The sequence below is a fragment of the Anomaloglossus baeobatrachus genome, chromosome 3, assembly GCF_048569485.1.
Source record: "Anomaloglossus baeobatrachus isolate aAnoBae1 chromosome 3, aAnoBae1.hap1, whole genome shotgun sequence".
Lineage (NCBI taxonomy): Eukaryota > Metazoa > Chordata > Amphibia > Anura > Aromobatidae > Anomaloglossus > Anomaloglossus baeobatrachus.
Window position 1 is genome coordinate 68,231,560 of NC_134355.1, and position 72,089 is coordinate 68,303,648.

Consider the following 72,089-nt stretch of genomic DNA (forward strand, 5'->3'; position numbering starts at 1 on the left):
AAACATCCTGTTTGCAACTAGGGCCCAAGTGCTGCCACTGATGGGGTGGGTGTCTGTGTGGCCCAATTTTTGGAAAAAAGGGAGACTCCGCTTGGAGTAACCCTTGCTTGCTGTGTTTTTAAAAGAAGCCAAGATGAACAGAGCTGGGATCAGGAAAGACTTTGCTACCTACCCCGGTGTCATCCTGGGGACGGTTAAGAATAGCGTATTTTTGAATGTGCTTGATGCAAATCTAGCTGTGAAGTGTACAACTGGGGCACAACTGCTGCCACTGAAGGGGTGGGTGTGTGTGGGGCCCAATTTTTGGAAAAAAGGGAGACTCCGCTTGGAGTAACCCTTGCTTGCTGTGTTTTTAAAAGAAGCCAAGATGAACAGAGCTGGGATCAGGAAAGACTTTGCTACCTACCCCGGTGTCATCCTGGGGACGGATAAGAATGGCGTATTTTTGAATGTGCTTGATGCAAATCTAGCTGTGAAGTGTACAACTGGGGCACAACTGCTGCCACTGAAGGGGTGGGTGTGTGGGGCCCAATTTTTGGAAAAAAGGGAGACTCCGCTTGGAGTCACCTTGCGGTGTTTTACATGACTTTAGAAGGGCGTGCCATGCCTATATCTGTGTGTCCTCCTCTTTTTCCTTGTCCAGCTGTTTTGTTTTCGCATGAGTACATGTCCTTGTCACTTTCCCATGTGTTTGTGTTGTGTTGTGAGTTGTTTGTCACCTTTTGGACACCTTTGAGGGTGTTTTCTAGGTGTTTTACTGTGTTTGTGATTGCCTGCCATTGTTTCCTATGGGCTCGAGTTCGGTTCGTCGAACGTTCGACGAGCCGAACTCGAGCCAGACCCCCCGTTCGGCGAACCGCCTCGAGCCGAACCGGGACCGGTTCGCTCATCTCTACTCCCAAGGTGTCCTCCTAACTATTGGAGCAGCCAAATGGCAGAACAGTAAATCCCAGTAGGATGGGGGGAGAGAGGGCAGAGAGGTCTATATTTACCAGTCAAATGAAGCACTGGAACGAGCAGGCGGTGGGAAGTAAAACCCCCAGGACATCCAACGTACGTTTCGCTACGTTATATTTGCTTAACCCTAGAACGCATACCTGGGGCCTCGCAGGCCTGCTAGGTCATTTGTTTTCTATGGTAGATTGAATTGCTTGCGCGTTCTAGGGTTAATCATGGATGGTGCAGTGGTATACCGACAGGGCCCTTTTATGGTCATATACACGGTCACATGACTGCCATTCTCGACCAATGTGTTTATTAGGTGCAGCGCATGCGTGGCTGCATCGCCCATCACACACAACCACCGCCAGTGTCAAGATCCACGTGGGCGTCCGGTCACCCCAACAACCAGGATGCACACGCAGGCCCATAAGATGCTGCGGCGGGGGCAGGAGGAAGCGACCAAGCCAGGCATGCGCACATCCGACACAAAATGTTCGCACAGTCACAGAAAAGGTAAATAGATGGATACCATTAATACAATGATAAAACAGAGACGTGATGGTTGCAGAGTAATATACAATCTAGAATACTGTAGACACATGTTCACATGGGAGAGATTCTTTATAGTACATCCATATGGGTGATCCACTCCCATGAAAGTCAATAGGTCGAGAACGGGAAAGAGATGGCAAATTTCCAAATCCATAGAGATGAAGGGCACTGCCGGGTGAAAAAATAAATAAACAAAAAATACACAGAATAAAAAACTATTAAAAACAAGGGGTATTTCCAAAATATAAACACATACAGTTAGGTCCAGAAATATTTGGACAGTGACACAATTTTCGCGAGTTGGGCTCTGCATGCCACCACATTGGATTTGAAATGAAACCTCTACAACAGAATTCAAGTGCAGATTGTAACGTTTAATTTGAAGGTTTGAACAAAAATATCTGATAGAAATTGTAGGAATTGTACACATTTCTTTACAAACACTCCACATTTTAGGAGGTCAAAAGTAATTGGACAAATAAACCAAACCCAAACAAAATATTTTTATTTTCAATATTTTGTTGCGAATCCTTTGGAGGCAATCACTGCCTTAAGTCTGGAACCCATGGACATCACCAAACGCTGGGTTTCCTCCTTCTTAATGCTTTGCCAGGCCTTTACAGCCGCAGCTTTCAGGTCTTGCTTGTTTGTGGGTCTTTCCGTCTTAAGTCTGGATTTGAGCAAGTGAAATGCATGCTCAATTGGGTTAAGATCTGGTGATTGACTTGGCCATTGCAGAATGTTCCACTTTTTTGCACTCATGAACTCCTGGGTAGCTTTGGCTGTATGCTTGGGGTCATTGTCCATCTGTACTATGAAGCACCGTCCGATCAACTTTGCGGCATTTGGCTGAATCTGGGCTGAAAGTATATCCCGAAACACTTCAGAATTCATCCGGCTACTCTTGTCTGCTGTTATGTCATCAATAAACACAAGTGACCCAGTGCCATTGAAAGCCATGCATGCCCATGCCATCACGTTGCCTCCACCATGTTTTACAGAGGATGTGGTGTGCCTTGGATCATGTGCCGTTCCCTTTCTTCTCCAAACTTTTTTCTTCCCATCATTCTGGTACAGGTTGATCTTTGTCTCATCTGTCCATAGAATACTTTTCCAGAACTGAGCTGGCTTCATGAGGTGTTTTTCAGCAAACTTAACTCTGGCCTGTCTATTTTTGGAATTGATGAATGGTTTGCATCTAGATGTGAACCCTTTGTATTTACTTTCATGGAGTCTTCTCTTTACTGTTGACTTAGAGACAGATACACCTACTTCACTGAGAGTGTTCTGGACTTCAGTTGATGTTGTGAACGGGTTCTTCTTCACCAAAGAAAGTATGCGGCGATCATCCACCACTGTTGTCATCCGTGGACGCCCAGGCCTTTTTGAGTTCCCAAGCTCACCAGTCAATTCCTTTTTTCTCAGAATGTACCCGACTGTTGATTTTGCTACTCCAAGCATGTCTGCTATCTCTCTGATGGATTTTTTCTTTTTTTTCAGCCTCAGGATGTTCTACTTCACCTCAATTGAGAGTTCCTTAGACCGCATGTTGTCTGGTCACAGCAACAGCTTCCAAATGCAAAACCCCACACCTGTAATCAACCACAGACCTTTTAACTACTTCACTGATTACAAGTTAACGAGGGAGACACCTTCAGAGTTACCTGCAGCCCTTAGAGTCCCTTGTCCAATTACTTTTGGTCCCTTGAAAAAGAGGAGGCTATGCATTACAGAGCTATGATTCCTAAACCCTTTCTCCGATTTGGATGTGAAAACTCTCATATTGCAGCTGGGAGTGTGCACTTTCAGCCCATATTATATATATAATTGTATTTCTGAACATGTTTTTGTAAACAGCTAAAATAACAAAACTTGTGTCACTGTCCAAATATTTCTGGACCTAACTGTATGTGGATATGAACGTGCACAAAAAGTAACTGTGCATGTCCATCTGTACCCGCCAATATAGGAATGATGGCATCGAGAATTTATAAAAAGGAGGAAAAACTCAAATTTTCATTCAAGCCTTTAGGGCTCAGGGTGTCAAGCGTCACTATCCACCTAGCTTCCCTCTGGGCCAACACTTTCTTTGTGTTGCCCCCTCTGATGCCTCCATGTACCAGATCAATACCACGTACCCTCAGAGACCCAGCGTCACAGTTGTGATACTGACGAAAATGTCTTGGTAGGGTCTTCAAAGATGTAACATCCACCGCCACCCTCGCTGCAGCAATGTCTCTCACGTGTTTCCTAACCCTCACCCGAAGTTCACGTGAGGTGAGTTCGACGTATATTTTAGAGCACCCACATGTCGCATAATACACCACATAGGAACTTCCGCATGAAATATAGTGATTGATGTTAAATTCATGTGTTCCATTGCTTGATGTAAATGTGGAAAAGTGAGAGACATTGCTGCAGGCGAGACAGTGGCCGCATGGATATGACCCCTTGATCGGACGGTTATGTCCGAATAGCCCTTTTGGTTTAGGTGCATAATGACTATGAACGAGTAGGTCTCTGAGGTTTCTGGCACGTCTGGGCGTCATCAAAGGTCGCTCGGGAAGGTTGGAGGACAGACCTGGTTCTGTCTGCAGAATGGGCCAATATTTGGTCAGAATGCCCCGCATAGTGTCCCATTCTGAATTAAAGGTGGAGATGAATTGGATGGGCTGATTACCCTGTTCATTAGGACTAGTATTGGAATTCCGCAGGAGCTGACTCGAGGAGAATACTTAGCCCGATTATAGCCCCGCTTAACTGATCTGTGGCTATAACCTCTTTGAAGAAACCTATTCCGTAGGTCACTGGCCTGTCCCTCAAATCTCTCCTCCGTGGAGCAGATCCGCCTCACCCTGAGGTATTGGCCAACCGTGATGGCCTGTATTGTGGATGTATTATGTGCTGACGTGGCATAAAGCAAAGAGTTCACAGCTGTTTATTTCCTATGGACGTCAGTCTGAAGCAGACCAGTATTGTCTACCTCAAAACTGACGTTCAATAAATCGATTTTACGCGTGCTAGTCTTATATGTCAGCTTAATATTTTTGGTGTTAGTGTTGAGTGAATCCATGAATGATCTGAGGTCCTCCAATGTGCCCTGCCAAATAATGAACAAATCATCAATATAGCGGAGCCACATTTGCACATGGTCTGAGGCCCGCATGCCCCCGCACGCAAAAATGTCCCTCTCCCAATACCCCAGGAACAGATTTGCGTACGAAGGCGTGCAGGCCGCACCCATGGCTGTGGCCTGCCTCTGAAGATAAAATCGGTCTTTGAACGTAAAAATATTGTGGGTCAGGACATAATGGAGGAGCTCCAAGATCAACTCACACAAGTGGTCATCCCGGTTGTAGTTCCTCAGTTAGAAGCGGACCGCCTCCATACCTGCATCATGACTGATGCAGGTATAGAGGGACTCCACGTTGGCCGTCACTATGATCATATCTGACTCAACAAAGACCCCTTTCACCCTGTTGAGGACATCCGTCGTGTCACGGACAAAAGATGGCAGCGTCTCCACTATGGGCTTAAGATAATAGTCGATAAATTTACAAGCTGGTTCGCATAAGCCATCGATGCCGGACACGATCGGGCTTCTCGGTGGGTCAATGGGGTCTTTGTGAATTTTCGGTAAGAGGTAAAATGTTGGGATCTTAGGGGACAGTACAGTGAGGCCCTCGAATACCTTTTTAGTTATAACACCCTCATCAAAGGCTTTAGAGAGGATCTTTTGTAATTGTGCAGAGAACAGAGTAAGGGGGCTGTGGTCAAGTCTGGAATAGGTGTCTTTGTTATTCAGTTGTTTAAATACCTCTTTTTCATATTTTACATTAGGCAAGATCACCACGTTTCCCCCCTTGTCAGCCGCCTTGATCACCACGTCATCGAATGATTGTAATTGCTGTAAAGCAGCACGTTGTTGTTTCGTTAAGTTATCATTCTTGCGCCGGGTGGAGATTTTTTAAAAATCATCCACAACCAAGCGAGTAAACATATTGATGGCAGGACAGATAGACAAGGGGGGGAACTTAGTTGATCTTGGCATGATGGCACTTGGAAAGATACCTTGCTTAGCGGTTTCTTGTTCTTTCAAGAGGTCCTCCAGAATGGCCACAGCCTCCCTCTCTGCTGCTGTCTCCAAACCAGGTATAGTTGTTCTTTTGTTGTGCAATTTGCTAAGTAATAGTCTGCGTGAGAAGAGGTTCAGGTCTTTCATGGCTAAAAAGAAATTTAAACCATTAGCTTGTGCAAAAGTAAGACCCCGTGATAGTACCTCAACCTGGATATCAGTGAGGGAATGATCCGAGAGGTTAATCACCTGTAGTTTGTGCTTTTTCTGTCCCGATCTTGTATTGGTCGTGCTCGCCTTGGGGTTCATATTTTGAAATCCCTTAGCTCTCCTGGGTAGAATCCTTAGATCATAACCCCCACTGGAGGCCAGGTAATCAGCGTCATCATGGTTACTTTCATCTGAGGTATATGATTTAACAGATGTAGATCTGGATCTAGATCTCGAATTAGATCTAAATCCTCCTCTAGGCCTCTGAAAGGAACCTCTCCATTTATATACCTGGTTGTTGGCTAGATCGTTTTAGGCAGGCTTTGCACGTTGCGACATCGCAAGCCGATGCTGCGATGTCGCACGCGATAGTCCCCGCCCCCGTCGCAGGTACGATATCTTGTGATAGCTGGCGTAGCGAACATTATCGCTACACCAGCTTTACATGCACTCACCTGCTCTGCGACCGTCGCTCTGGCCGGCGACCCGCCTCCTTCCTAAAGGGGCGGGTCGTGCGGCATCATAGCGACGTCACACGGCAGGCGGCCAATAGCGGCGGAGGGGCGGAGATGAGCAGGATGTAAACATTCCGCCCACCTCCTTCCTTCCGCATAGCCGCCGGCGGCAGGTAAGCTGATGTTCCTCGCTCCTGCGACGTTATACACAGCGATGTGTGCAGCCGCAGGAGCGAGGAACTACATCGTACCTGTCACTGCAGCATAATTATGAAAAAGTCGGAGCCTGCAACGATGATACGATAACGACGCTTTTGCGCTCGTTAATCGTATCATCTAGCATTTACACACTACGATCTTGAAAGTGACGCCGGAAGTGCGTCACTTTCGATTTGACCCCACCGACATCGCATGTGCGATGTTGCAACGTGCAAATCCGCCCTAAGTCTCTGAGAAATTTTTTGTACTTGAGAGTGCGGGTATCCCGCTCCCATTTCAAAAGATCCTTCTCTACATCATCTTCAAATTTCTTCAAAGAGTCGCCTGTCAGCCCATTTTTAATCACCTCCTGCAATCCCTCCAATTCATTCTCCAGACTCTTTAGGTTAGAGTCATTGAGGCCCACAAGTAATCCAATAAAGCCAATGGAGCACTGGGTGGCAAGCTCCTCCCACTTATTCTTAAAGGTTTCCTACTCTACAGCCCAGTAGGAGGGGGAAGAGAGGGCAGAGAGGTCTATATTTACCAGTCAAATAATTGCTTAATCATGGATGGTTATGTTTGCTTAATCATGGATGGTGCAGTGGTATACTGACAGGGCCCTTTTATGGGCATATACGCGGTCACATGTGGGTGTGTGTGATGGGCGATGCAGCCACGTATGCGCCGCACCTAAAAAACACTTTGGTCGAGAATGGCGGTCATGTGACCGTGTATATGCCCATAAAAGGGCCCTGTCAGTATACCACTGCACCATCCATGATTAAGCAAACATAACGTAGCAAAACGTACGTCAGATGTCCTGGGGGTTTCCCTTCCCACCGCCTGCTCGTTCCAGTGCTTCATTTGACTGGTAAATATAGACCTCTCTGCCCTCTCTCCCCCCCCCCTCCTACTGGGATTTACTGTTCTGCCATTTGGCTGCTCCAATAGTTAGGAGGACACCTTGGGAGTACTGAGTTGGTGTATTTGCAGCACTGGTTCAGACTTTGTCCATCTCTCCTTACCTGTCATTACGTTTGCAGCTTTTATTGTATGTCACATTTTTTGCACCTTGTATGACACTGGTTTTAACACTTAATATTAATAAAGCTGTTCTTATCCTTTTTCTGAAACACTCCTGTCTCTCTTTGTTTTCTAATCTCTTTTTAAGTAGCCTTCATCCATAATGACCTGCAGCTATGACATCTTCCAGATTATCATACATTGTAAAGAGTTGGTCATATCTGGGACATCTCAGATCAGTGGTTCCCAGTGGAGCACACTTTGTATAACAATTATTTTCCATCTCCTGAGTAACTGGGTAAGTCTCTCTCTCTATCTTTTCATTAGTATGTATGTTCTTAGGGTCAGCAGGGTCATCTCCCTTCTGTAGTGTATAAGCTCTTAGGGTCACCAGGGTCATCTCCTTACTGTAGTATGTACGCTTTTATGATCAGCAGGGTCAACTCTCTTCTGTAGCATGTAAGCTCTTATGACCAGCAGGGTGAACGCTCAAGCTAGACAGATTCTCTTGGGAGCCACCACTCCCAACCTCCTCTCACTCCAACTACTCACTCTCTCACTGACTACACTCCTCACCTCCCCTCCCTGACCCCCCAGGTGGGCGACTCTATCGCACTCAAGCCGCCCACTGGTGTGCCTGGTGGGTGTGGTGCAATGTGTATCTAGGATTTGATTTGCTGTTGGAGGCAACACCGTAAGATAGGGACCCAGAACCATGAGGGACTTGGAATATTGCAAGGAAGGGCAGTTTGTGCAATACCCTGTGACGACCTGATAGTCCAGGGGCGTCACAGATACACTTGCAGGGATTAATCAGGTACTGACTCAGAAGAATTCAGACACTGACAATGTAGTAAACCAAGTCTCTGACTGACGCTGTCTCCTGAGGGGAGCTCGTCCTGGTCCCATCCCCTGTAGCACTGCCCAATGGTCTGTGGCCTCTCTCCTGGCACCTGAATTTAGATTGTCCATCATAGCCCGTCAGCCTGGAGCTTTCCGGGCCCCGCTCCCTGCTGTGGCTAACAAGGAAGCTCGCTCTCAGGGACTCACGCTTGGGATTTCAGTTAGCTTCTTTTCTTGGAAAGCCCAATGCCCCTCGTTGCGCTAGTGCCCTCGATCTCTGAGCTAGTGGGAACAGTCCATAGAGGCCCTGTCCTCCACAGGTTAACTGCTGGGTTGCTTGCAGCTTCTCCCCGACCTAGGGTCTGTGTATCCCAACGTACCTTCGGTCCCAGCTTGGCTGTTGAACTGTGGCTGCTGGCTATCCTCCGTGATTAGCCCAGCACCCAGTCACAACCTCCCACGACCAGGTCCCCGACTCCTCCAGGTCCAGAACACCGTCTGCGACCTAGGATACTTCTCCTCTGGGAGCTCCAACTCCCAGCTTCCTCAAGCTCCTCACTGCTCGAGGGCTACTACAGACTCTGGAGAGCTGCTACTCCCAGCTCCTCACTCACTGGGAGTTACTTCTGTTCTGCCTGTCAGCTCTGCTCTGTTTTCCACTTCCTCCCTCGCTGATTCCCCCCTCCCACCACTCTGTCTGACCCCTAGGTGGGCAGCCCTATTCCAGCTTAAGCAGCCCACTGGTGTGCCTGACAGGTGTGGTGCAAGGTGTCACTAGGATTTGTGAATGCTGGTGGAGGCAGTACTGCAAGAGAGGGACCCAGAACCTTGGGGGTTGAGCCCTGCATGGGGAGAAAGATTGTGCAGAACCCTGTGACGACCTGACTAGTCCAGGGCGTCACACATGAAAGAATTAACACCAGACAAGGGGTCAGATATGAAGTCTCTCCTTGATCAGAGATGGGCCCAAGAGACCTTTATTTCGTCAGATCTATAACTTATATAAACTAGGGTATGGGGTGTGGTTAGCTCTGTAGTAGGCATGTTTGGATATGTCTATTGGCCTCCAATGATATTCTTCTAATAAGATGTTGCCTCATTTACCCTTATTCCCCCATAAATTGGAAGTATTTATCTGTAATGTCTGTATTGGAAAAAATCTAATAAAAATGTGTTTTACAGGATATGTCCATTGGCTGGTGGGTTGAACAATGGGTTAGTCCATGGGCTGATTGGTGGGTGGATCAATGATGTTGTCAGTGGGTTGGTCTATGACATCATCATGGGCGGATCCGGGGTGCCATCGGTGGGCAGGTCTATGACGTCATCGTTGGCGGATTCGGGGTGCCATTGATGGGCAGGTTTATAACGTTATCAGTGGCCATCTTGGATGTGTATCGCACATGTTGATATATCTGAACTGTCTATGTAAGGTGAAATATTACATTTCATCTGTGATTTCCCACAACCCCCTTTGTCTCAAGGTTAATTAAGTATTTGATCCAATGGCCCTCCTCAACAGCAATACCCCATCTCCACCTTGATGGTGTATGAGCCGAAGTGGAGGTCTGTGCCTGTTACTGATCCAGCCATTTGGTCCGTCAAGAGTCATTCTCATCTAACCAGTGCATAAAACCATTCAAAAATCTGTGTTCAAATATTTCGTGACCCAGTTTTAAGATTTCAGCTTTTGTGTCTTGTTCAGTGGTGGTCAGGTTTCGACCTCCCTTACCTCGGCTGTGTCTCTGAGCACTGATCTACTTGTACTTTTGGGCCTCCAGGGATGATGCAATTCTGGAGTATGACAGTACTGGAAGATAATGGAGTCCCAGTCACTTCATGATTAATTCTTCATCAATCTTTGGCTGCTAATGTCATCTTTGTTCCTAAACACGTTTTTTAGACCCTGTTGACTGTTTGCAGCAAAACTTTTGATAGTTATGTGATCGCACCCCAATATCTTAGCAAATTCAGTTGCTGCATCTCTCTGTAAAGTGGGCTTTACATGCTGTGACATCGCTACCGATATATCGTCGGGGTCACGTCGGTAGTGACGCACATCCGGCGCCGGTAGCGACATTGCAGCATGTGACGCAAATGAGCAACGATCAAGGAGCGCAAATACATGTAATATCGTAGCTCGTTGTCACGTCGCTCATTTCCATAATATCGCTGCAGTGACGGTATGATGTTGTTTGTCGCTCCAGCAGCATCACACATCGCTGTGTGTGACGCCGCTGGAATGACAAACATCTCCTTACCTGCCTCTACCAGTAAAGGAGGAAGGAAGGAGGTGGCCGGGAGGTTCCGGCCGCTCATCTCCTCCCCTTCTTTTCTATTTGGCGGCGGTTCAGTGACGCTGCTGTGACGTCGCTGTGACGCTGAACGAACCGCCCCCTCAGAAAGGAGGCAGATCGCCGGTCACAGCGACGTCGCAGGGCAGATAAGTAGTGTGACAGGGGAGTGCGATTTTGTGCGCGATGGACAGCGATATGCCCGTGTCGTGCAAAAGAGGGGGCGGGTACGCACAATAGCAATATCATCACCGATATCGCTCCCGTGTAAAGCCCGCTTAAGAGTTAACAACTTTGACTTTTCAGAGTAAAGCGGACTTTACACGCTACGATTTCGCTACAGCGATCTCGTTGGGGTCATGGATTTTGTGACGCACATCCGGCCGCTGTAGCGATGTCGTAGCGTGTGACTCCTAGGAGCGATTTTGGATCGTTGCAAAAACGTTCAAAATCGCTCCTCGTTGACATGGGGGTCCGCTGCCAGTTATCGCTGCTGTCGCAGGGTCGAAGTTGTTCCTCGTTCCTGCGGCAGTGCACATTGCTACATGTGACGCCGCAGGAATGAGGAACATCTCCTTACCTGCCTCCGGCCACAATGCGGAAGGAAGGAGGTGGGCGGGATGTTACGTCCCGCTCATCTCCGCCCCTTCGCTTTCATTGGGCGGTCGCTTAGTGACGTCGCTGTGATGCCGAACGGACCGCCCCCTTAGAAAGGAGGCGGTACGCCGGTCACAGCGACGTCGCTATGCAGGTAAGTATGTGTGACGGGGGTGCCAGCTTTTGTGCGCGACGGGCAGCGATATGCCCGTTTCGCACAAACGATGGGGGTGGGTCGCATGCTAGCGATATCGGGCCGCATATCACAGCATGTAAAGCCACCCTTAGTTAATAGTGATGGGCGAGCACTAAAATGCAGGGGTGCTTTGAATCAAGCAAATTAAAATGCTCTAGTTCTCATCTCAAGTAACAAGTACAATGGAAGTCAATGGGAAACTCGAGCATTTTTTCCAACAGATTCTCCCAGGAGGTCTGGAAACAGTGAAATTGCTAAAATGGATGGAAAAATTGCTCAAATGGAATGGTGCCTGGAAACATCTCCAACTCCAAGGTCACTGCTGGTAACAATGTTATTATCAGAGTATTACACCGCTTTTTATGAACACACAATAAAACATATCAAACCAAAGATAACATTGATCTTAGAGGAAAAAATGTTAATATATATTCTTTCTTGTATAATGACTTGTATATAAAGCAAATTTAACTACAGAAAAACTACCTCTTTCACCCCTTAGACTATAGGGTGCTTTACATGCTAACGATATATCGTCGGGGTCACGTAGTTAGTGACGCACATTCTGCACAGTTAGCGACATCGCAGCGTGTGACACTAATGAGCGACGATCAACGAGCGCAAAAACGTGAAAAACCGTTGCTCATTGACATGTCGTTCATTTCCTTAATATCGTTGCTGCTGCAGGTACGATGTTGTTTGTCGTTCCTGCTGCATCACACATCGCTACGTGTTAAACCGCAGGAGCGACGAAAATCTCCTTACCTACGTCCACCGGCAATGCGGAGGGAAGGAGGTGGGTGGGATGTTATGTCCCGCTCATCTCCGCCCCTCCGCTTCTATTGGCCGACCGCTTAGTGACGTTGCGGTGATGTCGCTGTGACGCTGAACGCACCTCCCCGTTGAAGGAGGGATTGTTCTGCGGTCACAGCGATGTTGCTGACCAGGTATGTGCGTGTGACGCTGTCATAGCGATAATGTTCGTTATGGTAGCGATCACCAAATGTCGCACATACTACGGGGCGGGTGCTATCGCGCTCGACATCGCTAGCAATCCCTAGCGATGTCACAGCGTGTAAAGCACCCTTTAGTTCAGACACAGCATTTATCAGTGTTTTTGCACTCTCATTGCTTTTAATGATGATAAAACACTGCAAAAAAGCTGCAAAAATGCTGAAAGCGTTAACATACTCCTTCTTTCAAAAATGTAGCAGATTTCCATTTCAGACAGGAAAAAAAGTAATTGTGTTCATGAGATTTCTGTAATTTCTTTGGCATTTGAAAGGAGTGGGACTCCTAGACTGTTGAAGTCTATGCACTTGTGCACTAAGTGCAAGGTCTATCAAAAATTGAAAGGAGGGATTGCAATACACCCTGAAATACACTTAGAGCATGGCCTCAGAAAACATTTTTTCCCCATTTGGAAGGAGTGGGACTCCTTGACTAGTAAAGGGTATCCACTATGTACAAGAGCTTCCAAAATTTAGAAAGAGGCACTCCAATACACAGTGGAATACATGTAGTGTAGGGGCTCGGAAAACATTTACATTTAAAAAGAGTGGGATTTCTTTGGCCAACATCAAGAAGTCCCAGAATCAAGGCCACCCGAAACGTCTAATGGATTGAAGCAGGTGTTTACTAGAGAGGAGCGAGCCTCTGAAGGCTCGAGTTCGGTTCGACGAACCGTTCGACGAACCTCTCAAGCCCCATTGAAACCAATGGCAGGCAAACACAAACACATAAAAACACATTATAAATGTACACATACAGTTAATAAACATTTCCATTACACTTACAGGTCCCCGCGTCCTGCACTCTGTCTCCCGATGCTTTTCCTTCCGATAATCGCTGCATCCTCCTGGTAACCAGCACTGATGATACGACCTTTCGTGACGTCAAAAAAAGCATGTGACCAGTCACGTGTCTATTATCTCATTGGCAACAGATTGGTCATATGGCTTTGACGTCATGCTAGGTCCTGTCATTGTATCTTTCCGGTACGTGGTGATCGTTCCAGCATCTCCGTATACCGGTGAAATGCTCTGGCACATGGTCGGCTTCCCTGTTCTGCTTCCCCATTCCGTTATTCACCGGCTGCCACAGCCGGTCAATAACGGAGATCACCGTTGCTATAGCAACTCGCCTGTCAGCGGTGACAACACTGCTTACAGCCTGCAGCCTCTGCTCACTGACTGAGTGATATAGACTGAACGGGGAGCAGCAGCGTCCTTCCTCCCATGCAGCACTGTCTGATGTAGCAGAGCTGCATGGGTTGAAGGAGAAAGAAGACAGAAAACCATGGATCGTGGAGGGCTGACAGGGAGTAAAAACATGGAGTCTCTAAGTGTGTCTGTGTATTTATTTCTATTAAAGTATTTTTTCTCTGTGTGGTGTCCTTTTTTTAACCCTTTATTGGAGATTCTTAATGGCCGGGTCAAACTTGCCTGACATTAAGAATCTCTGGCTTAATACTGGCTAGTAAAACAAAGCTAGTATTAACTCATTATTACCCAACAAGCCACCCTGCTTCAGGGCAGCTGGAAGAGTTGGATACAGTGCCAGATGATGGCACTTCTATGAAAGCACCATTTTCTGGGGTGGCTGCGGACTGCAATTCGCAGCAGAGGGGTCCAGAAAGCTAAGGCCAACCTGTGCTGTGGATTCCAATCCCCAGCTGCCTAGTTGTACCTGGCTGGACACAAAAATGGGGCGAAGCTCATGTCGATTTTTTTTTAATTATTTCATGAAATTCATGAAATAATTAAATAAAGGGGTTCCCTATTTTTTTAGTTCCCAGCCGGGTACAAATAGGGAGCTGGGGGTGGAGGGCAGCCGTACCTGCCTGCTGTACCTGGCTAGCATACAAAACTTTGGTGAAGCCCACGTCATTTTTTTGGTGGGCAAAAAATTCCTGCATACAGTCCTGGATGGAGTATGCTGATTCTTGTAGTTCTGCAGCTGCTGTCTGCTCTCATGCACACACTAGTGAATGGAGCATGCTGAGCCTTGTAGTTCTGCAGCTGCTGTCTGTCTATATGGAAGAGAGCAGACAGCAGCTGCAGAACTACAAGCCTCAGCATACTCCATCCAGGACTGTATGCAGGAGTTTTTTGCCCCCCAAAAAAATTACGTGGGCTTCGCCATGTTTTTGTATTCTAGCCAGGTACAGCAGGCAGCTACGGGCTGCCCCCAACCCCCAGCTGCCTATTTGAACCCGGCTGGGAACCAAAAGTATAGGGAAGCCCTTTTTTTTTTTAATTATTTCATGAATTTCATGAAATAATTAAAAAAAAAAAAATACGTGGGCTTCACCATATTTTTGTGTCCAGCCAGGTACAACAAGGCAGCTGGGGATTGGAATCCGCAGCTCAGGGTGCCCAAGCTTTCTGGGCACTCTGCTGCAAATTGCATAGAAGCGCCATGTTCTGGCGCTGTATACAACTCTTCCAGCTGCCCTGGTGATGGGTAGCTCGCTGGGTAATGATGGGGTTAGGGCTAGCTGTATATTATCAACTGGCCCTAAGCCCGAAATTCATGGTGTCACGCCAATATTAGACATGGCCACCATGAATTTCTAGTACAGATAAAAAAAACACAACACACAGAAAAATATTTTATTAGAAATAAAACACAATACAATTAGTGACTCCATCTTTATAGAAATAAAGAACCCCCCTCCGCAGTAATCCTGGGTCAAGGGTCCCGCGCCGTCCAATCCGGATCCAATATCATCTGATCGGTTTCCTGGAGGGCCTGAATCACATGACACAGCAGCTGATTGTATTGTAGAGGAGAGAGAAGAGAGAGAAGAGAGAGAGGAGAGAGAGAAGAGAGAGAGAAGAGAGAGAGGAGAGAGAGAGAAAAGAGAGAAAGAGAGAGACGAGAGAGAGGAGAGAGAAGAGAGAGAGAGAAGAGGAGAGAAGAGGAGAGAAGAGGAGAGAAGAGAGAGAGGAGAGAGAAGAGAGAGGAGAGAGAGAGGGAAAAAGAGAAAAAGAGAGAGAGAGAGAAAAGAGAGAGGAGAGAGAGGAGAGAGAGAGAGAGAGGGGGGAGAGAGAAAGAGAGAAAGAGAGAGAAAGAGAGTGAGAGAAAAAGAGAGAGAAAGAGAGAGAAAAAGGGAGAGAGAAAGAAAGAGAGAGAGAAAACGAAAGAGAGAGAGAGACAGAGAACGAGAGAGACAGAGGGAGAGAGAAAAGAGAGAGAAGAGAGAGGAGAGAGCAATGCAGCCTCATTCCATGAACTGCTCCGATTTTAGAGGTGTGTCCCGCGGCTCACAGCTGATGTCCGGCTCCTCCCCTCAGTACATAATTACACTAAATTATAATTATAAATATATAATAATTATAATTCAAAATTAAAATTTAAAAAATAAAATAAATTAAATTCTTTACTGGGACTAGAACTCACGAAGTTATGCTTCTTAGGTAGAGCACTCGTGTTCTGTAGCAGAGCTGACAGTGTCGTGTGGATTACGTTGGACCTGGAGGGGTATTTGGGGATTTTAATAAAATGGTGACACAGGGTGTTTTTTTGTCTTTTATTCCAAATAAAGGATTTTTCCCTGTGTGTGTTTCTTTACTTTCACTTTCAGTTTAATCATGGAACGTGTCTCAGTGAGACGCCTGCCATGATTAACTCATTATTACCCCGATTTCCACCGCACCAGGGCAATTCAGGATGAGGTGGGTGGAGTCCCGGGACTGTCGCATCTAATTGATGCGGCAATTCCGGGCAGCTGCGGGGTGATATTGTTAGGGTGGTGGGCTCCCCATAATGTGGCGCTCCCCATCCTGACAATACTAGCCTCCAGCCGTGTGGCTTTATCCTGGCTGGTATCAAATATGGGGGGAAACCGCATTTTATTTTTTTATTATTATTATTTATTTATTTATTTATTTATTTTACTGCACGATATCATTTAAAATGAAAAATAAAAAAATAAAAAAAAATAAAAATTAAATTCTTTACCAGGATGGCCGGGACTAAAACTCATGAACTAATGCTTCTTAGGCGAGTGCTCTATCCATTTAGCTACTGCCTCTAATAATAAAGATAGGCAGATTTGGTAATCTTGAAGTCTGCATTGCTGAAGTCTCTGGTGACAGCGCAATTCACTTCATTGCTACATGGAGAGGACACAGCGCGATCGTGTTCTACGGTGCTGCTGCATCTTCATGTAGCAGAGCTGACAGTGTTGTGTGGATTACGTCGGACCTGGATGTGTATTTGGGGATTACTAAACTGGTAAAAGAGGTGTTTTTTTGTCTTTTATTCCAAATAAAGGATTTTTCACTGTGTGTGTTTCTTTACTTTCACTTTCAGGTTGATCATGGAAGGTGTCTCTTGTCATGATTAACCTCTTATTAACCCGATTGCCACCGCACCAGGGCAATTCGGGATGAGCTGGGTGGAGTCCCGGGACTGTTGCATCTAATGGATGCGGCAATTCCGGGCGGCTGCTGGGTGATATTGTTAGGGTGGTGGGCTCCCGATAACGTGGAGCTCTCCATGCTGACAATACCAGCCTCTAGCCGTGTGGTTTTATCCTGGCTGGTATCAAATATGGGGGGAACAGCATTTTTTTTTTTTTAATTATTTATTTATTTTACTGCACGATATAGACCCGCCCGCCGGCGGCTGTGATTGGTTGCAGTGAGACAGCTGTCACTCATCGTGGGGGCATGTCTGACTGCAACCAATCATGGGCGCCGGTATGCGGGGAAAGCACGGAATATCTGATTGAAGCGGCAGCCATTTTCAAAAGAGGAAAAAGACACTGCAGATTTCTGACAGCCGTGCAGCGAGACGCCCGTGATCGGTGAGTAGGAAAGGGAGAGGGATTGTGCTGGGACCCAGGACGCATGCAGATAGCATTGTGTGCACATAGCCTTACTGTGAAAAGCCACGTTTTTGTTGATCGAACCGTTCTCGAACCTAACTCGAACTGTCGAGCTTTTAGCAAAAAGCTCGAGTTCGACGAACCTCTCGAACAGCCCCCCCCAAAATCACTCGAACATGAAATTGCCAAACCTCGAACACCGCTCATCTCTAGTGTTTACAAACTTTTTTTTCTACCTCCTTGGATAATTTTGCCAATGAAAATTAAGGACCCATGTGGGGGAAACTTCTCCAACCCATCCCAAGGAAAGAACACCACAAGTCCTTTGTCATATATATATATATATATATATATATATATATATACACAAGAGGTACATTTTGCCTTTCTCCCATTGCATTAATACATCTATTTTTTTTTCTTTTACAAGCTGTTGAGGCAAATTAAACCAACAGCAAGGTGTACTAGGCTTACTTTAGGATTGTGGTTATTTTGTGGGATTTTCTTTAGATAGGAAATAATTTCAGCTCTTGGTTCAGATTTAAGTAATTATTTTTCTTCTATTGAATTTATGAGATCAGAGCTGACATTGCCTGGCAATACCTGGAACCAGCCATGTAACAGATTGCCAGTTGGTGAAGTATGATTCATTTCTTCAGAGAGCGCTTTCATAGCTCTAGGGATAGATTTACAACACTTCAGCTTATTGTGCATGGCCATTCATAAAGCTTTAGACAAATGCATGGTCCTACTTTGTAAACTTACAGTATATGAGCTATGGATTAACTATTAAACTGTTAACAGAGGCTAGAGACCCTTGTAAAACAAAAAAATATTCAATACTTATCCACTAGAATCTCCCACTGCTCCAGTTCTGCAATTCTAATAGTTTCTGTCTGGGTCAGAATTGATAATGGTTTGACTACCAGTCACCTGACCACTGTTGCCATTGATCGATGACTATTAATCGGGATGCCATTTCATTGGAAACCATTGAAGTGGCAGTGGAGATTCTTGTGGTAAGTATTGCTTGCTTCTTTATTAAGTAACTCTATTCTCTGTTCCTTTTAACCCTGTCATGACAAAGTGCGTAACCATATGTACTAAATCATGAAAAGGTGATCACAGCCGGCTGCTGCAGTAAGCCAACTGCAATCCCCACACATGTCTGCTGATTTGTACAGCAGGCATGTGTTCCTCACAGGCGCAGGTGGATCCACAAACTTACCCGCCGCCATCCGAGGTCCCGTGACATGATCACATGGAGCCGATGGTTGCCTTAATAGCACAGGGTCATGTGTTGACTCCTGTAGCTATCATGACTCACTTCCTGTAACAGGCAGCAGAGTGCTGCCTGTAACAGAAGACAAGCATTTCTCCTGTTCTGAGCTGTGCAGCTCTGATCAAGAGAAATGAATGAGCGATCAGACTGTTGATCCTTATAGTCCCCTAGGGGGACTAGTAAAATAAAAAAAATTAGTATTAAAAAATTAAAAAAATAAAAAACCTAAAAGTTCAAATCACCCCCTATTTGCCCCATTGAAAATTAAAAGGTTAAAAAAATAAAAATATATATATACACACATTTGGTATCGCCACATTCAGAAATGCCTGCTATATCAAAATATAAACTCAATTAATCTGATCGATAAACGGCATAGCAGCAAAAAATTCCAAATGCCAAATTTATGTTTTTTGGTTGTCGCAAATTTTGCTCAAAATGCAAACAAGCGATCAAAACATAGCATCTGCGCAAAAATGTTACCTTTAAAAAGGTCAACTTAAGACGCAAAAAATAAGCCATCACTGAGCTCCAAATCCTAAAAAAATGAGAATGCTCTGGAAAATGGCGCAAAAAGTGCTCCCCGTTTTTTGGACAAACTTCTGAATTTTTTTTAAACCCATAGATAAAATTAAACCTATACATATTTGGTGACAACGAACTCATACTGAACGGAGGCGTCACGTCGACACGTCGGTTTTACCATATAGTGAGCACGGTGAATTAAATATCCCAAAAATAATCATGCCCTTTTTTGTGCAATTTTTCTGCACTTGGATTTTTTTGCCATTTTCCAGTATACTGTATGGTAAAAGGTATGATTTCATATAAAAGTACAACTTGTTCCGCAAAAAACAAGCCCTCATGTGGCAAGATTGATAAAAAATATAATAGTTACAGCTCTCAGAAGAAGGAGAGCAAAAAAAAATAAAAATAAATGAAAAAGAGAAAATTGCCCTTAAACATTTGCAAAAAATTCAATTTACATATTTCCAATTAATATATCAGTTTTTCAGGTATACAGTTTAGTGACTTATTATTAGCAATAATTTTCTGACAATCAACCAAACCTGTAGTTCAGAAGGAATCATATTATTCACCATGTGGCTTAAAGTTATAAAATCACAGAGGGTTCCATTAAAGAGGATTTCCCATGAACAAAGTTCATTTTAATCAATCAGTCTTGGAATAACAATAATACTGGTCAATACAAAAAAATCATCAGCAAAGGTAATATGTCTGTTTTATGGACTTTGATGTGCTGATTCCAAAAATATGCTTAGTTTTGCACTATCACATAAAGTTTCTGAGAAAGAAGTATTTTAGTTATTACGTTATTTCTGCATTTTCAGTGTCTGCTGGGCCCTTGATGTGATATGCTCAAGTTGTTCAAATGGTCTTCGTGACTGGTTGAATATGAGTAAAGTGTCTATGCCATTTGCTGTCCCCATGATTTGGAGAGAACCCAAAAATCATAGTGATGAAAGCTACTTTTGTTTTGTCAAACTGAAGGGCTTTTCTAGAAAAAGCAAACATTAGATTAATTACCACTTGAATCTGCGATTAGGCCAGTTCCACATGATGGTACCTTATTAGTTCCTGTACCACCGTTGTCTGGATTGTATGAAAATGAAGTAGAATATGAAAACTATGAAGCTGAAGCTACTGGTGAAGACATGTAGACTTCAAGTCAAGATGAGTATGTACCTAATGGAGCAGCTGAGCAGCCAGAATGCTTTAAGGGTGCTTTACACGAGACGATCTATCGTGCGATAGATCGTCGGGGTCACGGTTTTTGTGACGCACATCCGGCATCGCTTGCGACGTCGGCCTGTGTGACACCTTCTAGCGACGCAGTATCGCTCACAAATCGTGAGTCGTGTACTCGTCGCTAGGTTTCATAAAATCGTTTATGAAACATGGCGCCGGTTGTTCATCGTTTCCATGGCATCACACGTTGCTCCGTGTGACACCACGAGAACGATGAACATCACTTACCTGCATCCTGTGGCTCCCGCCGGCTATGTGGAAGGAAGAAGGTGGGCAGGATGTTTACATCCCGCTCATCTCCGCCCCTCTGCTTCTATTGGCCGGCCGCTGTGTGATGTCGCTGTGACGCCGAACATCCCTCTCACTTCAGGAAGTTGATGTTCGCCGCCCTCAGTGACGTTGCACGGGAGGTAAGTACGTGTGAGGGGGGATTAACGAGTTTGTACGCCACTGGCAATCAATTGCCCGTGACGCACAAACGACAAACGACGATAGTACGATCGATCGTGAAATCGCATGATTGGTCATCCCGTGTAAAGGTCCAGTCACACTAAGCAACTTACCAGCGATCCCAACAACGATAGGGATCGCTGGTAAGTTGCTAGGAGGTTGCTGGTGAGCTGTCACACTGCGACGCTCCAGCGATCCCACCAGCAACCTGACCTGGCAGGGATCGCTGGAGCGTGGCTACACGAGTTGCTGGTGAGCTCACCAGCAACCAGTGACCAGCCCCCTGTCTCCTAGTTACAGCACACATCAGGTTAATTAACCCGATGTGTGCTGCAGCTAAATGTGCACAGAGCAGGGAGCAGCGCACACTGAGCGCTGGCTCCTTGCTCTCCTAGTTACAGCACACATCGGGTTAATTACCCGATGTGTGCTGCAGCTACATGTGCACAGAGCAGGAGCCGGCAGCACAGGCAGTGAGTGCGGAGGAGGCTGGTATCAAAGGTAAATATCGGGTAACCAAGGACAGGGCTTCTTGGTTACCCGATGTTTACATTGGTTACCAGCCTCCGCAGAAGCCGGCTCCTGCTCACTGCACATTAGTTGTTGCTGTCTCGCTGTCACACACAGCGATCTGTGCTTCACAGCAGGACAGCAACAACTAAAAAATGGCCCAGGACATTCAGCAACAACCAACAACCTCACAGCAGGGGCCAGGTTGTTGCTGGATGTCACACACAGCAACATCGCTAGCAACGTCACAAAAGTTGTTCGTTACCAGCGATGTTGCTAGCGATGTTGCTTAGTGTGACGGGGCCTTAAAGCAGGCTTTACTCAACATGAATTAAATGATCTCATGAGAGACCTATCATTGTCAAAAGATAAAGCTGAACTTCTTGCATCTAGGTTGAAACAGAAGAATCTTCTTCATGGAGATGTCAAAGTGTGTTATTACCGAAACAGAAGTAACACTTTCACACAATTTGTCACAGTTGATGGACCAATGATGTACTGTAGCAATGTGAATGGCCTCTTTGAAAAAATGAATCAAGAGCATTTTGTTGCTGATTGGCGATTGTTTATTGACTCAACCCAGAGAAGTTTGAAAGTAGTATTGCTTCACAATGGAAATATGAAACCATCAAACCATATTGCTCACTCATGTCATCTAAAGGAAAGTTATGAAAATTTGTCAGTTGTTTTGGCTGCTATACAATATAAGCATCATCAATGGAATATCTTTGGAGATTTGAAACTGATTGGTCTGCTAATGGGAATGCAAGGAGTTTTCACAAAATATTGTTGCTTCTTATGTTTATGGGACAGTAGAAATACAGTAGAGAATTATGTTCATCGTGATTGGGGACAGAGAAACATCTATGCTCTAGGTAGAGACAATGTTCAGCATAATCCTTTAGTTGCTCCAACAAAAATCTTTCTTCCTCCACTACATATATAGTTGGGATTGATTAAAACTTTGTGAAAGCCATGGCAAAGACAAATTGACAAAGGTTCCAGTACATTTCACAGAAAGTCTCCAGCAATTCACCAGCAAAACTGAAGGAAGGGGTATTTGTTGGTCCTCAGATCAGAGAGCTTATGAGAGATGATGTGTTTGAAGGAATTCTAAATGAAAAGGAATTGAGATCTTGGAAAAGCTTCAAGTGGATCTGTGAAAACTTCTTAGGAAAAAATAAATCTCCAGAATATGTTGAAGGTGTTGAGGAACTGCTAAATGCATACCAGTGTCTTGGATGTCGCATGTCTCTGAAAATGCACTCTTTGCATTTGCATTTAGATTTCTTCCCTCAAAATCTTGTGGATGTAAGCGATGAGCAAGGTGAGCGGTTTCAACGGGACTAACAGGTTAAAGTAATGGAATAACGCTACCAGGCTTTTTGGAATAACTCAATAATGGCAGATTACTGTTGGATGTTATATAGGGTCAACCCTGACAAATTGTATCAATGACAGTCTAATATCAAGCACTTTTAAATTCTGCTCATATTTTGGTTTCTATTTGCATGCAAAATTATCTTGGTGCAATAAAAACTTTTTTTTAGACTACTGAGCTGGCAATGTCATGATTCCTCTGTGCAGAGCATGTTGCAGACTAGGAGATGCTCTGCTGTGTTTTCCTGGGCTACTGAGATGGCAGGTTGATTGATTGCTCAGGTGTTTCATCTTTCTGGTAATTGCTCTGCTTCTTTACTGAGCATGCTCCCACAGAACCTTGCCAGTCGTACATTCTGGTTCTGTTGTTGTGCTGTTGGCCTGTGTTTCTGCTAGTGTTCTGATCTTTGTTTTTTGACCCCGGACTGTTGTTTGACTCCTCTCTGCCCGCTCCCTGCTCCTGTCGTGACCTCCTGGCTTTAGACCTTGGACCATTACCTGACCAAGTCTCAATTTACTTCCTGAATCTATTGCATGTCTTCCTTCTTCCCAGAATTCTGACCCCTAGATTGTGACCTGACTATTCCTCTGTGTACTCCCTGTACCCATACATGTCCTCCTTTTATCAGACCCAAGCTTGCCTGATTACTCTTCTGTTTGTACAACCCTTAAGTAGTGACTGCATTACATTAGGTGTCCACTCAGATATGTTTTGCCCTTCCTGTGCTGAATCCCCAACTATTCCTCTGCAACAACTCGATTAATGAGTGTTGTCATTCATTGGTTGTTAACATGTTTACATTGAGAAATGCTTCTCTGTGCTGCCAGCATTTTTAAGTGTGAATGCTGCACACACACACACACACACACACACACACACACATACTCCATGCTACACACACACTGTATGCTACGCTATATGCTAAACACATATTGTATGTTATACATACACACTCCATGCTAGCCCAAGCACACACACATATCATGCTAGACACACTATATTTCATATACACACATATTCCCTGTAGACTGTGAGCCCTCGCGGGCAGGGTTCTCTCTCCTCCTATACCAGTCTGTTTTGTACTGTTAATGATTGTTGTACATATACCCCTTTTCACTTGTAAAGCGCTATGGAATAAATGGCGCTATAATAATAAATAATAATAATATCATGATGGGCACACTATATCTCATATATACACATATCATATTGGACACAATATATATCACATACACACACTCGTCCTCTTCAGTTCGTCCAGACTCCTGCCAAGTGAAGGACCTTTAGTCACATAACCATGATATAATCAAAGGTCATTCTTTATTTTTGACTTAGGAAACTTTGCTGATAATGCAGTTTCTGGTTTGTAAAGGTTGGGTGCTACAAACTAACCAGCAAAGCAAACTTGCAGCTGTCTAAGGTCTTCCCTTGGTTTCCTTTATGGATGAAGACCTAGGACAACTGCCCAGTTTGCAAACCCACATTGCTCAGAATGGAAACCAAATATATTGAACTAATAGGCAGTTGTTCTCCTTAATGAGCTGTAAAAAAGTAGGAAAATGTTTAATAATCAACAGCTTTAACATACAGACCTAATTAGTGCCATTATAACCCAGCTCTTTGCACTATGGCAGCTCTGGAAGTCTAGAGTGCACAGTAAATTCGGCATGTGAGTGCTCCTGAGACCTGAACTTAATAGCCCCAAAACAAAAAATGTTACAATAAAGTTATTTTTCAGAATATAATTCATTCTACAACCTGTTTATTCTCGATATTAACAAAACACTCTAAATTGAACTCCATAAAGGGATTTTGCTTCATTGTAATTATAAAATGAACCATGGATACCATAAAAAAGATGAGGAAGGCTGTGGGTATAGCTTAGAGGTTGCATTGGGACTTAAGAGATACGAGGGTTGACTGCCACCCTAAAAGCAGCTTCCTACTGTATCATTATATTACATTTGAATGACTGAGAAAATGAATGTCACAGATTATAATCACAGGGAGATTGTGCATTGGATGGTGCAGGTGCTCTCTTGTATTTTAGTGACTGGGGCCCATATACTGTAATTTTTGAGGCCCATTAAAGTATGTTCCACCTGTTGGTCCCTTTTATTGTGGCATACCGGTCTCATATAATGGCAACTTTCTTAGTAAACCCTACTAAACTATCAAGTATGGAAGATCCTGCTGACATTGGATTAGAGATGGCAATTTTAATCACTACATTGCAAAAGTGAGATTTTATTCCTAACTTGTCCCAGTTGTCTGCTTCAAGAACACAAAAGATCGACCAACCAACCACCAGGGATACCCAAAATAATTGTCAAACTGTTCCTTGAATGTATTTGCATCCTGTCTGGTCCTGTAGTACATACATTTTTCATTATATAAAATACATTAGAAATAACCCATTGGCATGAAAAGGCAGCTAATAATAATAATCGGGTTCTTATTATGGGGGATTTCAACTATCCAGACATTCAGTGGGACATAGAATCTTCTGGTTCTGCTAAAAGCTGTAAGTTCTTATCTACCATTCAAGACCATTTCCTCTCTCAGATGGTAGGTGAACCGACCAGGGGAGATAATTTGCTAGATCTGGTCCTGTCAAATAGACCGGATACAATTTCAGATCTACAGGTCCGGGAGCACTTGGGCACCAGCGATCATAATATGGTAAGCTTCAACATAATATTCAATAGAACATTTCAAAGGGGGAATGCTAAAACCTGGAGTTTTAGGAAAGCTGATTTCAACAAATTAAGGGAAGAGCTTAAATGTGTAGATTGGGACAAAGTCATGGTAACTGGGGATACCGAACATAAATGGGGTAAGTTTAAGGATATACTACTAGAGTCCTGTAAAAAACCTATACCCTCTGGTAATAAAATGTCCAGGAATAAAAAGAAACCACTATGGACAAATAAGACTGTACAAAGTATAATAAAACAAAAACAAAGGGCATTTAAAATCTTAAAGGCTGAGAATACAGAAATAGCATTGCAGGAGTATAAAGATATCAATAGGAAATGTAAAAAAGAAATCAAACAAGCAAAATTAGCTACTGAAACAAAAATCGCCAATGACATTAAAATAAATCCCAAAATCTTTTGATAATACATTAATGCCAAAAGGAAAACAAAGGATAGTATCAGCCCCTTAAAATATAATAACAAGTTAGTTGTAGAGGACAAACAAAAGACTGAGATATTAAATAGGAATTTCTCATCTGTATTCACCAAGGAACTGACTGTACCAGGGATCATTCAACAAGTGAAAAATCAAAGTACACCACCCGATATAATTAATTTAACACAAGATGAAGTACGCCTACGTCTGAGTAAATTAAACATTGACAAATCCCCAGGGCCAGATGGCATTCATCCACGAATATTGAGGGAATTGAGCTCCGTAATCGACAGACCGCTGTATCTCATCTTTTTAGACTCACTTGTAACAGGGTTGGTGCCTCAGGATTGGAGGATTGCTGATGTGGTACCGATATTTAAGAAAGGTAAGAGGGTAGATCCAGGCAACTACCGTCCAGTAAGCCTGACATCAGTAGTATGCAAAGTTTTTGAGGGCATTTTAAGGGATGACATGCAAAAATATATTGCAGAAAATAATATGATAACTGACAAACAGCATGGATTCATGAAAGATAAGTCGTGTCTAACCAACCTGTTGGGGTTCTATGGGGGGGTAAGTTCAAACCTGGATATTGGTAATGCAGCTGATGTGATTTATTTGGACTTTGCAAAGGCATTTGATACTGTACCACATAATAGCCTTATACTAAAGCTCCAGAAGCAAGGACTAGGGGACACAATATGCAACTGGGTAAGGAATTGGCTAAAAGATAGGAAACAAAGAGTAGTCATAAATGGTACATTCTCTAAATGGGCTATAGTCAGCAGTGGGGTGCCGCAGGGATCTGTGCTTGGACCGATTCTTTTTACTCTCTTTATTAATGACCTTGTGGATGGGATTGATAGTACAGTGTCAGTTTTTGCCGATGACACCAAACTATGTAGGATATTAAAAACTGACCTGGATAGTACAATATTACAAAAAGATCTGGATAAGATGTCAGAATGGGCAGATACTTGGCAAATGAGATTTAATGTTGATAAATGTAAAGTAATGCACCTAGGACGGAGTAATCCTATAACTGCGTATACATTAAATGGAAGTAAACTCGGGACTACAGAACAGGAGAAGGACTTGGGTATTCTCATTACAAATAAGCTGAGCAGCAGCACTCAATGTCAAGCAGCAGCTGCTAAAGCAAACAAGATTTTAGGGTGTATAAAAAGAGAGATTAGATCCCGTGATCCCAACGTATTGTTACCCCTCTATAAATCACTTGTAAGGCCACATCTGGAATACGGGATCCAGTTTTGGGCTCCACATTTTAAAAAGGACATTCAGAAGTTAGAGTCAGTTCAAAGGCGGGCAACTAGACTATTACAAGGAATGGAAGGCCTCCCATATGATGACAGGTTGAAAAAGTTAGATATGTTTAGCTTAGAAAAAAGACGTCTCAGAGGAGATCTCATTTATATGTATAAATACATGTGTGGTCAATATAAAGGACTGGCACATGACTTATTTCTTCCAAAGACAGTACTAAGGACCAGGGGGCACTCACTGCGAGTGGAAGAAAAGCGATTCCGACACCTAAATAGGAAAGGGTTCTTTACAGTTAGAGCGGTCAGACTGTGGAATGCCGACCACAAGAGGTAGTAATGGCTGATACTATAACAGCTTTTAAAAAAGGGCTGGATGATTTCCTCAGTACACAAAACATTGTTGGTTATAAATGACTTAGTGACTAAATGTAGAACTGGTGAGGAAGGTTGAACTAGATGGACCTAGGTCTTTTTTCAACCTAAGTAACTATGTAACTATGTATGCATTAGTACACACTGTCCCTGCTAAGATAAGGTCATGCACAGTAACCAAAATGCTGGTGCTAAATGATGACTTTTGCCGCAGCAAGAGACACATGACCCAAGATTGCTGTGTACAACTATTACAATGCCGTAAAGTCCAAATGATTGACGATGAATTGTACAGGTGACTTGGAGATCACCGCGGTGTAGGATGCAATTACGGTACACAAGACGAGATTGCAGAACCAAGGGTAGGTTTCATAAACAGACAGGGAATAATTAACAGTCGGGTAATTATTCTGGCACCAGTCAGTTTTAACACACAGCAGAACCTAGCTGGAGCGTACCAACAGTATTCACCCCAGCTATTACTAAGATCACCCCAACAATAAACTTGGCAAACACAAACTAATCGCAATTTCACTGCACTAGTAATCTTGCTGGTCTCCACTACTCAGTCCACTTGGGTACCGTGCTCTAGCTATGGAGGCCCTATCAAGCGCATACACCGATAAATTCTCATGGTCCAGTTGAAGGGGATAAGTCTACTCATGATAGCTCAGTGCTCGGGTGCTCATCAGCTTGCACTTCCCCTTGCAGGGCAGGTGGGGAACTCTTCTTCTTCCTCGAATTTGCCGACCTTGGGAGCTTCTCAGTCCAGTACTTGCTCACCGGTCTTCAGGGCCCTCTCACGGTTCGGCTTGCAGTCTCTTCCACTGTCGGCACTCTCAGACAGAACACAGATGTCCTTTCTCTCAGGCAAGCTGACTGCTCCAGTTCACATATAAACTAATCTCCCACTCTTTCTCTATTTCCGGTACTATTAGGGCTGGGGTTAGTCCAAGTTCACAATTCAGAAGCGAGGAACCGGCCAGTTTATAACGCACGGAGCACAGGGGTGCTTTCCTCTTAAAGTAATAGTGCTCTAACTGTTTCTTAGGGATGATACCCCTACAAAATCATGACTCACAGTGTGACTGTTGCAAGCATATCGTGGCTGCAGTATCTTTGGTATCTTGTAAGTCACAAGCTGACCTTATTCACTTGCATTATGCTGTCACTTAGCAGTGGTAAACAGAAATCTTTGGCCAAGCAAACTGAGTTTCAGGATTTGTACATGGTAAATGTTCTCCTCTAAACTTTATCAGATCTTTCATGTTCTTTTCTCTCTCTCCCTTTCTTTAAATTTCTTTTCCTTCTGTCATTCTTACTCCATTTGAGTTTTCATCGGACCTATCTTGATGCTGAATATACAGTATTTTAAGTTCTAATGCAATATTCCTGTCTATGGTACTAAAATTAATTCCAATAAATTGAATTCTGATTAACTGGTTTGAGCATTTATCATTGTTGGTTAAACCATTTCCATTTGCCATTAGTGTTCTAAATCTATAGTTAAAGTATTTAGTTTGAGAAAATAATTATGTAGGGCAAAGCAAGTGCAAAATATTTTTCATAATACACATGAGACTAGTACAATGTGAGATATCTTTTTTGTATGAACATTCAGATTTTAAAACAGCAGAGCAGTTGTGGTATTATGGTGACATCTTAAAAGAATTGTCTCATTAGAAACAGTTAAGCCAGCTTTAAACGTTGCAATTAGTTGTACAATCGCATTTGCGATGTGACACGCCCAGGTTGCATACGGGATCTTATGATATTTCACGTAGGTCGTTCATTTGCTGTCACACGTGCGTTAGTAGTCTATGTTAAACTGATCAATTTTGTGTGCGGTCCTTTAGATCATGTGTTCTGTGACGTATGCATTGGGCACCCTTTTTTTTTTTTTATTTATTGACTTGAAAAGCGTGTGTAATGTGTAGGGATGCGTTTTTACTATGTCATCTGCCATTCATCTCTGCTACATGGCCGCTAACAGCAGACACAGACAGCCATGTAGCAGAGCTGAATGGCAGATGACAGCAGACACAGAAAGAGCCGCACGATCAGAATGAACTCGGGTTAACTTCACCCGACTTCATTGTCATGCTGCGGCTCTGTCTGTGTCGCGTCCTAATTAGCGGTCACCTGTGAAGGGCTCACCGTTGACCGCTAATTTCCTGAGTAACTGAATTGATCAGCCCTCTCTCATACTCACGGATCCCCGATCACCGGCGCGGCGCTGCACGGCATTCACACTGCTCCGGCGGCTTTTACTATTTTGAAAAAGCCGGCCGCCCATTAAACAATCTCGTATTCCCTGCTTTCCCCGCCCACCGGCGCCTATGATTGGTTGCAGTGAGACACGCCCCCACGCTGAGTGACAGGTGTCTCACTGCACCCAATCACAGCAGCCGGTGGGCGTGTCTATACTGTGCTGTGAAATAAATAATTAAATAATTAAAAAAAACGGCGTGTGGTCCCCCCCAATTTTAAAACCAGCCAGATAAAGCCATATGGCTGAAGGCTGGTATTCTCAGGATGGGGAGCTCCACGTTATGGGGAGCCCCCCAGCCTAACAATATCAGCCTGCAGCCGCCCAGAATTGCCGCATACATTAGATGCGACAGTTCTGGGACTGTGCCCGGCTCTTCCCGATTTACCCTAGTGCGTTGGCAAATCGGGGTAATAAGGAGTTATTGGCAGCCCATAGCTGCCAATAAATCCTAGATTAATCATGTCAGGCGTCTCCCCGAGATACCTTCCATGATTAATCTGTAAGTGACAGTAAATAAACACACACACCCGAACAATCCTTTATTAGAAATAAAAAACACAAACATATACCCTGGTTCACCACTTTAATAAGCCCGAAAAAGCCCTCCATGTCCGGTGTAATCCAGGATGCTCCAGCGTCGCTTCTAGCTCTGCTGCATGGAGGTGACCGGAGCTGCAGAAGACACCGCCGCTCCTGTCAGCTCCACGCAGCTAATGAAGGGAATAATGATATCAGCTGAGCTGACACTGAGGTTACCCGCTGTCACTGGATACAGCGGTGGCCGCGGGTAACCTCAGTGACAGCTCAGCTGATCGTGCGACTGTCTTCAGTTGCTGCGTGGAGCTGACAGGAGCGGCTGTCTTCTGCAGCTCCGGTCACCTCCATGCAGCAGAGCTGGAAGCGACGCTGGAGCATCCTGGATTACGCCGGACATGGAGGGCTTTTTCGGGCTTATTAAAGTGGTGAACCAGGGTATATGTTTGTGTTTTTTATTTCTAATAAAGGATTGTTCGGGTGTGTGTGTTTATTTACTGTCACTTACAGATTAATCATGGAAGGTATCTCGGGGAGACGCCGAACATGATTAATCTAGGATTTATTGGCAGCTATGGGCTGCCAATAACTCCTTATTACCCCAATTTGCCAACGCACCAGGGTAAATCGGGAAGAGCCGGGTACAGTCCCAGAACTGTCGCATCTAATGTATGCGGCAATTCTGGGCAGCTGCAGGCTGATATTGTTAGGCTGGGGGGGCTCCCCATAACGTGGAGCTCCCCATCCTGAGAATACCAGCCTTCAGCCGTATGGCTTTATCTGGCTGGTTTTAAAATTGGGAGGGGACCGCACACCGTTTTTTTTAATTATTTAATTATTTATTTCACTGCACAGTATAGACACGCCCACCGGCTGCTGCGATTGGGTATAGTGAGACACCTGTCACTCAGCGTGGGGGCGTGTCTCACTGCAACCAATCATAGGCGCCGGTGGGCGGGGAAAGCAGGGAATACGAGATTGTTTAATGGGCGGCCGGCTTTTTTAAAATAGTAAAAGCCGCCGGAGCAGTGTGAATGCCGTGCAGCGCCGCGCCGGTGATCTGGGATCGGTGAGTATGAGAGAGGGGGTAAGAGGGATAGACTGACATGGACAGAGAGAGAGGGACAGAGATAGTGACCGACTGACAGAGATTAGTGAATGACAGACATTGTGAGGCGCTTCAGAACGCAGCTTTTCAGCTGCGCTCTGAAGCGGACCTTTTTTAAGCTGCGGTGCAGAGCACACACCTGCGCACATAGCCTCAGACACCAAAATCGTATGAGGGATGTCACACGTTTCAATTGACTAGGTTTGTGCAACAAAACGTTAAATTCTAGACAAAGATACGATGTGTTTGCGATCAACGGTTCTGCGTTCAATCCTGATCGCACTTAGGTGTCACACGCAGATACGTCACGAACGATGCCGGATGTGCGTCACTTACAACTTGACCCCAACGACGGATTGTGAGATATATTGAAGCGTGTAAAGCGGGCTTTACTTTCATTCAGGAACTGCCTAAGGGTATATGGACAAGGGTGGTTTTGTAAGATACATTTTTTAATGTGTTTGGCCATCTATCAATACAGATATTGAAATTACAAGTTAAATATATCATTAGGATTTCTCCCTCACAGCTAGTTATATGTGCAAGTAGCTCTTTCAAAGACAAGTCCAGCAATATTTTCATATGGCCAATCCATTCCTTCATTACTGAGAAATCAGTGTTTTAATTGAAAAATGAGGTTGAAAGTGTCGCGGGCGGGGAGGGGACGCTGCGCTCACCACGCTCGGGTCCAGCGCTGCTGCTGCTGCTGCTCGGTGGCTCGAGCGTTGGGCAGGATGCGGGGACTCGAGCGGCGCTCCTCGCCCGTGAGTGAAAGGGGTGGTTTGTTGGTGTTTGGGATATCGGTTTGTGACGCCACCCACGGTGTGTGGTGAGGTTGGGGCACCACCGCTGCTCTGTACGGGGATCCCGGGAGCGATGACAGGGAGCAGCTGAGATGTTTCTCTCCCCTCGTGGGTAGGGGGATTTTGGTAGTCCCGGGGCCCGGAGTTATTGTCTGTTTGAAGGATCGCGGGGCCTGGCCGGGTGCAGGGTCGCAGGGCAGCGCAGTGCTAGATGGCACGGTGGTACTTACTCAGCCAGTAACGCACACGGAGTCTCTTGTAAAACAAACGGCTGGATGGATGAGTCCCACAGACGGCTGCGGCGGTCACTCCCGGTCGGTTGGCGGTAACGGTCTCTCCCTGCACCAGTGTTGTGTTCTTGGCCCCGATGGCTTCCCACCGGTAACCCGAACCCCAGTGGTGTGTTGGCTAAGGGAGCCCCTTTTGTTGCCCGCAGGCTCTGGCCCTGGGAGCTCTAGCTCTGGCGGTAGCTTTATCTCCCTCACGGTTTGGACGGTTGCCTTCAGTCGGGTCTTTATTGCTGGGAAACCCCGGAGGTTCCCGAAGCTGACGGATTTGACCGGTTCAACGGCGACTCCTAGCCTGGTTGGGGTCCGTAGGCACTGCCGGATGGTGCTGGCTTCTCTTCGCTCCCCGGTCCGGTACCGGCGGGCCACCGCCCGTCCCCGGTCCTTACGGTTGTGCGTCAATCTGCCTCTCCTGCAGACGGTCACCACCGTCTGCCAACCTTGCTGTTTCTGTGCCCGGGCCATGTACCCGGACACGGCCAGTCAGTTCCTCCACTACCACTTCCCTGACTCTCCTCTCTACTCCTCTTCACTAACTGTCTGACCTTCTTTCCCGCCTCCAGGACTGTGAACTCCTCGGTGGGAGGAGCCAACCGCCTGGCTCCGCCCCACCTGGTGTGGACATTAGCCCCTGGAGGGAGGCAACAAGGATTTGTGTGTGTGTGGCTGGTGTGCCTAACCGGGGTGTGGGGTGTGTTGTTGCAGTACCTGTGACGTCCTGGCTTGTCCAGGGCGCCACAAAAGACTATGATAGATCTGAAGCCTCTGTCACTCCAGCTCCAATCCTCAGCCCAGTGCCTTCTCCTTCTGCTATAGTAACAATTCTTTTGCCTGAAATCACACAGCATAGAGGCTGTCAGTCAAACAAAAGACATAATGAAAAGCAGTAATGCTATGGGAATACTAGAATGAAATTAATTAGTGTGCACTTTCTGTCTGAGAACCCTTCCACACCCATAGACATGTGTTTCATTTCACATACATAGCTTGGTCCTTTGCTTCCCATATAGAGCAAGTTTTTTAACTGCAGGTGAGGTTACACATAAGGTAGGGACCTGTTATGATCTGGTTACCATGGATGATCAAAAAAGTCCCATCAGCAGAAAAAAAAGACAAGAGTAGTTGGAACCTGAGCTGACCGCAATCCCCTTTCTGTCAGAGCACACTAGAAGTAGCCGTGGAGCGTTCCTAAACACACCTACATGCCACGTCACAGCCGGAGAAACTTACTACACCTCACAGATGGAAATGAGGAAAACTATCTTGCCTCAGAGTAGTTCCCAAAGGAATAGCAAGCCCCCAACATATAAAGCCAGCAGTGATGTAAGAAAACACAGTACACAGATAGGAAATATAGATTAGCAAAGGCGAGGCCCGGCTTCCTAGTTAGAACAGGACAGGACAGATAACTAATTGCGGTCAGTTCAAAAACCCTGCCGAAAAATACCAATCTCCTGATAAGAAAAATTCTAAGACCACTGGGTCTCTTCCCCACTATAACAGGTACTCTTGTAAATAATGGGAGAAACAAAATACCAAAAAAACTCCACAAGAAATACAAAAGGGCAAATAATCAAATAGAACAGGGAGAATCTCCCTTTTCTTGCAGTGGGACCTGCAAAGGGGGAACCTCCATGCTCATCAAAACAGAAAGAGAATTCCTCTCCTGCAAGAAAACAGACTTTAAGCAAAACAAAAAGAAAAACAAACACCCTTAGGTATGGATCAGGCAATTAAGTAAATAACTTGCAACCTATCTGGAACGGGACAGACACAGGAAAAATGGAAGGACAACTCCAAGCCAATTCAGAGACTGAGGAACAATAACCAGCCCCAGCCAGCAGACACTGCTCTAATATATAACCCAGGCTGATCTGCAGTTGGTCTTCCCAAACTACCAATTAACTCCCAGATTACCTAGGATTGGTTTTGGGGCTCTTTTGCATTGATCAATACAATGGCTAAACATCTTTTGTATTTCGATTATAAATAGCAGTTATGCATATTCCATTTTCAAGTTTTTTAAATTTTTCAGATAGTTCATTGTATTTTTCATTCTAGCATTCCCATAGCAGTTCTGCTTTTCATTATTTCCCCATTGTGACTAGTGTGCAACTCTTTACCTTATTGTATAGTTATATGTTTTTGATTTTACACCTTGTTCACACCATTGGAGTTCCAGACATACACTCTTTAATTAGTCAAACAGGGGAATCCGATGGTGGGTGGGGAATAGGGCTGGAATGACAGAGGCTTTGAATCTAGAACTAGCCTTTCAACCTCACTTGCATATCAATTCAAATTCTGATTTCTCAGTCATGGAGGCACAGACTGGCCGTGTAAAGGTATTGCCGGATTTGTCTTTGAAAGAGCTACATGTGTGTATACATACTGTTGTGCTCAAAAGCTTAAGCTTACATACCCCGGTAGATATTTTTGCTTTCTTTGCCTTTTTTCAGAGAATTTGAATAATAACACAAAATCTTTTTTTCCAATCATTTTTAGTTGGGTGAATCCATTTATTGTCAAACTACTGTGTTTTCTCTTTCTAAATCATAATGACAACCAAAAACATCCAATGACCCTGATCAAAACTTCACATACCCTGGTGATTTTGACCTGATTACATGCACAGACATTGACACAAATGGGTTTGAATGGCTAATAAAGGTAACATCCTCTCCTGTGACCTGTTTGCTTGTAATCAGTGTGTGCGCATAAAAACTGAGGGAGTTTCTTGGATCCAGACAGACTCTTGCATCTTTCATCCAGCCACTGACATTTCTGGATTGTGAGTCATGGGAAAATCAAAATAATTGTCAATGAATCTACTGGAAAAGATAGTTGAGTTGTATAAAACAGGAAAGGGATACAAAAAGATATACAAGGAATTGATAATGCCAGTCAGCAGTGTTCAAACTGTGAGTAACAAATGGAAAATCAGGGGCTCTGTAAAAACCAAACCATGATCAGGTATACCAACAAAAATTTTGGCTACAACTGCCAGGAAAATTGTTCAGGATGCAAAGAAAATCCACAAATAACATCAGCTGAAATGCAGGACTCATTGAAAACTAGCAGTGTGGCTGTTTCAAGACGTACAATAAGGAGGAACTAGAAGTAAAATGGGCTGCATGGTCAAGTCAACAGAAGAAAGCCATTACTGTGCAAATGCCACAAAGTATGTCGCCTACAATACCCCAAATAGCACAGAGACAAGCTTCCAAACTTCTGGAGCAAAGTAACTTGGAGTGATGAGACCAAAATCAAACTTTTTGGCCCCAACCATAAACGTTACATTTGGACAGGTGTTAAGAGGACCCATGATGAAAGGAACACCATTCTAACTGTAAAGCATGGAGGTGGATTGCTGATCATGTGGGGATGTGTGAGCTACAAAGGCACAGGAAGCTTGGTCCAAGTTAAAGGAAAGATGAATGCAGCACATTATCAGCAAATTTGGAAGGCAAATTTGCATTCATCAGCCCAGTAGCTGTGCATGGGACGTACTTGGATGTTCCAACATGACAACAATCCAAAACACAAGGCCAAGTCAACCTGTCATTGCCTACAACAGAACAAGGTGAAGGTTCTGGAGTGGCCATCTCAGTCACCCGACCTCAATATCATTGAGCCACTCTGGGGAGAACACAAGTGCTCAGTTCATGCAAGAAAGCCCAGGAATTTAAAGGAAATGAAGGCTTTTTGCCAAGAAGAATGGGCAGCTTTACCATTTGAGAAAATAAAGGGCCTCATCAACAACTGGGGTATGTAAACTATATATAGATATATATATATATATATATATATATATATATATATATATATATATATATATATATATATAATGTACAAAAAGCCAGTTTTAATGAATAGGGGCCTAAAAGTATAAAAGTATAAAACAAAACAATTCCAGTAGAATAAAGAACCTTCAGAAACAGTATAGTTAGTGTATTATCCAAAAAATGTTCTATAAAGCCCACTGATGTTAAGCTTATAGAGAATGGCAGGGAACTTGAATTACCAGCAGCGCAGCAAAGATATTCATGTATCACCAAAGGAGAACTTACTCTGTGTAACATATTTCTGACAAATATATTGGCTTTATACCGTTTGCTTGCTGTAGTGTTTACAGGCATTGATTATGGCTCTTCATAGGCAGTCGTATAACAGTGACACCTGCAAGCCTTAAATTTACTTCAAAACACTATAAAATTGAGATCACTGCATCAGAATAAAAAGTGTCTCAAATGTAAATTTTAGGAAAAACCATTTCCAGTGCAGGCAATACTGCTGCAGGTTTTAAAAGAGAATTTTTTTTCCTGTGTACTGAAAGTCTGAGAAGAAAATAGCATACTTGAATTATCTATTTTATGCTATGCTGTTTTATGCAGTGGATCAATTAGAGTTGAAAATATCTGCAGAGATGTTATCTGTGGTATTTTGGTCTTTCTTACTAAAGTTATAAATTGGGGTTCCATCTGAATCCTCGAAAATATGGATTCTAAAGCAACCTCTGATGAAGCAATACATTACAATAACAGACAGCACATACATACTGTATTCATTGGTGCTTTTTTGAGACCGTGTCCATGTGACACCCTGGACTAGCCAGGTAGTCACAGACATAACACCATACACACCCCCTTCCCTAGACAGTTACATCAGTCAACCAAAAACCCTTGTTGCCTCCCTCCAGGGTCTGATGTCCACACCAGGTGGGCGGAGCCAGGCGGTTGTCCCCACCCACCAATGAGTTCACAGGTCTGGAGGTGGGAAAAGCGAGAGTCTAGTTTGGAGGTGAAAGTGAGAGGACAGAAACTGCAAGTGTCTGGGTAGGGGCCCAGACACAAACAGCAAGGTTGGCAGACGGTGGTGGCCGTCTGCAGGAGTTAGTGAATCTCTGCAGAGCCGTAGGACCGGGGTCGGGCGTTGGCCCGCTGGTACTGAACCGGGGAGCGGAGTGAAGCTAAGCACACAGGCAGGGCCATCGGACCCCGACCAGACTTGGAGCCGCCGACAATAGTCAAATCCGAATGTGACAGGAACCCCAGGGGTTTCCCAACAACCAAGACCCGACAGAGGGCAACAGTCCATACCGAGAGGATATACAGCCACCGACATAGGCTAGAGATCCAAGGCCCAGCGCCTGCGGGCAAAACGGGCTCCTACGGCACCTATACGCCGGGGAGCGGACTACCGGTGGGCAACCACAGGAGTCAAAACATTCTAACAGCTGCAGGGAAAGACAGCCACCATCAGCCGTCCGGGGAGAGCACAACACTGCAGCCGGCTGCGGGACCCGTCCATCCAGCCGTTTGGTTAACCAGAAACTCTATCATTGACTGTCTGAGTGAGTACACCAGTGCCATCCGGCACCGCGCCATGCTGTCCCTGCAACTCTGCACCCCCCGGCCATCCAGCCTCCCCGTATCCCCACCGGGCCCCGGGATCACCAACACCTACCCATGGAGGGGACAACATCCTAGCTGCTCTCTACCATCGCTCCCGGGATCCCCGTCACCAGCAGTGGTGGTGCCCTTTATCACAACGACCCGTGGGTGGCGTCTCAAACTATCTCCCTAAACAAACACCCTCTTTTCACTCGTGGATGAGGAGCGCTACTCGAGTCCCTGGGTCCGGTCCACCGCTCAAGCCACCGAGCAGCAGCAGAAGCCCCGGACCCGAGCATGGCGAGCGTGTCCCCTCCGCCCACGACATCCATCTTTTCATATAGACACTGAAACAGCATACTACGTTGCATTGGCCATCGGAAATTATGGATATTCTTAGTAAAAAAAGAAAAATTGGATTCCATCTGAATTTTTTTCAGTCACTGCAGTCTACGGCTTCATCAGGGATTCCAGTTGAATCCTGTTTTTTGTGGATGAAATGCATAAAGTGTGAAAAGGGATTTATTTATGCAAGGAATTCTATGTGGGCCTTAGAGTTCACATAGTCCAGGACTAAAGGGGGCTTTACACGCTGCGACATCGCTAGCGATGTTGCTAGCGTTCGCACCGCCCCCGTCATTTGTGCGTCACGGCCGGGGCGGACAAACTCGCTGCTACCAGTCACACTTACTTACCTTCCTAGCGATGTCGCTGTGGCCGGCGAACAGCCTCTTTTCTAAGGGGGCAGTTCGTGCAGCGTCACACTGACGTCACACGACAGGGGTCCAATTGAAGCGTAGGGGTGGAGAGCAGCCGCAGGGAAGTCATGCCCACGTTGTTGCTGGAGGACGCAGATACGGTGTTGATCGTCATTCCTGGGGTGTCACACGTAGTGATGTGTGCTGCCTCAGGAACGACGAACAATCTGCATCCAGAACAAGGAACGATATTTGGGAAATGGACGATGTGTCAACGATCAACGATTTGGTGAGTATTTTACATCGTTAGTGGTCGCTCGTATGTGTTACATACAATGACGTCGCTAACGAGGCCGGATGTGCGTCACGAATTCCGTGACCCCCAATGACATCTTGCTAGCGATATCGTTGCGTATAAAGCCCCCTTAAGAAGAAGACACTTCTAAAACGTGTCTCATCTAGTCCACTATATACCTTTTTTTTCCATCACTTTTTGTATGTAAATTTTTGGTGTATGCAATTTTAAACAATAATTTTAATAAAATGTTAGTTTTTAATCTTTTCCACCAAGTTTACTGGATTTTTTTTCCATATTTCTCCTTTAATAAAGACAGGGTCCCACAGAGATTTTCACAGACATTGCAACTGTCATGGTGGCGGGGGGTTCAGTTCAGACTACTGATTCATGATAACTTCTCTGAGGTGTGTATTCAGCACAGGCTGACTCAAGTGTCGACCAACAGATTGGTAATTCATAGGCAGGCTAGCAAAAGTTAATCTTTGATCACATTTTGTGGGGGTGCCAATCACATCTGCTCCCCTCTTATATATGCTGGCTGGACACTTGCATAAGTGCCAGCTATAGTTTATCTTAGTTGATCTGGTGAGGTATGATGATCCAGACTATCTAGTGTGATACCTGTTACTGGGTGTGGTTGTGAAGTTTACCCTTGTTGCCTTTTTGTTGCTACCCTCCTGCTCTTGTTTTTCTACTGAGTCTCTCTTTCTCTATTCCTGTGTGTGTAGTGTGTCAGAGTTTTGGTTTCCCTTGACTATCCTTATCTATTAATCACCTCACTCCTGCTTCTTTTCTCCCTGGGGGGTAATAGAATAGTATTTCTCAGGAGTGTAGAAAGGCACAGGACTCCTGCATTTCCACCATTAGGAGTAATCTGGAGGTAAGGGATAGCCTAGGGTCCCCTAGTGTAAGGGACAGCATAGGAGCCCCTGTCCCTCACTATCCCAAAGTAACATTGCGACAGATTATCATTACACTACTGATATGGGAGATGGCAGTTGGTGGTGATATGATTCTATGGGGAGGGGAGAGAAGAGGAGGGAGGAGCAAGAAGTAGACCTCCTCCCCTTCCAACATACTCCAATGGAATAATGTCCCATAATACCCATCAATTTCTACAGACCTTTGTTCTGAGAAGGTTCTCAGAACGAGGCTCCATAGGTCACTGCCAGTCAGGGGCAACCCAAAATATCTCATGTCTACCACTGACCAGGAGTGATCAATGCAGCCTCGTTCTGAAAACGTTTTTCAGAACAAAGCTCCATAGGAATTGATGTGCATCATGTTACATTGCTCGATAGTCTTACATCGGAACTACCAGGATTTCTTTTGAATTAATACATTTGGGAATGAGGGAGTAGGGGCAGTGTTTATTCACCAATTGGAATACATTGCAACTTCGAGGATTTTTTTATTCAATAAATTGGTGAATGAAGGAAGTCTGGGGAAGTGTTTATTCAAATATACCTTTTTTTTCCTGTGCGTTTTTTTTTTAAGTGTATACTTACTGGTTTAGTAATGAGGGTGTCTGATAGATGCCAATTTATTACTAGCCCTTGGTTTGATGCCAGTTGTCAATTCACAGCTGACATAAAGCCCAAAAGTATTACTTCGAATTCCAGAACACCAGGGAAATTAACTGTATACTTACTGGTTTAGTAATGAGGGTGTCTAATAGAAGCATATCTATTACTAGCCCTTGGTTTGATGCCAGCTGTCAATTTACAGCTGACATAAAGCCCAAAAGTATTACTACGAATGCCAGCACACCAGGGCAATTGGGAACAGCTGCGCAAAGTGCCAAAATTGGCAAATCTAATGCATGCTCCACTTCTGGGGTGGCTGCAAGCTGGTATTTTTCTGCTATGGATGTCCTAATAACCCTTGGCCTTTTCAGCCTAAGAATACCAGTCATCAGATGTCTGCTTTACCTTGGTTGGTTATCAAAAATTGGTGGGGCAAAATGCCTTTTTTTTCAATTATTTATTTAAATATCTTGAAACATGGCTTGGGATCCTCTCTATTTTTAATAATCAGCCAAGATAAAACTGACAGTTGAGGGTTGCAGCCCTAAGCTGTTTGCTTTACCTGCACTGACAATCAAAAACAGGCTGGAGCCCACGTCATTTTTTTTTCTTTACTGTTTACAGTAGCATACAGGCAACTTCTGCATGCAATAAATCTTATTAATTCGCTGTGCTGCAGCATTTCAACAAACTTCATGATCGAGTCCGAGACCTGGACACTCGGTCTAAACCCTCAAACTTTAGCATTTGGGTTCGATTATCCCTATTCTTAAGGCTTTCAATGTGTGGTAAAAATAACCTGGAAACATGATTGTACAAAACCTGCGTCGATTTGTCTTCCATTTAAGTGATGGAAAGACATTCTGAGTTTTGTGAAAATTATGTTTTGGAGTACATTTTGATACCAATGTGGGGCACATATGATCTTTTTATAGCTTCCTATTGCCTATTTTAACCAAGGTGTGATGACAAAAAAAAAAAAAACAATTTTGGTGTGTTGATTTTTTTTTATCTTTACATTGTTTATCGTATTAGTTAATTGATTCTATATTTTTATAGATCTGACTTTTATGGAAGGGGCAATACCAAATATGTTTATTTTTCTCATTTAGTCTAAAAAGGCAAAAAGGGAGTGATTTGAATTTTTATGTTTTCTACATGATAATTTTCTATATTATTTTTTAGTCCCCTTAGGGGACTTCACTCTGTAATCTTTTGTTCGCTTATACTATTTATTGCAATACCAAAGTATTGCAGTATCAAGTGATAATCATGGTCTCCTATGAAGCTCAGCCGGTGGCTAGCCTTCATATGACTGCTACGATGGCAGTGACGGTGATCTTTTGCAGGTTCACAACTTCTATAATAACACATCTCTCCCTTGCAATCACTTTACGGGGGCTAAAAGCAGCAAATGCACATACCCACCTGTGCACATTTAATTTAAATTATGCTATCAGAGATTAACTGCAGCAACTAAATAGTTAAAAGCTGTGGCCTGCATCAGCTGCATATACACTGGAGATCAGAATTAGAGAACAACACTAGAGTTGAGCGCGGTTCGCGGTTCGAGGTTCTCCAGTTCGCGGCTCGAGTGATTTTGGGTGCTGTTCTAGATCGAACTAGAACTCAAGCTTTTTGCAAAAGCTCGATAGTTTTAGATCCGTTCGAGAACGGTTCTAGCAGCAAAAAGACCAGCTAATTACTAGCTGGCTTTCCGCTGTAATAGTGTAAGTCACTCTGTGACTCACACTATTATGACATTTCAGTGTATAGTGTGAGGGAACAGCACATTCAGATCACTGCTGTATGTACTAATGGCGATCGCCATTTTTTTTTTTTTTTCCCTGTCTTCCTTCCCTAAGCGCGCGCGTGTAGTGGGTCGGGCTAGCATGTCAGCCAATCCCAGACACACACACAGCTAAGTGGACTTTTAGCCAGAGAAGCAACGGCATGTGTGATAGGATGTCCATGTCACATGTCCCTGCATTATAAAAACGGACATTTTCCTCCGGCACGCCATTATCTGCCTTCTGCGTCCTTGGTGTCAGACATCACTGGCGCAGCTCCTATCGCCGATACTGCTGTATACGCTCCATACAGAGCGCTGTACAGAATAGGGATAGAAGTTTCTATCAGTCCTTTTAAGGGCTAATACCGGCAGGGTCAGAGCCATAGGTGACAGGTCCGTGAGAACAGAGTTTAACAGCTACACAAGATGACAGCGTCTGTGTAGCTAAGGTCAGGGATTTCCTCGCTGCATTTCCCCATTAGGAGGGATAGAAAGGCAGGCTTACTTACCTCTACCCAGAGACCCACAACCCTGCCACTGTACCCTCCTGCCCTTTGCACACTCCAACTCATTGTTACTAAGCCATTATACTAGCAAACACTGAGTGAACTTAGTGGCATCCTAAATGTGGCTATTGGACTTCTGTATTGTCCCACTAGTTCAAAGATATTTGCAGCACGTCTGCCTGCATTGCACACTCAAACTCATTGTTACTAAGACATTATAATACCAAAAATTGAGTAAACTTAGTGGCATACAAGAAGTGGCTGTTGTACTCCATTAGTGCCCCACTGGTGCAAATCCATGTGCAGCACCTCTGCATGACACCCTCCTGCTCTGTTTTTAATAAGCTATAATGATAGCAAAAAATGCTGCCATTTAGTGGCATACAAGAACTGGCTGTTGGACTTCCATTAGTGCCCCACTGGTGCAAATCTATGTGCAGCACCTCTGCATGACACCCTCATGCACATTTTGCTACGCTAATGTTATAGCAAACTCAGGGAATTCATTGCTGCATTTGATAATTCGGAGGGATAGAAAGTGAGGCTTCCTTTAGCTTTTCCTTCTGTTCATAGACAGCATCTCCAAGTCCACACCCGAAGAGCAATTTCTCCTCCACGTGTAAGTGTGGAGAGGCAGCTAGTGCACATGCGTGTGCCGATTTACCCCAGCTGCAGCCTAACTACAGTGTTTCGCCTAGTGAGTATGCTCAGCCTGACTGTGCCATTCCTGAGGCTAAGTCTTCATTTCGGGATACAGCGCATGCTCCCACACTTAGTGCGAAAAGCCTCTTTGCACAGGTACTTGCATTTCGTGCCGGGTCTAAGTCCTGTTTTGTGCCTAGACACCATGCTAAAGCTGATAGTCTTTTTTCAGAGACTGTATTTCATGCAACTGACCATGCTCAGGCACTTAGTGGAACAGAGACTAGGTCCAGTAATGAACTCATTGGCCCTGCCCCTGATGTGGGAGGCCCATATAGACCACAGGGCATCAGGTGTCCTGACGATGTGACCAGGCCACTCCCAAATGGCTTGCAGAGGCCCGCCCTTATGACTTGTCACCTCATTATTGATGGTCAGACGATGACTGGTGAGGTGTTTGTGTCGTGGCAGCCATGAGGTCATTATTGAAGTTGCGGTTCCAAATAGGACGCCAGTTATGCCACTCATGACGTGTCACTCTGCTTTTGTCTCCAGGAGGTGCATTGTGGTCCACCCTGGTTTGGGGCGGACCCAGGTTATAAAACGGGCTGGAGCCAACAAGGAGGTGCGCAGTCTTCTATTATGCTCCGAAAGAGTACACCTCCATGTGTTGAACCCATTGCGGTTTTAGGCCAGAGGTAGGCAGGGATAGGGCGTCGATGCAGGCCGCCACCACAGTTGGGAACGCAGAACGGTTAAGACCAGCTCCTGTCCTACAAGTCCTGCTTGTGCAGCCCAGTGGCATTAACAGGCCTGCTGCTGCTGATGCGCCTGCCGTCCACAGGTGTGGCTCCAATGCACACGGTCAGCGTACTGAATGGCCCCTGTGATGTTAACAGGGAGTTCATGGGCTGGGTGGGCGTGTGGACCCTGTGACGCTAACAGGGCTCCCAGTCTCAAGATCCGAGTGGCGTCTAACTCGGTTCAGGCAACTATTAGTTTCATAGCCACACAGATCTGTATCCTCCACCTAACCTTCCAGTTGCCAGCCTCTCCTTTTCCATCTGGGAGCACGGTGGACATTGACTGCTGATGGGGATATATACCTTTCTCTTTCTTTTCTTATTAATTTTCGTTATATAGCGGTAACATAGTATATACCACCTTATCCAAATCTGCCAGTCCCACCGTAACAGATGGTGTTTCTTCATCAAATGTTACTTTTGCTTAACCACCAAACCCACGGACAAAAACTTTTTTCCCCTTTCCAACACACCTGTTCCCCTTTCCACCAGCATTTGTCCTTTTTCGACTCATTTGGTATATGACCAAAAGTTCAACTCTGCAGGGACACCGTACTCAATGCCATCTCAGCACAGCAGCCAGCCCTCGGTCCCTCAGATGTGGACAAGTAAAAGACCATTTCCTCCTATCCATGACAAAGCGTTGAGATTCACTCTGTGCAGCACTGGTGTTTACTGGAAAAGCAGATCTAAGAATCCGTACCACCTTCTGCAGATACTCCTATATACGTGCGTCCCTTTTTATGGCAGGAATTATTTCGCCAAATTTTGTCTTGTACCGGGGATCTAACAGTGTGGCAACCCAGTAGTTAGCATTACTTCGAATTCGTACAATCCGAGAGTCATGTTGTAGGTAGTGGAGCAAGAAGGCGCTCATGTGTCTTGTGCATCCAGGAGGACCAAGTCCTTGGTGTGTTGGTGGCAGAGAGGTGAGAATCGTGCCTCCTTCCTCTGCCCTCTCCCCACAACCTCGCACAACCGAAATGTGAGCAATCTCTCACTCATCTGCTGAGTCTTCCATGCCCATCGCAAGTTCGTCCTCCATTTCTTCATGGGCTCCTGCACCTTCCTCAACAATTTTTGCTGATACTATGCGCCCTTGTTAATCCCTATCCCCCACCATGACTGCCGCCTAGGTGCCACTCACCATATGGACCTTGTAGATCTTATTATCCCTTCTGCATATGACTCCTCCTGTACTTCCTCACCTTCCTCTTGGACCAACACCTGACTCCGAATAATGCTTACAGTGTGCTCCATCATGTAGATGACCAGAATTGTCATGCTGAGAATGGCATCGCCAGTGCTAAACATCTTCGTCGACATTTGTAAACTGTGTAGAAGGGTGCATAGGTCCTTGATCTGACACCACTCCAGCAGCGTGATCTGCACCACCTCTGGATCAAGTTAGCCCAGGGTATACGTCATACCGTATTTCAGCAGGGCTCTGCGGTGCTGCCGCACACGCTGCAACATGTGCAGATTCCAGTTCCTGCGTGTCGGAACATCGCATTTCCGGCGTTTAACCGCCAGACCCTAAGACTTCAGGAGCGATGAAAGTTGTTGAGGTGCTGGGTGCGAAGGATGAAAGTGAGCACATAGCAGCGTGCCCGCTACACAAGGCCATGTAGGCCGGGATGGTATTTTAAAAATTGCTGGAGAATCAGATTCAACACGTGAGCCATACAAGGCACGTGTGTCACATTGCCCTGACAAAGGGCCTCAGACAGGTTTGCATCATTGCCGCACACGGCTGTTAAGTCACCAACGGAGTCCACTCAATCAATTTGTACTCCGGTCGCCAGGTGACAACGTGTTCCTTTCGTGCATAGTGCTGATGATGGGAAAGGAGTCGATGCCTGCGGCGCAGGTGGACGCATGTTATGGTCACCCACTGGGTTGCTTTACCTTGACAGATACAGAACCACAGGCTGAATGTAGGTGGTGGGTATCTCACAGATGAAGTACCATCATTCAGCTACAACCAATGGGAAGACACAACACCCTTTTTTAGTCCTCTCCTGTCTGAAGACCACTGCCAGACAAAGCTATGAACCTCTTGTTACTGTTAGCCCCAGTTCAGTTTTATGAGTTTGTGTGCTTGTTACCTGACTACTTTTCCTGCTTGCTGTTTATGTACCTCGTTGGCCGATCCGCATTTCACCTCTGCTTGTTTTCTGATTAAGTCCTGGCCATCCCATTCTGTTCCTCTTCCTCAATTAATGTTTTTGACCCTGCATGACTACTATTCTCTGGAACTGAAGCCTTCCACAGGTATTGATCAACTTGGGCCCTGTGTAATTCCAAATCACTGTATAGGGGTTAAAGGGTTTCAGGGTTCTGGGTGTCCAGCTTGGTGAGTGGCTTGCCTCTAGCCTATTCTTTACAGCCCATCTGAGTGTGTCGATCCAGGCAGGCGTTATACCGTGCCCTCTGCAGAAGGCCATGTAGGCCGGGATAGTGTTTTAAAAATTGCTGGACAACCAGGTTCAACACGTGAGCCATACAAGGCACGTGTGTCACATTGCCCTGAAGAAGGGTCGCAGACTGGTTTGCATCATTGTCGCACCCGACCTTCCCTGACTGCTGGTTGAGTGGAGACAACCATTGATTAAACTCGATCTCACTCTCCAGAGCTAACCGTCCACAATTCCTCAGCGGTGTCTCACATTTCCCCTACATTTCAAAGTAAACTGATGGCCTTGAGCTCTGCTGCCAGCATAGTAAGGAGGTGTGTGGGATTCCTTGGGCGCAGTTACAAGGAAGGGTGGCCTGACCACACAGGGTTTGGGCTGAGGTGGAAGAACCCCCACGAGGTTGAGGAGGCAGAAGCAGTGGAGGAACTTGTACATACAGAGGAAGGATTGACACACAAGTCGTGGGGACGGCAAGACTTGTACAGCAAACCCTTCTCCATCTCTCACCATAGTTACCCAGTGCCCAGTCAGCAACATGTAACTCCCCTGTCCATGCTTACTGGTCCAAGTATCTGTGGTGAAATGCACCCTGTCACACACAGAGTTTCTCAAGGAATCGGTGAGGTTGTGTGCGACCTGCTGTGGTAGCACGGGCACGCCTTTCTTGGAGAAGGAGTGACGACTGGCCATCGGCTCTTGGGGCACTGCAATGGGCATAAGGTCTCGAAAATCCTCGGTCTCAAAAGGGTGTAATGGCAGCCTTTCTGTTGCCAACAAGTTGCAGATGATGAAACTCAACCTCTTAGGCATGTCATGCCCTTCGAAAATCATGTAAAACACAGCAAGGGGACTCCAATCACAGTCTCCCTCGTTTCCACTAATTGGGCCACACACACCCCACTTGACTGGCATCACTTGATCCCCCTTTTCAAAATGAAACAGATGCTTTGCATGAAGCACTCTCAAAAATACGCGTGCCTTTCACCTCCCCTGGATGACCCAGGGGAAGAAAAGTCCTCTGAGAGCCATGACTTGTTCATCTTGGTTCTTTTTTCAAAAGCGAGGGGACTCCAACTACAGTCTCCCTCGTTTCCACTAATTGGGCCACACACACCCCACTTGACTGGCATCAGTTGACAACCCTTTGGAAAAAGAAAAAGATGCTTTGCATGAAGCACTCTCAAAAATACGCGTGCCTTTCACATCCCCTGGCTGACCCAGGGGAAGAAAAGTCCTCTGAGAGCCATGTCCACATTGTCAGTGGATAGACACGTGTGCTTATCTGCCAGCAGACCCCCAGCAGCACTGAAGACAGGTTCCAAGAAAACGCTGGCTGCCGGACACGACAAGATCCCCAAGGCGTACGTGGCAAGCTCAGGCAATATATCCAGATTGGAAGCCTAAAATGAGCAGGGCTCAAGTTTCACAATAATGGCATCGACGTTTCCTTGCATATACTCAAATATCTGTGTGTCCTCCTCTTTTTCCTTGTCCAGCTCTTTTGTTTTCGCATGAGTATATGTCCTTGTCACTTTCCCATGTGTTTGTGTTGTGTTGTGAGTTGTTTGTCACCTTTTGGACACCTTTGAGGTTGTTTTCTAGGTGTTTTTATGTGTTTGTGATTGCCTGCCATAGTTTCCTATGCACTTCGAGTTCGGTTCGTCGAACGTTCGACGAACCGAACTCGAACGAGACCTCCGTTCGGCGAACCAAACTCGAGCCGAACCGGGACCGGTTCGCTCATCTCTAAACACACAATTTCCTAAATGTTAAGGTCATTGTGTCGTCCTATGTGATTATACCCTAACATGAGTAAACTAGCAGCATGTTAACCTCATTTCATGAATTAAATTTAGTGTAAAGCACATGGAAAAAATGTAAATGAGATAAATGAAAAAGAACACTGATCAAAATTAAAGAACACTTTCAGACACCTGCAAGTTATTGGTGTTAATATGGCACCTGGTGCTCATTTTCTTAATTATCTGACAAACCCTATATAACTGGCAGCCTAACTTTCCAGTTCGCACTGACCTTGCAAAAATGGTGTGCCATTACAAAGTGACTGAAACCCTCCGGCAGCAGGTTGCCCAGATGAAGGCCAAAGGGGTGAAACCATCAGCCATAGCAAGAGTTAGTCACTCCAAGTCTGTGATTTTAAAAGTATTGCATCTTTACAACCTCACAAACTCTTTCATGTCCCCCCAAGAAGGCTGGTCGCCCTTGAAAGACAAATGCAAGAAAGGACAGGATAATGCAGAGAATCTCCATGGGTAATCATTTCAACACTGCAGATGGAATTGCTCGCCAGTTCAGCACTGAACAGGGTAAGGCTCTGTCTCATATCACAACATTTAATAGCATTTGAACTGAAAGCCCAACCTGCATTGACCAAACCTCTCATTAGCAGAAAGAATAAAAAAGGTAAACTTACCTCTGGTGAGCAGCATGTTGTGTGGACAGAGGAGAAGTGGTCCACAGTTCATTTTAGTGATGAAAGCAAGTATAATTTATTTGGGTCTGCTGGGAAACATTATGTTCGTCAACAAACTATGGAATGACTGAACCCAAAGTGTGTTAAGAAGTCAGTGAAAGGAAATGTCATGGTTTGGGGAATGTTTTCTACAACAGGAGTTGAGTCTCACATACAGCTGCATGGCAGAGTGAATGCAAGTGTGTAGCAAAACCTTCTTCAGCAACACGTGGCTCCTTTCTTGCATTCATCATTTAATCAGCCAGCAATTTTCATGCAGGACAATGCCCCCCTGTCACATGGCAAAATGGGTAAAACAGTTAATTGAAACAGAAAACATTGAAACAATGAAATGGCCAGCCCAGAGTTCTGATCTAAACCCAATAGAAAACCTTTGGAAAATCCTTGGTGACAAAGCTATGGCCAATAAATTCACAACAGTCAAAGAACTGTGGAAGAGACTGGAAGAAGAGTTGGCCAAAATCACACCAGAGCAGTGTGAGAGACTAGTGATGTCCTGTGGCCGCAGATGTGCTGAAGTCATTCAAAGCAAAGGCCGTTACACCATTCCTACTGATTGGTGACTGTTGTTATCTTCAGAAAATGTAGTTATAAATCTTTCTCTGTGCAACAGTCATTGTTGTTCTCTAATTATGATCATCACGTTATGGGTAAAATAAAGATTTAATGTTAATAAACCTCAGATCTTTTGTAAAACACTGATCTAGTGGCATGGTGCACCCCTTACATAAAAAAATTTCAAATGTTGATCAATGTAGATTATTTCTGAAAAAGGCAAGTGATCATACATTGTTCTCTAATTTTGATCTCCAGTGTAGAGGGAGCTCTTGAGCCCCCGCCATACGTGATGACCCCCTCCCAGGACATTAACTCTCATCCTAATGCAAAACTGGGTTAAAGTTGCAGTATTGTTCTTGAGCTAGTACCCCAACTTTAAACAGATGTGCGCTAAAAATCATAAGGCAGTCCAGTAGGTATGACTACTTTATTGATTTTGTATCACACAGGTAGAAGAGAAGACCGGGTTTATGCCGCGCTAATAACCACTGATGCGTGTAAATTAAAAGATTTCCTTTTTTTGACAGTTCCTACGCGTTTCAGAGACATCCGTCTCCTTCCTCAGGAAAAGAAATCTTGATTTCTTTTCCTGAGGAAGGAGACGGATGTCTCTGAAACACATAGGAACTGTCAAAAAAAAGGAAATCTTTTAATTTACACGCATTGTTTTTTAGCGCGGCATAAACCCAGTCTTCTCTTCTACCTGTGTGATACAAAATTCCTCTCCCGGGGCTGCAGCTAAACCACCGGGCACTCACAGGCTATCATAAGGGGTTGTGACTGGCACAACCTCACCAGGTGAGTGCTTCTTTGTCTTGTCTGTCTAGCCTCATACCGGGTAAGACCCTATTGCGCTTTTTGCCCCCCCTACAGTTTTACTTTATTGATTTATCATTTTAAAAATGCTGTAAATAAAATTGGTCTAAAATTAATAAAGTAAAATGTGCTTCCAAAATCGAAAGGCATATTTGCATATTTGTCTCTAGTAAATTGCTTTCCATAACTTGTTTAATTGTTTCTTTTCACTTTCATTTAGACACATTACATTACTGTATATATTGTTTTTGTTTGGAGGAAGCAATTAATTAGGATCCAAAAAAAGTTACATGGCTGATTTGCTTTTCCTGTGATTGCTCATTCGCAATATTTTAATTAAAATAATCCAGAGGTAAACATAATGCGGTCATGAAATATTACAAAATATTATTTCATCAACCCCACCAAACCCCTCAGTCATATTAAAGCTATGTTCCCAAGATGCCCTTTTGTTGAGTTTTTAATGTTAAAGGATTTCTGCATCTATTATGTAAATTAGGTTACTTACGTTTTTCTTTGCATTTTTGAATGCGTTTTTTTTACATGCCTTTTTATTGCATTTCTGGCGCCACAGTTTTGTCTCTTTTTGGTATATCATGCTTTAAAGGGAACCTGTCACCACTTTTTCGGCCTATAAGCTGCGGCCACCACCACCGGGCTCTTATATACAGCAATCTAACATGCTGTATATAAGAGCCCAGGCCGCTGTTTAGAAAATAAAAAAACACTTTATAATACTTACCTAGAAGGTCTTTCCGGTGCACAACAGTCGGATGGGTGGTCATGAAAGTAAATTTTGCATTTCATTTGGAAATCAAGATTCCAGAGTCTGGAGGAAGAGTGGAGAGGCCACAATGCAAGCTGTTTGGGGTCTAGTGTGAAGTTTCCACAATTGATTGATTGCTCTCAATGAGAGAAACAAAATTAAATTTTTTTAGTTGTGATACCTTATAATGGCTAACAAAAATAAAAATAAAATATGATGTTATAACATCATATTTTATTTTTATTTTAGTTAGCCATTAAAAGGTATCACAATTACAAAATTTTAATTTTGTTTGTCTCACTGAGAGCAATCAATCATTTTTCAACTGGCTAACACGGTACCAAAACCTTTTTCATTTCCACAATTGGGATGCATTGTCATCTGCTGGTGTAGGTCCACTGTGTTTTATCAAGATCAAAGTCAGCGCACCCGTCTACCGGGAAATTTTAGAGCACTTCATGCTTCCCTCTGCCTACAAGCTTTTTGGAGATGGAAATTTCATTTTCCACCAGGACTTGGCACCTGTCCACACTGTCAAAAGTACCAATACCTGGTTTAATAACCACAGTATCACTGTGCTTGATTGGCCAGCAAACTCACCTGACCTAAACCCCATAGAGAATCTATGGGGTATTGTCTAGAGGAAGATGAGAGACACCAGAGCCAACAATGCAGACGAGCTGATGGCTGCTATCAAAAGAACCTGGGCTACCATAACACCTCAGCAGTGCCACAGGCTGATCGCCTCCATGCCACGCCGCATTGATGCAGTAATTCATGCAAAAGGAGCCTCAACCAAGTATTGAGGCATTTACTGTACAGACTTTTCAGTAGACTCCAACAGTTCTAAGTTTAAAATAATTTTTTGCAGTTGATCTTATATAATATTCTAATTTTCTGAGATGACGACGTTTAGATTTTCATTGGCCGAAAGCCATAATCATCAACATTAACAGAAATAAACACTTGAAATAGATCCCTCTGTGTGTAATGACTCTATATAATATATAGAAATAGATCACTCTGTGTGTAATGAATCTATATAATATATAGGAATAGATCCCTCTGTGTGTAATGACTCTATATAATATATAGGAATAGATCCCTCTGTATGTAATGACTCTATATAATATATAGAAATAGATCCCTCTGTGTGTAATGAATCTATATAATATATAGGAATAGATCCCTCTGTGTGTAATGACTCTATATAATATATAGGAATAGATCCCTCTGTATGTAATGACTCTATATAATATATAGAAATAGATCCCTCTGTGTGTAATGACTCTATATAATATATAGGAATAGATCCCTCTGTGTGTAATGAATCTATATAATATATAGAAATAGATCCCCCTGTGTGTAATGACTCTATATAATATATAGGAATAGATCCCTCTGTGTGTAATGAATCTATATAATATATAGGAATAGATCCCTCTGTATGTAATGACTCTATATAATATATAGAAATACATCCCTCTGTGTGTAATGACCCTATATAATATATAGGAATAGATCCCTCTGTGTGTAATGACTCTATATAATATATAGAAATAGATCACTCTGTGTGTAATGAATCTATATAATATATAGAATTAGATCCCTCTGTGTGTAATGACGCTATATAATCTATAGAAATAGATCCCTCTTTGTGTAATGAATCTATATAATTTATAGGAATAGATCCATCTGTTTGTAATGACTCTATATAATATATAGAAATAGATCCCTCTGTGTGTAATGACTCTATATAATATATAGAAATAGATCCCTCTGTGTGTAATGAATCTATATAATATATAGGAATAGATCCCTCTGTGTGTAATGCCTCTATATAATATGTAGAAATAGATCCCTCTGTGTGTAATGACTCTATATAATATATAGAAATATATAGGAATAGATCCCTCTGTGTGTAATGACTATATAATATATAGAAATATATCCCTCTGTGTGTAATGACTCTATAAAATATATAGAAATAGATCCCTCTGTGTGTAATGAATCTAGATAATATATAGGCTTGAATGCCTCTGTGTGTAATGACTCTATATAATATATAGGAATAGATCCCTCTTTGTGTAATGAATCTATATAATATATAGGAATAGATCCATCTGTTTGTAATGACTCTATACAATATATAGAAATAGATCCCTCTGTGTGTAATTACTCTATATAATATATAGGAATAGATCCCTCTGTGTGTAATGAATCTATATAATATATAGGAATAGATCCCTCTGTGTGTAATGCCTCTATATAATATGTAGAAATAGATCCCTCTGTGTGTAATGACTCTATATAATATATAGAAATATATAGGAATAGATTCCTCTGTGTGTAATGACTATATAATATATAGAAATAAATCACTCTGTGTGTAATGAATCTATATAATATATAGGAATAGATCCCTCTGTGTGTAATGAATCTATATAATATATAGAAATAGATCCCTCTGTGTGTAATGACTATATAATCTAAAGGAATAGATCACTCTGTGTGTAATGAATCTATCTATATATATAATTGCCTTATTCTGTCTGTCTGTCTGTCTGTCTGTCTTGCTCCAAAATTGTGTCCTTACGGTGACGCAAAGCTGATTGGCCGCTGGGCTCGCCATGGCCCCGCCCCCCCGCACGGATTGGCCCTCGCCCAGGCCGCGCCCCCACATGGATTGGCCGGCTGCTCGCCCAGGCTCCGCCCCCCCCACAGATTGGCCTCTCACCCCGGCACCCTGCAGGCATTGGCAACTCGGCCACGCCCCGCCCCCCTCATGCAATGCATGCTAGCTCTGGCCCCGCCCCCCCCACATTCCCCGAACTGACACGGTCACGGAGCTACGACTACCAGGTGAGTACTGTACCCCTGGGAGCCCACATCAGCGTACGCCGCCAAACCAGCCGACACATACCCTCGCATTGCTGGGGCTGGCCGGCGTATGCTGGTGTGGGCTCCCGTGCGAGCGGGGGACGAGATGCGCTGGTAACCATGGTAGCATAGTTACCAGCGCATCAAGGTCCTGCAGCGGCAAAAAATACACACACGCACACACATAACAGCACACACACACACACACACACACACACACTCTCACACACACATCACATCGCATCCACATACTCACAACATCCTGGGATATCGCTTGCTTCTCGGCGGCGATACTGTGCTGTGAGCTTCCAGGACCTGCAGGAGGATCACATGGCCAGAAGCATGTGGTATCTCCGGATGTTGTGAGTATGAGCGCGTATGTGCAATATCGTCAATGTGTGTGTGTGTGAGTGTATGCGATCGTGTGTGTGTGAGTGTATGCGATCGGGTGTGTGTGAGTGTATGCGATCGGGTGTGTGTGAGTGTATGCGATCGGGTGTGTGTGGGTGTGTGTGAGTGTATGCGATCGGGTGTGTGTGAGTGTGTGTGAGTGTATGCGATCGGATCTGTGAGTGTCGGCAGAGGAGCACGGCATGCTGGAGGAGGCTGGGAGGAGAGAGGCTGATCCTGGGGAAGGCTGGGATGGGGAGGCTGAGAGAAGAGAGGCTGATGCTGGGGGAGGCTGAGGCTGGGGTAGGCTGGGAGGAGAGACGCTGATGCTGGGGACCGAAAAGGCATCAGCTGGGGACAGAAAAGGCTGATGCTGGGAGGAGAGAGGCTGATGCTGGGATGAGAGAGGCTGATGCTGGGGACAGAGAGGCTGATGCTGGGAGGAGAGAGGCTGATGCTGGGGACAGAGAGGCTGATGCTGGGGACAGAGAGGCTGATGCTGGGATGAGAGAGGCTGATGCTGGGATGAGAGAGGCTGATGCTGGGATGAGAGAGGTTGATGCTGGGATGAGAGAGGCTGATGCTGGGATGAGAGAGGCTGATGCTGCGGGTAGAGAGGCTGATGCTGTGAGGAGAGAGGCTGATGCTGCGGGCAGAGAGGCTGATGCTGCGGGTAGAGAGGCTGATGCTGGTGCAGCATGGGGGATGGAGCACGATGGGGGGTGCACAGCATGGGGGATGGAGCACGTTTGGGAGTGCGCAGCATGGCGCATGGAGCATGTTTGGGAGTGCGCAGCATGGCGGATGGAGCACGTTTGGGAGTGCGCAGCATGGCGGATGGAGCACGTTTGGGAGTGCGCAGCATGGCGGATGGAGCACGTTTGGGAGTGCGCAGCATGGCGGATGGAGCACGTTTGGGAGTGCGCAGCATGGCGGATGGAGCACGTTTGGGAGTGCGCAGCATGGCGGATGCAGCACGATGGGGAGTGCGGAGTATGGCGGATGGAGCACGTTTGTGAGTGCGCAGCATGGCGGATGGACCACGTTTGGGAGTGTGCAGCATGGCGGATGGAGCACGTTTGGGAGTGCGCAGCATGGGAGATGGAGCACAATGGGAGGTGTGCAGCATAGGGGATGGAGCACGATGGGGAGTGCGCTGCATGGGGGATGGAGCACGATGGGGCGTGCGCTGCATGGGGGATGGATCACGATGGGGAAGTGCACACCTCCCCCCAACACACACACACACACACGCGCGCACACTGCACAGCACACCACACACACACACTGGGAACCACAAACAACTGCCCTACACAGACACCCACACACACAGACAACGCTGCACACACACAACACCCAACACACAAACACCGCGGCACACACAAATATACGCACATACCGCACAACACACACATTGCACAAAACATTCCCCAAAACACACCACACACACACAAACCGCGCAACACACACACACAATGCTACAGACACAGCGCTCCACAAACAACGCAACACACGCAACACACATACAACATCGCTCTCACCCCCCATCACACCCAGACAACACCCAGAACATGTACAGCGCCCTACACAAACACTTGGTAACTACTCACAACAACATCTATATATATATATATATAACAAAAATCATACATGAACTACACAATACGTAAATTCTAGAATACCCGATGCGTAGAATCGGGCCACCTTCTAGTATAATATATAGGAATAGATCCCTCTGTGTATAATGACTCTATATAATATATGGGTTCCCTGTTTGCATTGAATTACTGAAATAAATTAACTTTTTGATGATATTCTAATTTATTGAGATGCACTTGTAAGTATAATTTTTTTTTTTTTTACTTCTTCCTGGCCCAAATGATGACAGCAAAATGGTGACCCGTTGGCCACCATTTTGCTAGATTTATGTAAATCAATTTCACTAAAATTTAGAATACCCAAATTTTATGAAACTCTAAGCAAATTTGATTTCTTTAGAATCAGTGTACTGATTCCCTAATAATAATCCATCCCTATGTTACAAACATAAAGCGTTAAGGTTTTATACGTTAGAATATTTATACTTATTTAGATATATTATGGTGTACCATGGAAAGGTCACTGTAATTCATATCAATTGATGTCTACTTTGTCTTCATCTTCCTACAGATTCACTGCGGTTTAAGATTCATGAATGCAAAATAACAGATTGCTTTTATTGCTGTTGCAAATTCTTTTTCTGTGTCTTTTACTTTTAGATCTAAATATTTAAAAAAAATAAATAAAAAATAATCAGCATCGATTTCGTCTTACAGTCTTTTACAGGTTATTTTAACAAATATTCCCTGTCCAAGGTTTCAGTTTCCATAGAAACTATCACATAATTTGCTGGGTAACATTTATGTCATGAGAAACATTAAAAATTATTCCTGACTCGCTGCATAGGAAATCTTATATGTGTCACACAGAGACTTCATATGCAGCTGCTACATTGTGTATCTAAATTCACATCAGGGGTCCTCAATTTTCCCTTAAAAGTAATACAATTAAGTAAATTCTTAAAGTATTCTTCTACAAAAAAAAAAAAAATCATTGTGATTTGATTAGGACAAAGTCATCTGTTTGTATGTATTATAGCAACTACAATTCATTTAATTTTCAGGAGTTTTGAGAAATTAATACTCCATGGAGTAGATAAGAAACATAAAATAGATACAGTATTAAGTTAAAACAGTTACTTAGTACACAACTCACAAAAGGTTATTAATATTTAGCTTTTGGGTGAAATTTATGTAAAATGTAAAAGGTTCACGCTACAGTGATATTTTATCATGAAAGTACGGCATTTATAGGGAACCTGTCAGGTGCAATATGCACCCAGGACCATGAACAGTTCTGGGTGTATGTATTGAGATGACAGTTTTAAAAGGGGTGTGACCCGCCCCAGGGCCGTGGGGTACTCGGTTCCGGGTGTTGGTTAATGGGATTATGTCACGGGGGCCTGTGCCCGGTTCCGTGGCCCTGGTGGTCGCTGAAAGTCAATAAATAATAAAAATAAAAAAAAAAATAAAATAAATAAAAAAAATAATAAAGAAAAAAAAATAAAATAAATAAAAGTATTTCGTGACGCCACCTACGGTTCCAGTATGGTTACTGGGGCTGCAGGTCAGACCTCTGGGGTGATGGTTAGGCAGCCAGTTGTTTACGCTTCCCGTAGGTGAAGCGGGGTCCCCAGGGCAGTTTTAGTAGTACACAGATATGGCGGTTTTTCTTCACAGCCTTTTCAACTGTCACTTTAGTGCAGCAGCCTATGGCTCCTCAGATGAAGAAATAAAGTGTGTCACACCAATTCCTTAACTCTGACCAGATTTTACTTGCAGGTGTTAAAAAGGGGTTCAGTTTCTGATGTTACAGTTTTGGGTGATCTGGGAACAGTTCAGGATCTCTGCACCAGGTCAGTTGTGTGGCCTCCCTGCTGCGCTATGTTTCTCCTTGGTACTAGGCTGCCTGTAGCTATACCTTGTCCCTCTCTCACTGTCTTCACCTGTATGGCAGGCGGCGGGAGCTTCTCTAAGGGGCATTGCTGTACTCACTGCGGTCCCTAAGCTCTGTGTAGTGGCTTTGCCTTCAGGTGCTGCTGCGGCCAGGAGATCTGCAGTCTCCCTGGCCCCCGGTCTTTATTGCTGGGCAGATTAGATCCCTCACAATCTCAGACGCCGGTGTCCGATAATCAGCGCTGTTTCTTGGGGATGAACCGGTCTGGCTCCACCTCCCCGGTCACTCCTCTTTTGCCTCACTCTTGATCCCTCAGGCAGTCACACAGTTACTTGTGCGGGCTAAACACTGCCCTCTCCATTTTGATGTCTTCCCTCACTCTCTGCTCGCACAGTCTCCTTTTCTCCAACTGTCAACTGTCTCTCTGACTCCGCCTCCAAACCTGGATTTAAAGGGGACCTCACCTGAACTCGACTTGTAGAGCTCCCCCTCCAGGCTTGAAGTGGAAATGTTGTATGTGGGATTACCTAATGTGGAGATCCTTCGCTGCCCAGGTACAGGTATATTTGTGGCAACTGAACCCTGGGGTGCCACATTCCCCCTTAGTTAAATTCAGTACTTCTGGATTGGAAACACAAACTTATAAAACATTAGGAACAATAAAGAGTAGTACAAAGTCTTAAAAAATAAAAATTACAAAAACCAATAAAATAGAAAAATGCAGTCCTTCCGCTGCAAAATGTGAGTATGGTAAATATAAGAAAGTTTTTGACCACTACCAGTTCTGTGGTCCATTGGTCCATAAAAGTTCAAGAAGATGCAAAAGTTCATGCAAAAAGTCCTGCAGGCTCAACACGCTTGACGGTTACGGATTTACTTAGTTGCAGTAAACAAATAAATAAAATATTTTTACATTTTACTAACTACTACACTTTCTATTTAATATTCTTCTATATAACGGGACGGGGGCTGACCAAAGTTCCTACGGCTAGACCTACGTAATGCCCGTGTCACAAGTCGTCGGTGCAGTGTACTGGTACCTAGTGCTGGTGCTATGCGTGCACTATCTACTAGTCTGCATGAGGATCTACGCAATATTGGTATGCGTGAATGTTGTCTTAGTCTTACCATAGGACTGGCAGGATCCCCAATAGCAGGGTTCTCTGGTTCTACTACGACAGGTAGTTCTTCTGAAATGTTGACCGATTCTTCCAGTCTTTCTGGGACTTATACCATTATTGACTGGCGCTCAACCAGTAGAATTATGGCTCCATTGTACTGAGGCCAACTTTCAGGAAAATCACCAAGTACTGTTCTTATCATCTTCTCTTTCTTTTCCTCTTTAGGTTGAGGTATACAGGGGATTACTTCTTTTTGCTTCAACTGTTCAGGACATTTTTTAAGGTGGTCTCTAGAAACTGCTGCTGACGTTTTTCCCCTTATCCTTGCTGATTAAGCAGATTTTCTTGTTGTCAAATTTAGAGGGCAATACTGTGTATGGTTCTGCTTCCCACTGGTCATCAAGCTTATGGGTCTTTCTTTTTCTTTTTAGAACCATCTCTCCAGGTATTAAAAGGAGCAGCTGGTGCATTCTTGTTATAATTTTTCTCTTGCCTTTCTCTAATTTGGTCTAGGCTTCTTTCTACGCACTCCTGTACCTTTTTGTACTGCTCTTGGCGCTTAGTGTCCCAATCAGCTTCAGGTGAACTGGTTTCAGGAACAACAATTCCCATTTCTAAGTCAACTGGTAACTTCCCGGGTCTTGCTCTCATCAAGTATGCTGGCATGCAATTGGTGGAACTCACAGGGATGTTGTTGTACATGTCCACTAAATCAGGCAACTTCTCTGGCCACATGCTTCTTTCTTCCAAGGGCAAGGTTTTTAATGGGTCTATAACAACCTGGTTCATTTTCTCACACATGGCGTTTGTCAGTAGGTGATTCGGTGTGGTTCGGATTTTCTTACATCCATATAGGTTGCAAAATTCCTGGAACACTTCAGCTTCGAACGCAGAACCTTGATCCGTCAACACCTGTTCCGGGTAGCCATGTGGTCTGCAGAAGTAGGCTTGAAAGGTTCTCGCTGCGGTTCTTGCTGTCAAGTCCTTTACAGGTACTACCACCAGAAACCGGGAATAGTGGTCCACCATAGTGAGGGCATACGTATAACTGGATCTACTGGGTGTCAATTTCACATGGTCCAAGGCTACAAGTTCCAGCGGCTGCTTTATGACAATTGGTTGTAGTGGAGCTCTTTGACTGTCACGATCCTTTCTTCTCAGGTTGCATGGGCCACAGTTTCGGCACCAGTTCTCAAAGGTAGTTCTCATGCCAACCCAATAGAATCTGTGGCGTAACAGTACCTCAAGCTTCTTCCACCCGAAGTGTCCTGCTCCGTCATGGTACACCTCCAGCACCATCTGAACATCTCTCTTCGGTACCACTATTTGCCACACCCTCTCATAGGTTCGGGGGTTGATGTAATGTCTGCATAGCCTACCCCTGTAGATGAACAATCTTCTCTTTTCCTTCCACAGGTGCTGCGCTTCCGGTGGGGCATCTGGGCTAAGACTTGAGTCTGGTTGGATTATTAGCTCTTTAACTAGGCGAACAGCCGGATCGCTGTCTTGCGTTTCCTCCCACCCGTGGTAAGGTAACGGGTTCAGCGTGGCCTCTTGGCATTTGCCTTTAACACCTTGGTTACACTGGGATGCACTGTTGCGGTGAAAATTCGGCAGCTCTATCTCTTCTAGCTCATCCGAGTCTTCTCCTGCATCTGGTAAATGGGGCATTCTCGACAATGCATCAGCGTTAGCGTTTTTGCGGCCTGCCCGATATTTGATGGTGAAGTCATAGTTTGACAACCGGGCCATCCATCGTTGCTCTAGTGCACCTAGTTTTGCGGAGTCCAAGTGAGTAAGCGGGTTGTTATCCGTAAATATGGTAAACTTTGCAGATGCCAGGTAGTGCTTGAATCGTTCAGTGACGGCCCAGACTAAGGCCAGGAATTCCAGCTTGAACGAACTGTAGTTTTCTGGGTTTTTCTCAGTAGGACGGAGCTTCCTGCTTGCAAAGGCAATTACACGTTCTTTGCCATTCTGCACCTGCGACAGCACAGCTCCCAATCCCACATTACTGGCATCTGTGTACAGCACGAATGGCAGATTATAATCAGGGTAGGCCAGGATTTCCTCACCGGTCAGGGCCCACTTCATGTGCTTGAAGGAGTCTTCTTCTTTCTCACCCCATTCAAATGGAGGGCCGGAAGTCTTGCCCTTTTTGGTCTGGCCTACCAGGAAATCTTGCAAAGGTGCTGCTATTTTCGTGAAGTCCTTTATGAACCTCCTGTAGTATCCTACCAGCCCCAAGAACTGACGCACCTCTTTGACGGTTGTTGGCTTTGGCCAGTCTCTGATAGCAGTGACCTTTTCAGGGTCTGGTGCCACACCATCCGCACTGACCACATGCCCAAGATACTGAACCTTCGGCTTCAGCAAATGGCATTTTGAAGGCTTTAGTTTCATACCAAACTTTGACAATGCTTCAAACACCTCGGCCAGGTGCTCCAGATGTTCCTCATACGTCTTGGAATACACGATGACGTTATAAAGATATATCAGTACAGTCTCGGAGTTTCGGTGCCCCAGGCAACACTCCATCAGCCTTTGGAACGTGCCGGGTGCATTGCAGAGTCCAAACGGCATGCTGTTGAACTCACACAGACCCATCAGCGTCGTGAATGCGGTCTTCTCTCGATCTTCTTCTGCCATAGAAACCTGCCAATACCCACTGGTAAGATCTAAGGTGGAAAAGAAATTAGCAGCTTTCAGTGCAGCAAGGGATTCCTCAATGTGGGGCAACGGGTAAGCATCCTTGTGTGTTATGCGGTTTATCTGCCTATAGTCAACGCACATCCTCATTGTGCCATCTTTCTTTCTTACCAGGATAAGTGGAGCTGACCAGGGGCTACAACTATCTCTAATAACCCCAGCTTCCTTCATTTCCCGTAACATATCTTTAGCACACTGATAGTGAGCTGGTGGTATAGGCCTGTATCTCTCTTTTATAGGTGGATGGTCTCCCGTGGGTATGCGATGGTGTACCCCTTTTATCCGCCCAAAGTCTAATGGATGCTTACTAAAGACCCGTTAATATTCCTGAACCACCCGATAAACTCCGTGCCTTTGGTAAGAAGGGGTGGAATCAGTGTCGACATGCAGCTTCTGACACCAGTCCTCCAGCTGTCCCTTGGAGCTGTTGTCCTCCGCCTGGTCGGACGGGGTCAAGGGTTCCACTGCCTGAATTGAGTTGTTGTTGACAGTGAACAACTTGGCAACAGTAGCATATCTGGGTAGCTTGACCTCTTCCTCTCCACAGTTTAAAACTCGTACAGGTACCCTCCCTTTGCGTACATCAACTATCCCCCTGGCTGTCAGGACTGTGGGCCTACTATCTGAGTACATGGGCTCTACCATTGCCTGGTAATCCCGCCCTCTGAGGCCTATAGCTGCCCGACACCAAATCATCACTTCACTTCTTGGGGGTAACACAATGGGGAATGGGTCGCTTACCCGTACACTGCCGATTTCTCCACCAGACAACTCTACCTGTTGTCTCTGCAGAAGGGCTTTGATTTTTTTCTGTAGGACCCTCTGCTGCCCGATGCTGGCAGTATCTGCAACCTGCTGGAGCAAGAAAAGAACTTCTCCTAGACAATTTTCAACAACATTAGTACCTCACATCATTGTTGGATTTCTTTCACGACAATCAGTATACACCACAATAAGTCCTTGGCCCTTTAGCTCCTCCCTCCCCACCTTTATCGTCACCTCCTTGTACCCTACTTGTGATACCGGCTGTCCATTAGCAGCATATATAGTAAGGTCTGGGTCTGGGTGAGTGAGCTCAGAATCGGCCCAAAATCTTTTGTAAAGGATATGCGGGATCGTCGTCACCTGTGAGCCAGTGTCCAATAGAGCAAGTGTGGGAATGCCATCTAGCACGATAGATAGGAATGGTCGTCCTCCCACATATCTATCGCGCCAGTTCGATGGGCCTGGTTGTCTTATTCCTGGTGGCCGGCCCGCTGCCCCAGGAGTCGCTGGTTTAAAGGATATGACCTGGCAAAGTGGCCCACCTCGTTACAACGGCGGCAGATAGGTTGTCCTGACGAGTCGTAGCGGTCGTTGGGTCTTCCTCTGGGTGGTGGGTTCCTCCTTCCTCGCATCCACGGGATGTCCTCAGGGCTGTCAGCCAACTGGATCCTCTCCGACGACTATGGTTTCTGCTGGAGTTGCATGGCCTTTAGGAGCATGGCCAAATCTTTTGTCAGCTGTTGTACCTGGGAACGCAAGTCATCAGAGGCACCAGGTATTACAGCCTGTCCATTGATTTCTGCTGGAGTTAAGGAAAGGGACGCCACCTCTGAGGGAGAGGTGATGGCTTGCCGCGGTTGAGGTGCGGGGTCTCTTGTCACAGGGACTCGCAGTGCTCTAATGGCCCGGTTCTTCAGAGTTACAAAGTCTAGACTCGGATGCTCCATGACCCATAGACGCAGCTGTGTTTGATGAATTGGTGAATGTAGCCCCTCAAGAAACTGTTCAATTAACATTTTATCTTCCTCTCGTGCACTTTCAGGGTCTACCTGCTTTACAGCCTGCAGCGCCTCCTGAAGGTTCAATGCATAATCCCGTATGCTATCCTGCGGTCATTGTTTGCAGTTGTAAAACCTCATTCTTAGCTCAGCTACAGTACGAGTTTCAAAAGCAGCTTTTAAATTAGCAAATATCTGGGTTATTGTCCTTTTATCTGTATTCAGCCAGGATTTAACCTCTCGCTCTGCTGCACCCGTCAGTTGCCCCAGCAAAACAGACACTTTTTGCTTGTCAGTCATAGAGTATATATCCAGGAAATTGCACATCTTTTCTCTAAATTCAGCTAGGGTATTGGGCTCCCCAGCATATTCCGGTAACCATGCCGCCCCTGGGACATATGGCAGAGCAAGCGGCATGATCGGGGCTACAGCTTCAGATGCTGCAGCTGCTCCAGCGGCATCAGCATCGCCTTGCATCTCCATCCTCACTGTGGCGCAGTTAGTTTTTCAAATGCTCAAAATGGCGGCAAAGTTCAGTTATTATTAAACAGTTTAAGGCACATGTTACCCAGGGTTACTAGGCCTTGTCCAGATCCTGTTCGTGACGCCAAAAGCTGACCCGCCCCAGGGCCATGGGGTACTCGGTTCCGGGTGTTGGTTAATGGGATTATGTCACGGGGGCCTGTGCCCGGTTCCGTGGCCATGATGGTCGCTGAAAGTCAATAAATAATAAAAATTAAAAAAAAAAAATAATAAAGAAAAAAATAAATAAATAAATAAATAAATAAATAAAAGTATTTCGTGACGCCACCTACGGTTCCAGTATGGTTACTGGGGCTGCAGGTCAGACCTCTGGGGTGATGGTTAGGCAGCCAGTTGTTTACGCTTCCCGTAGGTGAAGCGGGGTCCCCAGGGCAGTTTTAGTAGTACACAGATATGGCTGTTTTTCTTCACAGCCTTTTCAACTGTCACTTTAGTGCAGCAGCCTATGGCTCCTCAGATGAAGAAATAAAGTGCGTCACACCAATTCATTAACTCTGACCAGATTTTACTTGCAGGTGTTAAAAAGGGGTTCAGTTTCTGATGTTACAGTTTTTGGTGATCTGGGAACAGTTCAGGATCTCTGCACCAGGTCAGTTGTGTGGCCTCCCTGCTGCGCTATGTTTCTCCTTGGTACTAGGCTGCCTGTAGCTATACCTTGTCCGTCTCTCACTGTCTTCACCTGTATGGCAGGTGGTGGGAGCTTCTCTAAGGGGCATTGCTGTACTCACTGCGGTCCCTAAGCTCTGTGTAGCGGCTTTGCCTTCAGGTGCTGCTGCGGCCAGGAGATCTGCAGTCTCCCTGGCCCCCGGTCTTTATTGCTGGGCAGATTAGATCCCTCACAATCTCAGACGCCGGTGTCCGATAATCAGCGCTGTTCCTTGGGGATGAACCGGTCTGGCTCCACCTCCCCGGTCACTCCTCTTTTGCCTCACTCTTGATCCCTCAGGCAGTCACACAGTTACTTGTGCGGGCTAAGCACTTCCCTCTCCATTTTGATGTCTTCCCTCACTCTCTGCTCGCACAGTCTCCTTTTCTCCAACTGTCAACTGCCTCTCTGACTCCGCCTCCAAACCTGGATTTAAAGGTGACCTCACCTGAACTCGACTTGTAGAGCTCCCCCTCCAGGCTTGAAGTGGAAATGTTGTATGTGGGATTACCTAATGTGGAGATCCTTCGCTGCCCAGGTACAGGTATATTCGTGGCAACTGAACCCTGGGGTGCCACAGGTGCATACATTTTCAGGCCTCTGACACACATCCATGCTGCCGGTACGTGTTTGGTTCGTTTTTGCACGTACCGGCGGCACGGAGACACGTACACCAATGCTACCCTATGGTAGCAGGCGCACACACGTAAAACCACACAGAACGTGTGTCCGTGTTGTTTGTACATGTGTGCGTTTTCCAACACGCTCGACATGTCCGTTTTTCGCCGGCAACACGCAGGCACGGACCCGCTAAAGTCAATTGGTCTGTTCCTGTACGGATGGCGCACGTAGCATGTCCGTGTGTGTTTTTTAGTGAGTGATGTCGGTCAATCTATTTTTTATGTGGTTGTCAGTCAATCTCCCTTTTTTACTGTGGTTGTCAGTCAATATCCCTTTGTCAGTCGGTCTGTATCTCCCCCTATCTCATACTTACCGATCCCCAATCACCAGCGCGGCGATGAACAGCTGTGCAACAGCTACGGCGGCTTTAACTATTTTGAAAATGCTGGCCACTCATTATTAAATCTACTATTCCCTGCTTTCCCCGCCCACCGGCGCCTATGATTGGTTGCAGTCAGACACGCCCCCACGCTGAGTGACAGCTGTCTCACTGCAACCAATCACAGCAGCTGGTGGGCGTGTCTATATTGTGCAGTAAAATAAACAAATAATTTTAAAAACCGGTGTACGTTCCCCCCCCCAATTTTGATACCAGCCATGGTAAAGTCGCACGGCTGAAGGCTGGTATTCTCAGGATGGTGAGCCCAACATTATGGGGAGCCCACCACCCTAACAATATCAGCCAGTAGCCGTCCGGAAAAGCCGCATCCATTAGATGCGACAGTGCCGGGACTCTACCCGACTCTTCCCGAATTGCCCTGGTGTGGTGGCAATTGGGGTAATAAGGAGTTAATGGCAGCAGCCCATAGCTGCAACTAAGTCCTAGAATAATCATGGCAGCCGTCTCCCCAAGATAACTTCCATGATTAACCTGTTATTAAAAGTAAATAAACACACAAATTCAAAAAATCCTTTATTTAGAATAAATTAAAACAAACAAACACCCTAGTTCACCAATTTAATAAAACCAAAAAACCCATCCAGGTCCGCCGTAATACATGGATGTCCCACGACGCTCTCAGCTCTGCTACATGAAGGTGACAGGAGTGGCCACACACAATGACTGCTCTCTATCACCTCCAAGCAGCAACTGAAGTGAGCCACGCGATCACCGATGACGTCAGTCAGGTTACTCGCGGCCACCACTGGATCCTCCAACTGTGACAGCGAGTCGCCCAAGTGACTGAACTGAGCTGCGCGATCAGCGATGAAGTCACAGGTGAGTAGCGGTGTTGGGTGGGTGACTCCAGCTAGCTGCGGGTAACCTGAGTGATGGCAGCGCTAATGTCGCCGCTAACCTCAGTTACTCAGGGGATTAGCGGTCACCGGTGACTCCATCACAGATGTCCACTAATCAGGACACCACACAGACAGAGCTGTGGTATGACAATGAAGTCGGGTGAGGTTCACCTGAGTTCATTCTCATCGCTCGTCTCTGTCTGTGTCAGCTGTCAGCGGGTATGTTGCAACAACATTTTACAACACATACAGATAAACACATACAGGCACCACACGGACATTGCACGTACGCATACACGGAAATTCCACATGCACACGCGGCAAGCATACGCCATCACACGGATGTCACATGTACCGGAGAAATGCCCACAACAAACGGAACAGGACCCGAAAAACGGAACGTGAGACATGTACTTTTTTATGCGGAAGTGTGTCGGAGGCCTAAGAGGCAAGGCTGTCCAGCAGAACATTTATATTATAATATTGTCAAGCTACCACAAGGGGGTTTAGGGACTCAGGTAGGAAAAGAACTCCTGAGCGTGGTTAGACAGAAGACCACTAGAGGTTGCTAACACAAGAGCAGGAATAGTCGGATCAGTCAGGGTCTATGCGGGGTGTCTTGTCTGTACCGAGGAGAAAAGTATCCAAAGTGAAAGAACAGAGCTGAGGTCGGATATCTAGGAGAGCAAGTAAGCACAGGGGAGGACATGGTGAACACGGGACAGTACAGGAGACCAGAAGACAGGAAGGTATGGTTGAAAGAACGGGAAGGAGGGACAGAGGTGCGGACGGGCAGGAGGAACAGAGGTCAGGTCGGGGGGACAGAGGTCAGATCAGTCAGGCAAGAGGGACGAAAGTCAGGTTGGGCAAGGGGAACGATGGTCAGGACAAACAGTACAGTGTAGCAGTACAACTTCTTACAGGAACAAAGCACACAGCAGAGCAGGAAATATCACTGGTGGCGACCCGGAGGCAGCAGCACCAAGATATTGGCGGCGTGACTCTCAGAACGAGGCCAGAACAAACAAGCCTCTCCCAAGAGTCTTAAACCTCGGAGGCAGTATACATGCACTGACTCAAGAATAACAGAGCCATGCATGAATCATGACACATATGTTTTCAGTAATGGAATCCTGGGAAATATAGGGTTGGCTTTACTGTTAATTGTGAGGGAAGATGAGAAAAAAAACAAGTCTGGAAAAATAAAATTCTTTTGGCACAGGCAAAACAGCTGGGATAAGTTAAAAAATAAATCCAATCCTATTCATGGACTGCACACGTCTTCCCATGATTTGACTTCCTAAGGATTTCTAACTAAGCAATTGACATTCCACTTTAATTTACACCACAGTCATTGTGACACATAGTTGTCATCATTGATAGGGATTATTATATTCTGCTCATAAGTGATGGATAAATATGAGCATGACTGCTCGGAGGATCAGCTACTTTACATAAGTGAACCTGGTGCCAGGATTACAAGCAGTTTCCATGGCAAAAGATCTTAAGTTTGTATGGATACTTGAATGGGCTGTTTAATGAGCTATTTCTCTGGCAAAGGCAGATTTCTCACTGATTTATGTATTTGTAACTAATATATAAATGCAGACACAATACAGTCACTCGCACTGTAATTAAAATTTATCAACAGGCATAAACAGAAGTGGGGATAAAACAGCATTATTAATTCAAAATTACCATTAATAATCACTAGTAAATGGTAGTATCCTAAAAAAAAAGTGTCATCTTCCTCACAATCCAGCAGCCTGTGGCCTCACCTTTACCTAAGTTTAGAATTTTTAAAATTATATTGACTGTCCCTGATTATGGGGCCGGCTGTCCTGACTGAGCTGCAACTTTAAATCAGTATTCAGAGCTATTGAGATGGACCATAGGAACCTATAGATTGATTTCTATGGAAGTGTGTTGTGGAAATGTGCAAAACACTAGTGCATGCCCTCATCATCTTCCGCCTCGACTACTGCAACCTTCTGCTATGTAGTATCCCTTTCAACACTCTTACTCCCCTCCATTCTATCCTAAACTCGACGGCCCAATTAGTCCACCCCCTCCGCTATTCCCCGAACTCTGCTCTCTGCCAATTCCTTCACTAGTTCCCATTGCCCAAAGACTGCACTTCAAAACACTAACCTTTACATACAAAGCCATCCACAACCTGTCTCTTACTTACATCTGTGACCTAGTCTCCCGGTACCTACCTGCATGCAACCTCAGATCCTCACAAGATCTCCTTCTCTACTCCCCTCTTATCTCCTCTTCCCATAATCGCATACAAGATTTCTCCCTCGCCTCCCCCATACTCTGGAATGCTCTGCCCCAACACATCAGACTCTCACCTATCGTGGAAAGCTTCAAAAGGAGCTAGAAGACCCACCTCTTCCGACAAGCCTACAACCTACAATAACCCTCAGTCCAGTACACCACTGCGCATCCAGCTCTGTCCTCACCTACTGTACCCTTACCCATCCCCTGTACCAGTCTGTTTTTGTAATGCTCATGATTGTTGTACTTTTTTATTATGCATACCCTTTTCACTTGAAAAGTGCCATGAAATAAATGGCGCTGTAATAATAAATAATAATAATAATAATAAAAAAAAGATCATAGTGTAGGCAAAAGGAGGAAAAGTTGAGCTGTAGTATCACCTATTGTGAATGGTAAATCTCATCAATATACATGACTGTGCAAAAGGTTTAGGCCAGTGTGTGAAAAAAATGCTGCAAAGTAACAATGCTTTTAAAAATAGAAGTCTTGAAAGTTTTCATTCATCGAGTAATAAATTGGAAACTGAAGAAACCAAAAAGAAATCTAAATCAAATCTTTATTTGATGCGACCGCTCTATTCCTTCATAACAACATCAAAACATCAATTTTTCTAGGTACAATTACACACAGTTTTTAAAGGACTCGACGAGAAAGTTCTTCCAAATATCTTGGAGAACTAACCGCAGATCTTCTGTAGATGTAGACTTGTGGAAATCCTTTTGTCTCTTCATGTAATTGCACAAAGACTTTATTATGTTCAAATTAGAAATCTATGAATGCTATATCATCACTACAAGGAACCATTGTTTTTCTTTAGGCTGAAGATAGTTCTTAATTACAATGGCTGTATGTTTGGCGTTGTTTTCCTGCTGTAAGGGTTGTACTACTAACCACAGATGTGTATGGGTGAGTAGGAACCTGCTATAGAGAATAAAATCATCTGTGGCTAGTGGGGAAAGGGTGCACAGCTAGAGGCCATGACCAGCATTAATCTAGACAAAAAACCTGACAGTGCTCCCAAAACTGCAATGTGAACAGCTGCATAACTGAACATGACATAGATTGACAAAAAAAAAGAGACTGTGGCACTCTGAAATGCTAAAGCAATACAACTATGAATGTAAGAATATATATATGCATTACTGCTAAAGGAAATCTAGGAAAAATTGAAATATTGTGGAACTTTAGATTACGAGTATAATTTGTTGCGGGAGTGTGCTCTTAAACCAAGTTACTCTTATATCAAAGCAAATTTTTCCATAGGAAATAATTGAAACACAGACAATTCGTTCCACAATCCAAAAATATTTACTGTATTTATACAAACTTATTACAGTAATACAATATAATGTACTGTATTCATATAAAATTGTTACAGTACACTAATACAAAATACTGTACAGTACAGTAAAAACTAAATAAAACAAATTGAACTGCACGGTAGCTTACAATAAAATTGTTGCTGTGCGGGAGGTATTATAGAGAAAAAAACAAAATGTATAAATATGACAACTTTTATACTCGTACAGTACACTAAAAAACACACCCCAAATCTGTTCTACCCAAACTAAGGACATAACTAAGCCAAATGTGGGGTAGGAATACTGCACAGGCAGATTACAGCACAAGCAATGTGCTGTACAGGTTAGCAGAAAGAAAGTACAATACTGTATCCACAACTGCAAATTGATGGCCATGCTGTATAGTATATACTGTACTGTGCAATTGCATATTGTATATAGTACATACTGTATGTACAGAAAGTTACCTCCAGAGCGGGTCAGAGCATGGTAAAAGGAAGGAATCTGAAGCGTGCGCGGTGAGTGTTTTGCTCTTATTGCAAATTATTGCTCTTAAAACAAGTTAAAAAAAACACCAAAAAGGAGCCAAGACAAATGATATGTGCACACACAGAATGTGGTGAGCCTTCCTCATAAAGATGGCTGCAGCCGAGGTGCAAGATGCTGATGTCACAGCCACTCAACCTCCACACTAGGGGGGAGGGGCGGCTGCTTAGCATAAGACATGCACACTAATAAGGCTTGCACTGGGAGCCCATCATATAATGAGTGAAATGCACAGTGTCTGAACTGTAACCTATAAATGATGCCAGAAACCCAGGTCAGGCGGGCTAAACAGCACTATATAGGTGTATCTCGCACGGATACACGAGACGCACAGAGTCTGAATTAAGGCCTATAAATGACGCACAACACCAGGTCCAGGCGGGTCAGTTAGCACTATGAGTACATAACACATGACAGGCTCACCATTTAACCACCTGAATTCAAAAGGTCCACACACATCCTGCAAAAATGGATAAAATGTGCCATACCTCAAATAGTGAGATATTAGTTTATATTTTGGCCCAAAATATGTAAGCTCGCAATCCGTTCGTCAAGGATTCTCACACTTGCGAGTCCCTACACTGAATTAGTTAGTGTGCATGTCTTATGCTAAGCAGCCGCCCCTCCCCCCTAGTGTGGAGGTTGAGTGGCTGTGACATCAGCATCTTGCACCTCGGCTGCAGCCATCTTTATGAGGAAGGCTCACCACATTCTGTGTGTGCACATATCATTTGTCTTGGCTCCTTTTTGGTGTTTTTTTGATATAGTTCTTTGTGGTTTTTCTTAAAACAAGTTACAAATTTTTAGAAAGCTTTGCTTGTCTTGCAGAACGCTCTCAAACCAAGTTACTTTTAATCCAAGGTTCCACTATATTTAGCATACAAAAAAGGCCAGTTTTATATCTTCTTTTGTCAATTTTTTTAGTTGCAAATTGCATACCTGTGGTCTGATGATGATCGGTTAAACTGACAAATGAAGCAAAATCCTAATGGTTTCCACATTACACACAAGTAGAATTCGGCAAACAGCACCATTTGCCGAAAGTTTACTCTGGGAAGAATTTCACCCCTTTAAGTGAATAGAGACACCTTGCACTACCAAATTCAGCCCATATAGAAGTGTGGAGCTTTTTGAAGAATAGAATTAAACTTTCCTTCTTATACCTGCACCTCATGGTATTGTTATCATATTTAATCTGCTTCATTTCTTTTTTTTTTACTATTAATGCTTAACACAATGACAAAGCTGAATGTACTCTCCATCTGACAGGTCTTTCATATTATCACAGCTACATTTCTCCTAATATATTAATTCTGTGGAGTGTTATTATTTTGTAACAAGATTTTTGACATTTTGAGCAATTTTAGCA